At 41.6% G+C, this 72,089-nt stretch overlaps 1 protein-coding gene and 2 pseudogenes across 1 annotated transcript; 2 read left to right on the plus strand and 1 right to left on the minus strand.

Annotated features, from left to right (window-relative positions):
• The first annotated feature begins 385 nt into the window (after positions 1-385).
• Positions 386-1,058, plus strand: LOC147879965 (uncharacterized; annotated as a pseudogene).
• Positions 1,059-21,102: 20,044 nt separating this feature from the next.
• Positions 21,103-22,110, minus strand: LOC147879966 (microbial Terpene synthase-like protein 13). Its single transcript, XM_087371630.1, has one exon. The coding sequence runs from the start codon at positions 22,108-22,110 to the stop codon at positions 21,103-21,105; it is 1,008 nt and encodes a 335-aa protein (XP_087227756.1).
• An 11,496-nt stretch (positions 22,111-33,606) lies between these two features.
• On the plus strand, positions 33,607-34,329 carry LOC147879967 (aquaporin TIP1-2 pseudogene; annotated as a pseudogene).
• The last annotated feature ends 37,760 nt before the right edge of the window (positions 34,330-72,089 follow it).

Consider the following 72,089-nt stretch of genomic DNA (forward strand, 5'->3'; position numbering starts at 1 on the left):
TCCCTGCTCGTGCTTTGTACACTGCTCATGCTTTGTATCTCACATATGAGGGAAATGTTTGCATGGTAAGATCATGTTTTTTGTATTTCCAAAATATGGTCATTGTATTAGAAATTCTACATTCTTATTCTTCATATCAATTTACCTCTTGGGTTGAGATGGATTATGGTTTTAATGAAGGCCTATAAAGCATGTTGAGATGGATTATGGTTTTAATGAAGGCCTATAAAGCATGTTTTTGTTTTTCTCTTTACGGGAATGGGAATGGGACACTATGTAACGAGAGTTATGTATAAAAGAAACAAACAAAATTCTATATGGGGAGTAGTAGTCACGAAGGTTCTAAGATTGCGAAGGTGAAGTAGCGAAGGAGGGTGGTTACATTATGCCTAAATCCTTCCCATCATGTTTCGGGGAACATGGAAGTCCACGTTCCGACCTCTGAGGAAGTGTTCGGACTTCTCAGAATTCAGTTATGTGCCTATACCAAGTGAAGGTAAAGGATCTTGCTAGTCCATGTCTATTACTTGGTGTAAAAGCCTCCTGGGGCAGGGTTTCAGTGTAGGCATAGACGATGCATCAAATCAGTATGTTTGTAAAATTGACATGAGACTATGGCTTTTCTGGAAGAAGCAAGGCTCAAAGAGTATACACGTGGAGGGAAAGAGAATGGAAGTATTTAAGGATCTCTCTTCTTCCAAATACGTCTGTGGTCCCGCTAAGAAGGGTTTTATGTAGCCATAGTTAGTGAGTAGGAGATCATTCTGCTACTAGGCGACATGCATAAGGAGGCTTTCAAGAAAACCAGAATAGGTCCCTCGTTGATGATGGCCACATTGTTGTCAAGGAAAGAAAATCTCTTTGGAAACAAAACGTACAACACGAAGGCTCAATTTGGGGAGAGCGGACCAACTCATGACATTGCAATTGAGTGCCATATTCGGGACGTCAAGGAGCCAAGGTTGTGCGTAAGAGTGGACAAACAGGCTGTGATACAAGTTCATCATCTCATGTGGAAATTTCGTGGTAATCAGACAATTTTAGTGGACGTGTGCTAGAAATGGGCATGCGGTTTTCATGTTTCAGACCCCTGTGTTGCAAATGAGAAGCTGTGATTGAGGGAGGTGGGTGTGCCTCCTGTTTCACAATGGGCTGCTACGCATAGCTTTACAAATAGAGACAGTAAACAGTGGCTAACAAAGAATGCATCATTGGTTGATTATTGAATTAGTCATCTTTCGGCCATCACAAATATGTTGTCTATGGAAGTGGTACATCTCACATACCTTTGGTGCTTTCTTGTTCATTATATGATAGCGAATACGCTGTCCTGTGTATGACCCATACTTGGCATGCTGATCAAGCCTTTATTTTGGGTCCAACTGTTACTTAGAGCATGTACATTGGTGTCCTTCAATATTGGCTTGAATTGAATAGCATATCTACAGCTTAGTGAAGACCTACTTCTCATTTAAATGTAAAGTTACAACCTCACAAGTGGCAGGCTCCCCTTGCTTGGAATAGTTGGCTTTCTATTCGATCAGTCTAAGTGCCTTGAAGAGAAGCAACTGGTATTATAAAAGTATCCTGCATTTTTGTTTACCCTAATTGAACAAGATTCCCATCCTCTCATATGCCTCCCCATCTCCCAACATATCCCCTTCCTCTATCTTCCTACATATCCCCACATCACCCACATTCAACCCATTCCTTTATCTCTATCCCTCATGCTCACCCCCTCCTCTCATATTCCTCATGTTGCGTCCCTCATATGCCTCCCTATCCTCTCATATGCCTCCCCATCCCCTCATATGCCTTTCATATCCCTCCCCATCCTCTCATATGCCTCCCCATCTCCCTACATATCCCCTTCCTCTATCTCCCTACATATCCCTTCCTATATCCTGTTATGCTCTAGCCGAGATAGCATGACCTCGAAAAGATCGGTGGGCATTTTCTCTTAGATGACCGACTTTTGTAATATTTAATGTGCGTAAATAAAATGGTCAAGAGAAGTAACTGCCAAGGTCCTAGGTGAGGGTGTAATGGCATTGACTAGGTGGTTCTGAGTGCTAAGGCCTAGGTGCACCTAAATGTGTAATAATGCCAAGGGGCAAATGGTTTAATTGTGCCCCAAGAGAGGGGTAAATGGTGTACCAAGTAAAAGGGCTAAAATGAGGACATGTGGCAAAGGGAACCATCTAGGGAGTTGTGGGTTTTGTGGATATGCATGAGAAGTAGAAAATGACGTATTAGTTGAAATTGTGATCCACGAGAGCAAGGCTGGGTTGAATAACGATATGCCATCGCCCGTGATAGAAAAAATTGAGATAAGAGAATTAGCTAAGGTTCGTTTCATTTTCTCAGAGATTAGTACCTGTGTTGTTAAGTGTGTCTGTTACTAAGTTAGTAAGCGTTGCACCTGATAACATCCTTTCAAAGCCCGCAGCAACGGGGTATACGGTTTTCGATGAGCCCGAGTTGATTAAAATGAAAGGGAAGTAGCCAATTATGATGTGATTGTGTTGTTTGACTCAGCGTCAACACACAATGTAATCAACTCGAAGCTTATTAAGAGGCTCAAGTTGAAAACTAGTCCGTCTAACTATGCTTATACCGTCAGGATGGCGGACGGAAGTTCAACTGAAGTATGGGACCAAAGGGTTACCCAGTTGGATCTTCGAATTCAGGACTATGTTGAGAAGCTGGACTTTGAATTGACCAGACTTGCTCACGCCGATATAGCCTTAGGCATGGCTTGGCATTTTTGGAAGAATCTAGCCATTGATTGGAAAAAGCATATTTACCAGTTCAAGATGAACGGGGTAGAATATGTTTTGCGAGGTGAAAAGGATTTACCTCGAGAACCATTGATTTCAGCCATGGAAATTCAGAGGACTCCAAAAGAGTTTATGTGCTTGTGTATAGCATCAGTAGAGTCGATTGATGATGCATCGACTAGCACTGAGGCTCCCCAAGATGGGAAGATGGCCGAGTTGGCTAAAGAAGTATCAGAGAAGTTCTTTGAATGTTTTAGGGATGAACTACCTTACGGGTTACCTCCAGAGCGGAATGTTCAGCATAAAATTGAACTGATTTTGGGGGTAGAACCTGTAAATAGACCTCCCTATAGAATGAGTTTTACTGAAGAGGCGGAGGTGCATAGACAACTAGAAGAATACCTCAAGTTGGGGCAGATTCAACCAAGTTTCTCACCTTTTGCTTCGCCAGTGATATTAAAGAAGAATTTAAAGGATGATACGTTTCGCCTCTGTATAGATTACAGAGCATTGAATAATATTACTGTTAAGCACAGGTATCCGATGGCTCGAATTGATGATTTGCTAGATGCATTACATGGAGCCGTGATTTTCAGCAAGATAGATCTTAAGTGTGGCTACCATCAGATCCGGATTAGAGTCAAGGATATGCATAAAACCGCTTTTAGAAGCAGGTTTGGTCATTATGAGTTTTCTGTAATGCCATTTGGACTTACCAATGCTCCAGCGACATTCGTCATGCTTATGAATGATTTACTACGTCCGTATATCGGAAAGTTTATAGTACATTTTATTGACGATATTCTAGTGTTCAGTAAAAGTATTACTGAGCATCGTGAACACTTGAGAATAGTGTTCAGTACTTTGAAGAGAGCCAGTCTTTATGTAAATAAAAAGAAAACTATACTGTGTATGGTTAGGCTTGAATATTTAGGGTTCATAATTACTCCACAGGGGGTGGAAATGGATCCGAAGAAAGTGGCTGCGATACTAACTTGGCCAATCCCTCAGAGTCTGACCGCGTTGCGATCATTCTTGGGATTTGTCTAGTTTTATAGAAGGCATATCAAAGGATCTTTCGAAATAGTGTCGCCATTGACTGATCTGACCTCAGATAAAGTACCTTTTATATGGGGACAGAATCAACAAGAAAGTTTTAAGACCATAAAACAAGCTGTAGTCGCAGGACCGGTGTTAAAAATAGTTGATCCCCAGAAACTATTGTTCCTAGAAACCGATGCAAGTGGCATTGCGGTAGGAGCGGTTCTGCTTCAAGAGGGAAGGCCAATAGCCTTTGAAAGCAAGAAGCTTTCTCCCTCTCAAAGGAATTGGCCAATTCATGAATTGGAGTTGTATGCGGTTATCCATGCTTTGAAAACATGGAGGCATTATTTGTATGGTTCAGAGTTTTATGTGGATGTGGATCATGATACTCTGAAACATTTTTGTAAACAGCCTGACTTGAGGGGCCGCCAAGCTAGGTGGGCAGAGCCCATGCAGGAGTTTAATTTAACGATTCGGTACTGAAGAGGAAAAGATAATAAGGTTGCTGATGCGTTGTCTCGCATTATGCAGAATATGAGTTTCACGGTATTAGAGAGTGCTCTAATGACCGAGATCAGAGAAACTCAAAAGGTGGACGAGTTTGTCCAGAGCTTATGGCCTAAGGCTCATGTGTTAAAACCCGGGGAAAATGAAAAGGATGACCTGGCATCCAGAAAAGGCCAAAAATATGCAAGATATACCATAAGGGATGGTATGCTAGTTAGAAATGGCAAGGTTGTAGTACCTGGTCAGAATGATCTCAGGCAGAGAGTCATTCGACAGTGCCATGATAGCCCGTGTGCAGACATCTAGGAGTCGAGAAGACATATGATGTCGTGAAGCGAGATTTCTTTTTGGTGTTTCTTGTGTCAGGTAAGCAAGGCCGAGTGGGTGAAGCCACCCGGACTTTTACAGCCCTTGGAAATACCACTAAGTAAGTGGGAGAGCATTTCCATGGACTTTATTGTAGGGCTACCTACAACACACTGAGGGTATCATTCTATCCTTGTGGTGGTTGATCGTCTAACCAAGACGGCTCACTTCATTCCAACTAGGGAGTTTGTTAGTGCCCCGCAGGTGGTGGATTTGTTTATTAGACATATATTTCGTCTGCATGGGTTGCCGAGATCCATAGTGTTGGACAGAGATGTCAGATTTACCGGTCATTTTTGGACAGCGGTATTTGAGACACTAAGGACTGAGTTGGGAATGAGTAGTGGGGATCATCCTGAGACGGATGGTCAGACGGAGAGAGTCAACCAGACTTTAGAGGATATGCTAAGGGCATATGTGTCATTGAGGCAACATACATGGGACAAGTGGTTGCCATTGTTGGAGTTTGCCTACAATGATAGAAAACATTCCTTTACAGGATTCAGTCCGTTTGAGCTGAACTATGGTTATAGACCAGCAAATCCAACTATAGTTGGAGTACCTCAGAAAGTGCCTAGTGCCGCGAACTTTGTGGTTCAGATGCGGGAGATGCTAGCACTTGCGAGAGCTAATATCTACCAGGCTATGGATAGAGCCAAGGTGTATGCGGATGAAAACCGGTCTATAAGAGTATTTAAAGAAGGAGAAAAAGTTTTTCTCAGAGTTCCTTCGCACTCAAAGTCGTCAGGAGAGTGTGCTAAGTTATCACCTCGATACTATGGGCCATGGTTAATTCTAAAAAGAATAGGCAAGGTAGCCTATAAATTAGAATTACTACTGGGGTGTAAGGTGCACCCAGTGTTTCATGTTTCTCGTTTTAAAAAAATTTTGCATACTGCTTTGAAAACATGGCGACATTATTTGTATGGATCAGAGTTTTATGTGGATGTTGATCATGATACTCTGAAACATTTTTGTAAACAACCTGACTTGAGAGGCCACCAAGCTAGGTGGGCAGAACTCATGCAGGAGTTTAGTTTGACGATTCGGTACCGAAGACGAAAAGATAATAAAGTTGTTGATGCGTTGTCATGCATTATGCATAACATGAGTTTCACGGTATTGGAGAGTGCTCTAATGACCGAGATTAGAGAAACTCAAAAGGTGGAGGAGTTTGTCAAGAGTCTATGGCCTAAGGCTCGTGTTAAAACCCGAGGAAAACAAAAAGGATGACCTGGCATCCAGAAAAGGCCAAACTTATGCAAGATACACCATAAGGGATGGTATGCTGAAAAGAAATGGCAAGGTAGTAGTACCTAATCAGAATGATCTCATGCAGAGAGTCATTCAACAGTGACATGATAGCCCATGTGCGGGACGTCCAGGAGTCGAGAAGACATATGATCTCGTGAAGCGATATTTCTTTTGGCCAAAGATGAAAAAGCATATTCATGAATATGTGACACATTGTTTTTGTGTCAGGTAAGTAAATGGTCTGCCTCCATCAAAAGCTACCTAGGAATCCATATACCAGTTACGAAGAGCATTCCCAGATTTCATGATCAAGGATGTTGATGTCTGAAGAGGAAAGGAATGTTACGCTCTAGCTGAGGTGGCATGAACTCAGAAAAATCAGTCGACATTTCCCTTAAGAATCTACGTTTGTAATATATTTGTTTGCGCTTCATGTAAATGATCGGGAGGGAATTAATGTCAAGGTCCTAGGTGAGGGCTGATAGCACCAGACTAGGTGGATTTAAGGCTAAGGGCCTAATGCAAGAAATGTGCCTAGGGGCAAAGGATTTCAAAGTATCCCAAGAGAGGGGTAAAAAAAAGATGCATTAGGAAAGGCCCTATAATGATGGTATGTGGCATCTAGATCCATCTAGAGAGATGGGGCTTGTTGGAGTTAGTGAGAGAATGAGAAGGGACCTTCACGTATGTTTCAGATTTTGACTTTCTCTGTGTGTACTCTCACGTTCCAGCAAGGTTGGCTGGTGGAAAGTTATGGTGCTAGCTCCCGTAATTATCAGTAGTTAGTTGAGATTCTGTAACATGATACTCGGCATACAGTGGTTTTGGGAGCATGCATCCATCCCAGATTGGCGACGGGACATGTTTACCATCGTGGACGGTCTACCTGAGCCGATCATCATCAAAGGGGACCGGGGCATTCATGGAATCCCGCTGATATCGCACCTATAGGCTCACTGAGCAATCCGCAAAGGGACCGAATGTGCGATGCTTTACATTACTCACCAAGGGGTTACACCACATGTGACTCCTCTGGCAAAGAAGATGGCAAAGCTTCTCACAGGTTATCAGGACATTATGTTACGGGATGATCTTCCACCACAGCTCCCTCCAATTCGGCTAGAGGACCACAAAATAAAACTTCTTCTAGGGTCCGACCCACCCAACAAGTTCCCCTATCAGCTTTCCAAAGCCTTGGAGGGTGAGCTGGAACAACAGCTCTCGTAGCTTTTGCGAGCAGGGTATATTCGGCACTCATCATCTCCGTTTGCTATACCTATTTTGTTTGTTCAAAAGAAAGATAAATCGGCACATTTGTGTGTTGATTATAGGGCACTTAGTCATCTGGTCGCACAGGTTTTTCACCCTTGTGATGCATTTTTATGCGCTTTCAGACTCCATTAGTCGCTCGTTTGCGAGTTGATTCTCCAGATTCTGGATCCGCGTCTGATTCATGGTCTCGTATTGGTTTTTCAAGACCCTCCATGCCTCCTCTGCTGTGGTGACATGTTGAATCAATGCCATGACCGCATCGCTCACGCTGTAGACAATAGAACACAGTGCATCTGCATCTCTTCTTATCCATGCTTGAATCTCTGTCGCAATTGGCGCTATATGTTGCCCTGCATTGGCTGGGTTTGGTCTTGCAACCGACCTCACATTTGCCCCAGTAGCTGTATCCCAGAGCTCTTATGCACTCAGGATTACCTTCATTTTGAACTTCCAGATGGGTAATTTGAGCCGTCCAACTTTTCGCTTTCACCGAATGGTGGGATACAAAGTCTTGCGGGTTGAGCCATCTCTCACAATATGTTCGCAAACAGAAACAACTACCAAATCTTCTTGCTGGAGCCTAGGCACTGATACCATGTAAGAAAACAATAAATGTCTGTGCTCAATAGATAGCAGGATCTCATATGCAAGAGAGACAAACTGGTAGTATGGAGAATCAAAAAAAATGATAAGTGTAAACTCGATACAATAGATGGCAGTGCCTCCCAGCCATGTGTTCCTATTAAGGGAGCTTCGATGGCATGCTAGAATCAGTGGAGGACGGAGGCTGTATGCTGAAGGCTCAGGGTCTCTGTAGCTTGTGTTGATTCCGAGCTTTCACAAGCTTGCTCTTATATAGCCACCACAGTGTGGTCGGTTAAGTCTAGTCGGGTGCCTGACCCACTTGGCCCAGAATGGCTGCCTAGTGGTCGGTCAAGAACTAGGCCCCCGACCACCTGTTAGGATAGTGGCACATAATAGAGCAACTCACCTATGGTTGCCATTCGGCCCAAAGCCATCCGAGATCATCTGGGGCTCCAAACAGGCCCCGCAACCCAAGAGTGGGCTGCCCTGAGAAATGCTCCATTTACCCTTAGTGCGGTCAGTCATGGGATGCCTTCCCACACTTGCATGTAGCCTAGTTGGCAGTGTACCAACTCTATCTGAAGCCGTCCAGCCATCAGGCCACACATGGCCCCCATCTGGTGTTTAAACCAGGACCTACGAATGACCTAGCTACTCAGATGCCTTCTCCTCATATGGGGGGCTCACAAGTAGAGTTAGCTGGTTATCGCGTAGTTACATGAGAGTGAAGCATTGATATCTAACAGTTATGCCATTATCCAACATCATTTTGCAAGTGTACTTACGTTGTTTATTTTACAAGTGGCAAGATTTTAGCACCTATATAACCACATGATGCTTGTTTTCAATCCTCAATATCTCTCTATCTTCTTAAGAGGATCTTATTCAATTCATCACATCATGTCACATATTATGCTTGCACTATACATGTGAAAATTATGCTGCATATTATTGACATATTGCATTGAGACACTATAATTTAGAGTCTAGCTTAATGTTGAAAGAACCACTACAAACTTTTGCATGTACAAGAAAACTTGTAATCCAACATGCCATTATTCTTATAGTATCCATATGATGCTACCTTTGATGACAATATTGACATATTGCATTGAGAAAAATATTGCTCATACAAGATTTTGGAGCCTTGAAAATATAATGATAATGGGATAACATTGACATACTGACAAGGTAGAAACAAAAGACATGATAAAACTTCAGTTTGCAAGTATTGCATGGTTGCATTTTAGAAACCCATGTTCATAATCACATGTATCATGGAAATCAAAGATAAAGCTCCATAGTAAGACAATCAATAGTGTCTAGATTTCAGAGACACAAATATGAAGTGGCAAAGGAAAGTGATAGTATGTCGGGAGCTCGAATCTCCTTCCACAGCCTCATCATCAATGATGACATATTAAACTCTTTTTCTACTCCTTCTATGTGCGACATCGAGAATTGATGACATCTCTTTTGCAGTGGCTTCTACATACATCGGAAGCAAGCTTTTTTATCAGTCAATATAATTTGATGCACAAAGATTCATAAGCTCGAACTCTTAAAACAAGAGATGTTCTCACCAGCTTGAGGGGGTCACTCCAAAACATGTAACATAGCACGTTCATGAATGGGGGTGGTAGCAAGCTAAGGGTGCCCACTTCTGTGCCACTCTGAGTAGAGTGTGACACAAGGGGGTCATCAAAATACAAAGAAATTGAGTAGATGGGCAGCAGGCATGCATACCTCAATCGAGGTATTTTTATCAATTGGATGGTAACATGTGGCAATTCCCTAGGCTCGAGAGACCTAGGTGGCATCCTAGGTGTACACAAATACCTCGATCGAGGTATTTGTGTGGCACTTTCAGGTGCACGACTTGGCACTCCACATCTTTGCTCATGTGGCACTTGATACCTCGAATGATGATGAGGTGGAGGCTAATACCCCAATCGAGGTATCTATGTGGCACTCTTGGGTGTGTGACTTGGCACTCCACACATTTGATTATGTGTCATTTGATACCTCAAATGATGATGACGTGGATCAAATACCTCGATCAATGTATCTATGTGGCACTTTCAGGTGCATGACTTGGCACCCCACATCTTTGGTCATGTGGCACTTGCTACGTCGAATGATGTGGAGGCTAATACCTCGATCGAGGTATAATCTATGTGGCACTCTTTGGTGTGTGAATTGGCACTCCACACATTTGATTATGTGGCATTTGATAACTCAAATGATGATGAGGTGGAGCAAATACCTCCATCGAGGCATCTATGTGGCACTCTCAGGTGTGTGAATTGGCACTCCACACATTTGATTATGTGGCATTTGATAACTGAAATGATGATTCTATGTGGCACAAAAGTTGGCTGACATGGCATACATGCAAGTTGGAGAGGTGACATCTAAGTGCTTGCTTGGCTTGAAGTGGCACTCTACACAAGTGATTATGTGTCAAATACCTCGAACGGAGTATTTGCGTGGCATTGGCATGGCATAGTCAAGTGAATGAAGGTCCATACTAAAATGGAGCTTAGGTTGAAAATACCTTGAATGAGGTATCTATATGTCTCCAATGTGGATGGCCAATTCATTGTTTTTATGTCCAAGAGTGATTATTATTATACCTTGAATGTGGAAAATACCTCAAATGAGGTATCTATGTGGATCCAATATGGATGGAAAATTCATTGTTTTTATTGTCCAAGAGTGGTTATTATACCTTGAATGTGGAAAATACCTTGAATGAGGTATCTATGTGGATCCAATGTGGATGGCAAATTCATTGCTTTATGTCCAAGAGTGATGACTATGTGGCTCATACCTCCAATGAAGTATCTAGGTGGACAAAAGTGTGCACATGTGGAGTCTAGAGGGCATCCTAGGTGGATCCTATATTACCTTAATTGAGGTATTGAGGTGGCTTTGGAAATGCATGTGGAGAGTGGATGCAACTTCAATTGCTTATGTGTCATGTATGGTTGCACATGTGGAGCCAAATGGCACCATGGAGGTGCCATGGGATGCCTAGAAGGCATGGGTGTGTGACCATGATGCCATTTGAATGTTGTGATGCATGGGAGTGCCACCCTAATGGATAGAATTATCCACAATCATCTACCTTGATTGAAACCTTATAATTATCCAAGGGATAGAATCAATGAGATAGAAACACACGTCCAACCTTTATAGGCCACCTAATTAACAAGTTCTTTGAGCTCTCTTAATCTCTAAACCATGTGTCCTAATAATTCTTTCTTGTTTCTCTCATTTTTAAGTGAATAATATAGCTATATAAGTAAGGCTATACCAAGATTTTGCATGAACAAAGCAATGAATACTTTTTTATGCCAATGCCTCTCTCTCTCTCTCTCTCTCTCTCTCTCTCTCTCTCTTTGAAAGAAATGTTGAGATATCAAGCTCTAGCCCCGATGTATCTCCTAGGTGACTATCATTTATGTCACTGCCCATGTTGGTTGTACTCGTGGTGTAGTTAGACTGCCACGTATATTTTGGTTTGGGTTCACATATGAACCACGTATTCTAGGGTCTCTTGTGTATGTTGTGAAGAAGCTACAATCAAGTCTCCTCCCTCTCTCCCGCATTTATTACATGGTATCGGAGCGTGGTTCATGGTGAGGAGCTCAAGCAGCACGTAGAGGTCGCGATACCCTAGTAAGAGGATCTGCACCTCCTTTCATTTTGGATGCTGGGGAGCATATCTCTACAGGTACACAGCCGTGAGTGCAAGGTGCACTGTCACTGATTTCGATGCCCCCTAGTGTGAAGCTCGAGTGCATTATCCCTAAATCCCAAAATTGCAATTCGGGGACGTTTTGGGGCGTTTTGGCATCGCAAAGTTTTCGCAGGCACTCAAGAGAAGTGGCTATTTTTGACTGTGTATGCTATATTTTTGCTTGTGTGCGACTCGTGACAAAGATGCTGCTGTGTGACACCGGTGCAGAGATTCTGAGAAATGCAAGCCAGTTTGGGTTGTTGTGTTTATGCATATTCGTCACTTGAAGTGACTCATGGTTGCTTGCCACTGCCCCTGTGAGGCTATTTGCAGAAGTTTTGCTATTTGTCTTTGTGAGGCATTTGCTATGTTTACAGGTTGCTATTGCAATTCATGATTTGTAAAATGTCTGAGAATCTGTCTACCATTGTCAATGAGAAGCTTGACAATAATCACTTCCAAGCATGGAAGTTCAGGATGACAAACTTCCTTATGGAAAGGGGAATTTGGGAGTACATCAGTGGTGAAATTGCAAAACCAGTCTTGGGTGCTGCTTCCACTCTTATTGAATTAAAGGCCTTTAAAGAATGGCATGAAAAAGGCAGGAAATGTTTGTATTGGTTGTCTATCAGTATTTCACATTCCATGATTGTGCATATACATTGTGCATATACAATTGTAGAGATGCCTAAGGAGGCATGGGATACATTGGTGAAGTTGTATAGCATGCAGCTCAAGCAGGAGTTGCACAATGTGCAGAGGAAAAATCTAAATATAAATGAGTATTCCTTGAAGGTGAAAGGCCTTGCAGATTCTCTTGGCTCCATTGAAGCACTTGTTGATGATGAGGACTTAGTGTCCGTGACCTTGAATGGTCTTGGGAAGGATTATGCACAGTTTCGGACATCCATTAGAGTCCATGAAACATTTCTTGATTTTCAGGAACTTATTGCTCTCTTGCTAAGTGAAGAGCAAAGGAATGGTGGTTCAGCCACTTCAACTTCTCAAGAGTCTGCTTTCTACTCGAATATAGGTAGAGGCAGGGGTAGAGCAAGAGGCCGTTTTGGTGGCCGCACAGGAAATCAGAACTAGTAGCAACAACAGGAAAACCAGTTCTATGGGAGGAGGACGTGGTAGTTCTAGAGGCAGGGGGAGCCAAAGAGGCCATGCATGTTCATGGCAAAGGAACCAGCAAGTAAATAGCAGCACAGGATGCTATTATTAAGGAAATCCTGGACATAAGGAGAATACCTGCTATGAAAAGCAGAGTGACATCAAAAGTGGGAAGTTGCAGCAAAGCAACCATACGTCATCAAGCGGGCATGGTGATGACAGAACTGAGCACCTTTTTGTGATGCAGCATATGGTTAACTCCATGACAAGAGATGCTGCAGCCTACAGTGATGTTTGGTATGTTGATTCAGGTGCCTCTAACCACATGACCAGTCATGGTGAGTGGTTTCATGATGTTAAAAATTTGAATAAGCAAGGTTATGTTGAAACAGGTGATGATACTGTGCACCCAAAAACGTAGGTTGGTAAAGTGCCATTGGCTATGTAGGATGGCAAAACGAAGTACTTGGCAGATGTACTTCATGTTCCAAAAATCACCAAGAACCTAGTTTCAGTTGGCCAGATGGTTGAGCAAGGTCTACAAGTTAGATTTAATCCTAATGGATGCTTTGTTGAGGACTTAAAAAATAAGTGTCACTTGGTTGCAAAAGGCAACGAAAATGGCAGAATGTTTACCTTGGATGTAGATATGCTTGAGGTGAAAGATGCTATGTTTGTGCATGGGAGAGGTGTCATTGCAGATATTGAGATATGGCACTACCGCATTGGGCACATGAATATACAAAGGCTCAAATCTATGCAAATGAAAAACATTGTTGCAGGTTTGCCTAAATTCACAGTTGAGGGAATGCAAAAGGTATGTGAAGCATGCCAAATGGGCAAGCAGGCTAGACATGCATTTCCCAAAAATGCTAAGGTGAGCAGAAGACCTTTGGAAGTGATCCACTCAGATGTTTGGACAACCAAAGCTGCTTCTATTGGTGGATGTCATTACTATGTGACATTTATTGATGACTACACTATGAAGGTGTGGATTTATTTTATGAAGAACAAAAGTGAAGTGTTCAGCCATTTCAAGGCTTTTAAGGCCATGGTTGAAAAAGAGAAAGGTGTGCATATTAAGGTGCTAAGATCTGATGGAGGGGGAGAGCTCTTTTCAAAAGAATTCAGTGAATATCTGAAAGAACAGGGTATTCAAAGGAAGTACTCATGCAGGTCTACCCCTCAACAGAATGGGGTTGCAGAAAGGAAGAACATGCATATTGCAAAAGTAGGACAGACAATCCTAAATGAGAAAAATATGCCTGACTATTTTTGGGCTGAAGCAGTAGCAACTGCTATTTATATTATGAACAGAATCCCCACTGCAACTGTCCATGGCATGACGCCTGAAGAAATGTATATAGGCTAGAAACCATATATTTGTCACTTGAAGGTATTTGGTTGCATAGCTTATGTTTGTGTTCCTGATGAGAAAAGAACAAAGCTAGATCCAAAGGTAAAAAAATGCATCTTTATTGGATATGCTCTGCACCAGAAAGGGTATCGTTGTTATAACCCTTCCACTCGTAAAATGCATGTGAGCAGAGATGTTGTTTTTTATGAGATGAGCAATTGGTATGCACCAATTGTTATGGTAGGATATGTAGATGTAGGAAATAGAAATGCTGTAGCAAATGCAGAGCAGCAATCTCAAGCCTTGAGTGGACCCGAAGAGTCCTCTACTAATGGATCTAATAGATGGATAGGGAGATTGAGATCTACTGAATCGTCACATGGCAGTCCTGATAGTGTTGTGCAGGTGTCACGTAAGGGAAAAGAAAAGGTGGACCATGCTCCAGTTTTTGATGTTTTAGTTGGTAGCTCTCATGTTGATGGAGAGTCAAGTGGCTCTGAAATGAGCCTTGAGGAGGAACTTGGGATTCCTTATATTGTTACACTTGTTGTAAGAAAAAGAAAGCATGATTTAAAGACTCCTGCAACAAGTGATCCAGTTGTATGCAGGTCCACTCGTGTTAAGTATCCATTTGACAGGCTGAGATATGATGTGTATAGAGCAGATCACTATGCTTATATGGTCAAGATTCTAGAGGAACCAGAGCCCACATGCTTTGAGGATGCAGCATGGCATAAAAATTGGGAAGCAACTATGGATGAAGAGATGGCTGCCTTGGATGCAAACCACACTTGGGATTTGATGCCTTTGCCTCATGACAAGTGTAAGAAAACAGTAAACGCCTGTGCTCAACAGATAGCAGGATGTGCCTATATTTGACTTTTCTGCAAGCCGTCACACTCTCACATGTTCGATTCCCTTCAATTAAGCTAGAGATTCCTCTCCTTTATGTGTCCTGATATACTAAAATAAAAAAGCAATAGGATGCATTTGTGGTCTTAAGGTTGTGGTAGCCAAAACACGTACATTTGTGGGAGATCTTCTAGATGACTATGAAGCTAGAACAAATAGGAGACACCAAGATATTAAGAAAAGTACCATGGATGCCAAAAGAGTCAAGATTTTGTAAGAGTAATTGGACCAGTATGGAACAAGGGATTGGATCTCAATTCGGCCCAAAGGATTGTTACCACACATAGGAAAATCTTGCCGCCTTAGGTGGGTCACTAAGCTCAATCCAAACCTTAAAAGGTAAGTGAGCATTGCAATCAGGACTTAATGCAGAGATCTTATAAGGGATTCAACAATTGTAGATTCCATGTATTGCATGTGGTTTTTCAAACTCCAAAAATATATAAAATCATGAAATCAATCCTTGTAATAGAAAGTGAGCTCCCCTACTTTGTGGGTTTCTTCCAAAAATGAACACCCAAAAAGATTGGGCACCTTTGATGTATAAATCGATGGACGAAATTATTTTGCACATGCTTTTTCTAAATCCATGATGATAGAAGGTTTAAATTCTTAATTTTCTTTGTATTAATTGTAGACAATGTATGCTACTAGAGGCTGTTAGATGGGGTTGATTTCCAAACCTTGCTGAAACTGTGGTTCTAGGTTTCCTCACTATCATAAGGGGATTCTTTCCTCCATATTTGTTTGGCTATAGGTATTCTACTGGGGGAAACCATGTTTTGCCATTCCTTAGTGGTTAGTTTGTGAATAGGTTTTCCTAATATGGTAAACAACCCTTTAAAACATGATGGTTCAAGAGCTATTCTGCTTGTGGGCCATTGCAATTTAACACAGTCAAGGGTAGGTTGCAGAAGTTGAGGCTATCTAGCATTCATCCCGTACTACCGAAGAGTAATGTCCAACAAATCCATCTAGTCTTGGCTAGAACTGTCCCAAAGATTTACCCAGGCCTTTATTCCTTTTTTTGATAACCTTTTAGCTAGTCTGCACCACCTACGCGAAGACGGTATGTGTAGCATCATGTGCACCATCCGTGAGATATATGATGTGTAACATTTGTGCACCATCAGATGGAATGTGTCCCATGGTGCACCATCCATCTGTGATTATTAATGTGTCACATTAAGTGCACCATTTATTGGCATGTGTCGCATGTGTGCATTAGCCTTATGATTATTGATTGCATAATTCATTTGGTGAATTATTTGTTTGATTGTTACTAATGTGCACTTGATGGTTTGAGCATAGGTGATGAGCTTCATGATGAAGATTGATGATATTACGAGGATACTAATTGAGGTGTCACATGGATTTTTGTGTAATGGCCATGTGCCACAATTTGTAATATTTTATATTATATGCCATGGGTAATAATTAGTGGTAGAAGAGTGATAAAAGGATTAAAAGCTAAAGCTTTTTGTGCATCCCTTATTTTTGGCAAAGGGATATTTTTGTACAAAATATTTTTGGCTCTATGTGTTTTTCGGAGCTTTTATGCTTTTTGAATATTGATAAATACTCTAGGTGAGGGAGTATGAGCCACTCACCTAGAGGGGGGAGATTGTACCTAGCCTACGTGTCGTCTCTTTCATCCTTGTGCTTGCTTCCCCTTGATTTGGTTGATTTGTGGATTTGAAACATTAATTCTACTTATAGTGGTATCAGAGCTTTGGTACGCTCTTCAAGCTTATGGTTGCCCAAGTTATACTGGTGCACAGCCTCCAAGGAAAGGGTCAACTAGCTTGCTAGCCCATCAATGTTCAATAGGTAGCCTCGAAGTGCACCTACGGCTCTTCCCTCCATCAGCAGATGACAATGGCCTGCAATTGGAAATTGCCATGAAAATTGCCCATGCTTCTTGCATCTGTCTTGCTGCTTGCACTTGTTCCTAACAGTCAACGGATTCAGTCAGGGCACAAGTTGCGACCTCTTTTGTTTTTTTTAATGTGCCATCATCAATTTCCCATCGTTTGGATGCTGGGCTTCCTGCGTTCTCCCCTGACCACTCTCTTCTAGCCCCATTTTCCTAGCACTAGGACTATTTGTGCTTGGCATCATTGTTAAGGCTGTGCAATATAGCAGCACTTGCAAGTAGTAGCATAAGCCTCAATGCCACCGGTTTGCACCAACCCCCATTTTTGAAATGGTTCAAGTCGCAAAATGGGGTGTAGGGGCTTCCGATCATGATCTGTTGGTTGACCCAGCCTTTGACAGAGATTAGAGCTCTTTGTGAACCATCGCGCATGTTTTTGCATGGTTGGCCACCATAGGCCTGCTTGTACAATCTTCTTTGCTATGAAGAGACCTGAAAAGTGCTCACCCAAAACACCACAATAGGCCTCCATTAGAACATGTTTCTCATGAGGCTAAATGCATCGCAGTAGTAGGGCCTCCGTCAAATGCCTACAATATAGTTGGCCTAGCACTACTTCAAAAGATTGGCTTTGCGATGCCATCCTCTTCCTTTGATATCGACTCAGGTACTTAGGCACCACCCCAGTGGTTAGGAATGACACCATCTCATCATACTAAGACCATGCGATTTCTAGAACCACCGCAGGCCCAACTTTGACTGGATCCACTTGGAAGATTGCATCTAGCTCAGCATCGGGAAACTCATCTTTCACTCTAGTCAGCATCTCCTCGAACTCCAATTGATGCAGGTAATTGGCCACTGCATGCTAAGATCCTAGCCGATGGATGACTTTGAAATCATATTCCTACAACAACAACACCCAGCATGCCAGCCAACCTGTGAGATTGTGCTGCTTTGCTAGGTATAGCAATGCGAAGTGGTCAACATGAAACACAAGGGGTCATCCAAACAAGTAATGCCCAAATTTCTTGACGGAATAGATCATTCCCAGTCCTTCTTGTCTAGTAATGTTATTGTTCTTCTCAGCTGCCAAAAGCCATCCGGGTAGTACCATCTATCAACATCCTCCTGCATCAGCATACTACCAGTGGCTCGGTCTAAAGCATTGACGAGCACATGAAAACGTTTCTCCCAGTCAAGAGACATCAAAACTGGTGCACACAAGAGTTGAACCTTGAGTTGCATGTATGCCCTATCGCACTGTTCCATCCACAAAAATGCATTTCACTCCACATGAGCTAGCACATTCAGGGGAATCACCACCATGTGAGCCAAGAATCGCAAATGCCAGCCATGCCAGCGGATCTGACCCAAGAACCGCAGACACTTTTTGGCACTATTGGTGTAGGTGCTTGCATGATCATGGCCACTTTGGCCGGCCACAATTCCTTCTGACGAGATGACATGACTCAGGAGTCTCCCGCTCCTCAGTGGCGAACACATATTTCATGGGATTCACGCTGAAAGACACTTCCCGACAATGCTAGAAGCACTTTCGTAGATGCTCCAAGTGCTCGGTGAATGTCCCAAAAAAACTGAGGCCATCTAGAAAGATCCTCATGAACTATGTCAAATATGGGCCAAAAATTTTCTGCATGGCTCACTAAAAAGTGGATGGAGCATTCCAAAGTCCAAACCACATCATTGTGCACACATACACTCCCCAAGACGTTATGAATGCAACCTTTGATTGATCTTTCAGACCCATCCGGATTTGGTTGTAGCCACTGTACCCCGTCGAGAAATGAGTACACCTCATGCCCCGCCACTTCATTTAGCATTGAGTCCATGTAAGGCCAAGGTAATGGATCCAGTACCGTTGTAGCATTCAGCTTGCAATAGTCCACACAAATTCATAGCTTTTTATTCTCGGGGGGGTCACTCATCATATGTAACCCTATCCGTGAGTTTAACATAAGGATATTTTTTATTTCTAAAATTTACAGAAATAAATATACATAAGGGACTATTTAAAATAGTTTTGGAAAAAATTTACAGATTTGTATAGAAAAGGGGTACATTTTATTGATGAAAAAATTTTACAGATAAGGGATTTTAAATATAGGCCTTGAATGCACGTGATATAGAGGGTTTATACATAGTGACCCCCCTGAGTTTTTATTCTTCTTGGGCATAATGACAATTGGCAATATCCACTCCGGCTTCTCAATTGGTGCTATGAATCCCACCATCAATACGCACTCCAACTTCTCCCACACCTATTTAGCCACACGCGGATTCATACGCTGTGTCAAACGCATCCTCCTACACCCTTGTGATTCATTCCATCCGGTCATCAAACTCCTGCTCCTACTCCAAAAGATCCCACAAATTCATGCCAGCCACCACTTGTTGTTGTTCAGCCACCTCATCTAGGACTATGCTAATGGAGCTCGCGAAAGGATTTTGGTGAAGATAGTGCTCCGTAATTCCTTCCACATCGACCACAAATAGTGGTACCAAATCCAAGTTGGCCTTGAGGAATACCTCTTCTTTGTCATCGTCTAGGCCATCCCCCATATTCAATGTTTCTACCAGCACTGGTCACAGTGCCTCTGATAGGGGATCCACTTCACCCATTGTGACTTGCCTTGTCACACAAAAATGACATTGTGCTCCCAATTTTGTTTGACCTTCACTTGCCACAGCCAGGGTCTACCCAATAGCACAATGTATTCTGAGGTTGGAGCCTCCATATTCAACACCACAAAAGAGACTACAAATGAAACTCCGGCCACCTTCAAGATGACCACTCGCATGATCCCTAATGGCCAAACTCGCCACTGATCTAACATGCAGAATAGGAATGGCGCCAGTTCCCACGACATCCATCCCATCTCTTGGCATGTTTTCAGAGTGATGATGTTGACTCCAGAACCCCCATCAATCAGAACTTGCTTGAAAGCGTGGCCTTGTGCTTTTGCCATAATGACAAGAATTTGCATATCCATGAGAGGGACCGCTGCCACAGGCGAAGAATCAGTTTGGCATACATTGACCTCTTCTTGCTCAAACTCCTTGTTGAGGGATTGAAGCAATTGTCGATGGAACCCGGGTACCAAATTGAGCAGCTTGGATAATAGATAAACGGAGGAAGGATGAGCCGATGATAAACAAGAAGACCAACAGATTCCCTCCATGTCTTGCAAGAGGCCGATTGGATTACCTTTGGGATATGAATTGAGGAATGGTCAGTGACATCCTAGGCATGACTTCCTAATTGACTTCATTTAACATAGTCTAAGTCATAGTTTATTGATTTTATCCAAACTCTAACATATAGTTGCTTTTATCCAAACTATAACATTTACTCTCAACTTCTTGTTATTTAAAAGACTTCTCTTCACCTTGTATGTAACATGCAACTTCAACTTATCATGGTTCTCAAGTATCCAAAATTTGATATTCATTGTAGATTCATCCAATGGACCTTGTAATCGCTCCAACCATCTTCAAAGTTCATGCTTATAGCTGATGCATCTCATTAATGTTGGATAATATAGCAATGACACAACGTGTTTGGGTTTTAAAAAATTTCCCAAGAAAGTCTTACATCAATCTAATTAATCTACCCATAGTACCCCCACCTTATCACTCTCCTAACCCTTTCATACCTCTCTCCTTTCCCACTTACCTCCTGCCCCTCCCCACACACATACACATCGAGATGCACAAGAATACACACATACATACACGCTCACATGCACACACACACACACACACACACACATGCACTCATGCATGTGCATGTCACACACCCCTCCCTGCCCCAATACGCGTGCACATACATGAAGGGTCTTTTGATATTGGCTCCTTTCCAATTGTGGGAAAATAAGATTGTCTGCACTGAATCTCTTGTTCATTGATCAATACTAGTGAGAGTCTCCTAGATGTGCACACAAAATAGCTAATTCAAAAGCTCAAAATTTTCAAAAGTATGCTTGCAAAAGGGTTACATAAGAGAAGGCTGTAGACTTTTAATGGACTCTATCTTTACATATGCATCAATATGAAATTTATGTATGGAACTCTACCATTTTGGCATACTCCATGCCTTGGGACTTGACTCGAAGTTAAGGACAAGTTTAAGAGCAACACTTGTAATTCACTATAGGACAATATTGTATAGGAAAAGTACTAACGTGATGCACATTTGCTGGAGCACACTACCACACGATCTTAATTAGATGCATATGCTTCTTATACATAACAAGGGGTCAACCAAGATCTACTTGGATGCATCTGCTCCAACTGCAATGACAATCCCGTCTCTGGTGCATGATTTCTTGTAGCGAGCAGTGTTGTAAGACCAGAAGAGGTTACCGGACATGGATGAACACAGGCCAGATACGTAGCTTCGTACCCCTGGTTGCTCTATGAGGCCGCCTTCTTCTATCGCATGAACCAACTCCACGCAAAGTTTGTCCACCGTCTCAATCTCCTCGACAACACGACGAATGGCTTCTGGGAAAGTGCACGCTGTGGCTTCACAGAAAACAGAGGGAAGGTTGAAGTAGTCACCGATGGAAGTCTCGACTTTACAAGACAGCACGTCGTTGCACCAACAAATGTGGTCAATGACTGCGTCCTGCAGGCGAATTATGTCCGGGCTCTGCAATGTCTCTGCGTCCAGCTCTATATGGAGGGAATATTCCATCAAAATGTAGGCAGGGAGAGCAAACGACGCTGGTCGGCAGATCCGTTTGTATTGCTCCACGTTTGGGAGACAGCCTAACCGGCGATATATAGCTTGGACTTTGACAGCATTGAAGTAGTCTTTCATGGCTTGAACGAAGCGAAATTGCAGCACGGCAGACATGCCTCTACAAATCTCCTGCCACACTTCGGAGAAGGCATCCAATACCGCATCTCCCGTAGCTACGCCCTTCACGCCAGCAGCAAGGATGGTCAAAATGGTATCGTGTCGTCGCTCGCTCGCTGAACAGTCTGATCCTAATGCTTTGGGATCGTCATCATCTGTGTCCGAGATGAAGAGCCAAGAGAGGACTTTGGTGACAAGGACATGACGAGTGGTATCTCCCTTGGGGAAAATCATGCAGCAGAAAGCGGGGAAGAGGCAGTCGATAATGAATTGTCTAGCAGCGTCGGAGGAGGGTCGAACGATGGACAAGATCCAAGGGTCGCATTGGGCTCTAACAAATTCATATTGAGGGTGCAATGCAACGGGGAAAGAGCAGGGAAGGCTGGAGGGTATGTCAAAGTTCAGGAGCTCCATTGTGAGGGAAAACGATGTACGAAATAAGAAAGGGTAGACACTGAACGACAGTAGTGGTGTGTAAGAGATTGTGTCCAAATATTTATAGTAGTAACATGAAACGTGATGAAATATTTTGTCTTTGTAACACGGACCCTTCTCTACGTGCATGGAGCCTACCTTTTTTTTTTGAGACTTGGAATGACTCATATAAATTTATGACAACCCTTGTATTCTGCAATACGCTTTCGCTCAGAAATCTTGTTCGGGTGTTGATGTATTTCACACATTACTATACATTACAAGGCCGCGGTTTCTACACGTTTCATTACATGAACAAGAGATGGGGTTCTCAAACTTTCACTTTTCTTGGTGGCCAGTCACTACCAAAGCCGGACGAAACAAATATGTGTGCCAATGATGTTATTATTTGTGCCAATGATGTTCAATGCTATGTCACCCTCCCCTTGTCCAATTATTTGTGCCAATGATGTTCAATGTTGCGTCACCCTCCCCTTGTCCGGACATGTGTGAATCTTGCCTAAGCCTATGCGTACTCTAGACATTGAAGGAACAAAGAAAATTTAAGGCCTATAAAACTTTACAAGCCCAACACTATGCGATGAGTTACACTCTAAGGTTTGATTAGACGCCAGGTGTATATGTCCTACCTTATGGTCCCTAGGGCAAGGGTACACAAAAGTTGAGTACACACTACTTTTACACATGGCTATTGGGGGAGTAACCAACCACCTAGATGGATCATATGTGGTATTATATCTATGCTATCATCCATCAAACTTTGGTTTAGTATGATAGTGGGGGAGGACACATATGCTATTCTCCATCAAACTATCCCAATAATTCATCATCTTATCTTATTTGTATCTAAATAAACTGAAATCATATCTAAATAAGCTGAAATTAAAAACGAAGTGATATGTAGCAAAACTATCTTCACATTGAAAAATGCATAATCAGGTAAAAGCTATCAATCAAGTGGTAATGTGGCAAGGAAAGCTGCATTGTAACATTAAACACCCTGTTAACAATAGGAAATTAAGGAAGTAAAAAGTTATTTATGCAACAACAAAAATTCTAGGACTATGTATTGTATATAAGGATATCTAGGCTCAGAACCATCAGGTGTGAACATGTGTGTGCATATGCGTGTGTGTATGCATGTGCGTGTGTGTGCATGTGCATGTGCATGTGCATGTGCGTGTATGTGTGTACGCACATGCACACGTGTGTGCATGCGTGCACGTGCGTGTGTGTGTGTGTAAGAGAGAGAGAGAGAGAGAGAGAGAGAGAGAGAGAGAGAGAACACTCAAGTGGCAAAATCAAATGGTGTGTGTGGGGGGGGGGTAGGGAGGGAGGGAGGGAGGGGGGCACAGAGAGAGAGAGAGAGAGAGAGAGAGAGAGAGAGAACAAAAAGTACGTATTTAATGCAAGGTACAGACTGATTAACATGAATGGGGAAGAGGAGAGTAGATTTAGTGGGTTTTGCAAAAGTGCAAGGCTCACTAGAAATGGGTGGCCTTTAAATTTTTGGCTTTTAATTAGGTGCGGGCTCACATTGTGGGCTCAAGCTACGCTACAATTGTATCTAGTAGTAGCAAGGGAGGGATATTGGCATATTGCAGTCTTTCACAAGAAGATGTTGCTTGAAAATGCATCAATAACAAGCATTATTTGACACATTCATACACAAAGCTCAGTCAAGAAATGTTTTAGCAATAGCCAGGAAATTCATAGTTTTGATGTAATTGTTTTACAACCTACAGGAAAAAGCAACTATGTAATGGAGCTTGAATGACCGTAAATGCATTGGCAAATTTTTTTGAATGGAGGTAGGGCTAGGTTCACCTTAATATTTTATTAGATAGAATATTTGAGACGCCAGTTGAAAGGCAAATTGCTAGATCAAACTCTTTCAAGAACTATAATATGTGGTTTTGAAAGCAAGAATACGCACCATCAAAATTGAAGGTGCATCTTGGCATGTTGAAGTGTAGCTCAAAATTAGTGAATGACAAGCATTCATCAGAGGCTTCCTTATCCATGCATAAAGTTTTCAGGTCTCTTCACAGCAAAGAAGATTCTACAACCGGGCCTATGGTGGCCAACTATGCAAAAACATGCCCGATGGTTCGCAAAGAGCTCTAATCTCTGTCAAAGGTTGTGTCAACTAACAGACCATGATCGGATGCCCCTACACCCCATTTTGCCACTTGAACCATTTGAAAAATGGGGGCTGGACTTCATGGGTCCATTCCATCTGGCTACAACCTTCACGAGGAATTGCTATTTGCTTGTGGGCGACTGGACTACTGTACTATTCGAGTGGAGGCATGGGCACTATGAGATAACATCACAAATTCAGATGCAAAATGCCTTTATCAGGATATGTTCATGCGGTTTGGCTGTCAAATCCAGTGGGTCAGTGACAGGGGTACTAACTTCATCAACAAGGTCATTAAGTGGATGAATTCCTTTTACATGGTGATTCACAAGAAGTCATCTCCCTATCACCCATCGTAGGCCAATGGATTGGATGAATCGACAAATCATACATAATTCAAGCAGATGATCTCGTTGCTAGTCAATGAGCACCGCATAGATTGGGATGAAAAGTTGTTGGCCGCAATGTGGGCCTATTGCACGTCATTCAAGGTTACAATCGTACCAACTCCTTTCAAGCTAGCATTCGGGATGGAGGCAATTACACCTATCAAGCATGTTGTTCCAAGCCTGTAGATTGTGGTGGAGGATAGAATTCTTCCGCACGAGTCTATGGTGTTCCATCTGGATGTGCTAGATATGTTGGATGACATATGGATGGAAAGCGATTATCTTACCATGGAGGTCCAAGCAAGGCAAAATCAAAGGGTGGATTTGGCTTTGAAAAAAAAGTTGTTCGAGCACGATCAATTGGTGTTTTTGATCAACAGTTACGTAGGGAAAATGCCAGGGAAATTGAAGTTGCAGTGGTCAAGACCTTTCTGGATCTTTCATGAGTGTGGGTCTACTTTATTCTATCTTGCAGATCTGCAGGAGTGCATTATCCCACATCCAATCAATGGGCTTTAATTGTGTACTTATCATCATGACGAGAGTCTAAAGAAAGGATGAGAGGGAAATATCAAAGTACTAGCTAGGTGGCTTTACAAGAATGAGTGTGTCCCATCAAGGAATAGCCCCCTCCTTTTATAGCCAAGAGAGGGGTTCTCTCCCAATAAATGCATCCTCCCACATGCATGGTGTGTGTGGAAAAGTCTCCCATGTGGGCTAGGCGGTTACACACTCTTAATTGTGTACGACAACCCTTTGCCTCATTTTTCCACATAAATCAAGCCCCATATCTCAAGTCTATGATACTCCCTTGGTCTCTTTCCAATTTTAGAATATGTTCAAACCTCTAGGAGGACAAGTGGAGGGTTGGCACAAGGAATCTGGCCACCTCATCCTACTTTCCCAATTATTTAACTTGCATCCTCGGACTATCTAAACCTCCCCCACATGGGCCTATCCTACATGGAGGGAATAATCCAATATAATATCCATCTCCACCTATTTTATATTACTTCTCCCATGGACTTTGGGCCATATCTCACTAAATGCAGCCTAGGTGGAGGTGTGGCACATGGAGGAGCCATGCCACCTTACATTTTATAATATTACTACCATGGATTATGTACATCACATCTTATGGGTCCTCTTACGTGGAAGGGTGGCACATGGTCACGCCCTGCTACCTCAACCCTGGGCCTTACACACACCATATTTTATTATACTATTGCCACACATACACATATTAATGCCTTTTTCCTTAGACATATTAACACCCTGGGCCCCGGTTGGTAAAAACCCCTACATGGTCTTCTCTTACTTGTAGAGGAAAATCAATGTGTAAGTGGTGACAAGTATTTTTTGGCATTACAGAAAGTAGCATCATGTAATAGCTATTAATCAAGTTGTGACATGGTAAGGAAAGCTACATTGTGAAATTCAACATCGTGTTAAAAGTTGTCACTTGTTGTTTAAGCGCACACGCGAGAGAGAGAGAGAGAGAGAGAGAGAGAGAGAGAGAGAGATGGCACGCTCAAGGTGCAAGGGGTTTGATGGTGTTGAAACGAAGACAAAGATTATGTGAAACAATACCATTTGAACGAGAATAACTTGAACCCACATGGTATGTACAACTTGAAGAGGAACTGTTGAGGTGATGAGTTGGTACTATATGTTATAGTTTGGATAAACTAGAAACAATCTATGACTTAGACTCCAAATCATGAAGACATGACTAAACTAAACATTCCACCATTCAGAGCTCAAAGATGTTGTCCAATAGCTTCTATACACCAAAAGAAATGAAAATTCCCTATTTGGTGTTAGGCTTCTTTCCCTATTTAGTGTAGGGTGACTGGTGTAGGTTTGGGCCTAGGATGTAAGTGGGTACTAGGTAGTGGGCACTTCCAAAAAATAAATGATGCTCGACTAAAATCCCACCCTCAAGACTAGTATCACAATCATGGTTCATTGTATGAGGCTTGTATAGGTGTAATTGTGCAATGGAGGAACAATTAGATGTACAGATTAGTGCTCATTGAGCTCATGCCAACAATGCTTGCTAGTTGAGGTCTTAAACCTTTATGGAGTCCTTAGACAAGGTGAGGGTCCCTTCTCTTTTTCACGTTTGAATGTTTTCTTTTTTAGGAAGCTATTTGACTCTACCGTTGGGCTCTACCGTCGGGCTACTTCCTTATCCCTTATTTTTGTGTTGAAGGTTTGAATTTGCATAGCTTGTTAAATAGTCAACTCTACCATCAGGCTCTATTGTCGGGCTACTTCCTTATCCCTTATTTTTGTGTTGAAGGTTTGAATTTGCATAGCTTGTTAAATAGTGTGAAGAATTTGAAAAAAGTTCAAATCTCACATTTAGAATTGTTGCATTTTTCTTTTGGAGACACACTCGGCCAATTCTTATAAGGCACGAGTACCACGACAGACTTTTTATGACTTAGGGTCAGCTGCCAAAGCCAAAGGCCCAATCAAAGGGAACTGGGGCCCTTAAAGATGAACTCATCAATGTGCATCCGTTGGCTAGACGTACGTAGCCTAAAAGTACATCGACGATTGGGAATCTATCGGGTCGGCTCTGGTGGCTGGCTGGGTCCATACTCTTAGGTACAGTTTGGTGTCTGCAGGACAAAAATGTCCCGCCAACTCTGCGTCTCTGCCGCTCCTGTCGTTGCATGTCACAGACCCACATGCAAAAAAATCAGCTCCAGAAACTACCCTCCCTTTTCTAACGAACATCAAACTTCGTCCTTCGAGGATGAGACAATTCGGAGTATGGAAACCACATGGTGATGGGCCATCAAATGAATAGGGCTGAGGCTGGCCAGAATTAAATTTCCGCCCTAGGATGTAGTTGATTTCTTTTCCGGGAGATCAATCGTCATGAGCGACATGTCATGTCGACCTTGGAAAAGGTCATACAAGTCACATCACGCTTGGAATATTAGTCCAAGATATCACATCGGGAAAGTTGAAAGGACTGAAGGTCAATGGTGACTTTTTGCTTTGTTAGATTTTCTTGTTAGTGGCCCTATGTCTCTCTCTCTCTCTCTCTATACATACATACATACATACATGCTTGCTTGACTCACCCGACTTGTATGCCCATAGTAACTCATCCTTTTGTGGGGGGTCCTCTTCATCCTGGTCTTTGCGCTCTATACATCTTCGTGCCTCAAAAGAAACCTACATCATGAGCTTGACAAGTACCTTAAAGGATTAGGAAAAACCATACCTAGGGAAATTAATATTCACTGTCTCTACCGACTCCAAATATTACACTCACCACCGAAGCATGTCCTCTTGCAGCTATTTTCCTCTCACTCTTCAGTCTCATCTTAGTTTGGTAATCGAAATCTTTGAGCTCATTGAGCCTGACCTTCTCATTCTTCGGTCTCATGTTAGTTGTCTTATCGAAATTTTTGGTCTCACATTAGTTTTCTAATCAAAATCTTTCGTCTCACATTAGTTGACTGATCAAAATTTTTCAGTATCATGTTAGTGATCGAATCAAAATCTTTTGTCTCACATTACTTTCTTAAATCGAAATCTTTCGTCTCACATTATGGTCTTTGGCATGGATCAAAGGACACTATCTAGTCACATAGCTGAGAAAACGTTGCCCAAGTAAACTCTACAGATGATTAATAATTCAATAGATTGCATAAATTACATCTCAAAGACTCCTTTCCTTCAAATTACATCTCAAGGACTCCTCGTTGAGCTCCGTGATTGCAGGCTCAGCCCTCCTTAGTCCTTTCAAGAATGGGGTTGGTTCCTTCCTATAGGGGCCTGGCCCCTCTCTTCATGCCGCTTCTTATTTCCTTAATTTGAGCTTCTTGGTTGCAGGCTTGGCCCTTCTTGCTCCTTTCCTGAATGGGGCTGGTTCCTCCCTTCAGGCTCCTTTTTCTCGCAGTTAGGCTTGGTCTTGGCCTTCTTCAATTTGAGCTCCTTCTCTTTTGTATCTTTTTCCCAAATGTCAAATTGAGCTTCATCACATATTTTCTTGTCGTAGATAGCTGTAGCAGGTAGGAAAATTTGATCTGTCTGGGCAATGGAAAATGGCATTCTCTACATAGCAATTTTGTATGCACAAACACCCCAAAGAAAAAAAAGTGCACAGTGGTAGAACACAAGCCATCGGATACAACAGTCATCTATGATGGGGGTATGGCAGACTACGCATTTCGGACCCTGCTCCATAGTAGGATAGGCATCCGATTTAACTATTGCAAATGTCAATACCACAGTCTTGCTCTGCACATGACGAGGTTGCATCTTGACTCCTTCCTCCCTCATCCTAAGGCTGCGGATGTTCTCCGTCATCTCCTCTACTTTTTGCTAACTGTATGCAATAGCTTCATCTGAATCCCTCAGCATTTGTTGAAGCTACTTAAATTGCTCAAAAACATCTTTATGGCCGTTTCCAAGACTTCCAAGACTTCCACTCCATAACTGTCAAAAGCCACAGCAAGCTTATGCACAACCCTATTGTAATCTTATTGTAGGGTCTTGTAGCTTACTCTTCGGACTTTCAACAGTGTTTCAAAAAAATAGCCCTCATCGTGGCTATTTCAAATTTCTCCATCGTGATTGCTGCACCTTGCTTCATCCTGGTTGTGGTCTCTGCATCCTTCCTAGCCTGGAGAGCTACCTCCTTGTCTTCTCCAACCCAGTTTCTCTCCACCCCATCCTTCCTGGCCTTAAAGCTCCCTCACAGTTCCTGCATCACCTTTTTGGTTTTTGCATTCTCCCTTTTCAACTCCTCCATCATTTGGTCTTTTTCAAAGTTCAATCTATTCTGCATGTTGTAGAGCCATTTGTAAAGACCCTCCTTTTCAGCTCTTTGATCTTCAAGCTCCTTTTTCATATTTTATAGCTCCTTGTCCGCCGTGTCCCCATCACTTCTCAATTCTTCAAGCCTATCTTGGAGCTCCTTCATGTGCTTCTCTGCTTCTTCTCTTATATGCCTTTCCATGTTGACCATTTTTATCATGACCTTAGCTTGCTCTTGTGCCCGCAAGGCCCTTGCTTGTGCTTCCTCTACCTTTGCTTCTGCACCTTCCGTGAGACTTTTCTCAAGTTGCACTACCTTTACTACATCAGTGGCTTTCTCTTGTAGAAAAGTCACCTTCTGAGACATCTGCTTCTCGTATTTCTCAAAAATCCCTTTAAGGGTAGATGCCATTAGGTGCATTGCAATTCCAGTGGGCTGAGATGACAATTGGGATTTGCCATCCATGCAATTCTTCAGATTGCTTAACATGCTCTTGGAGATCGCCCTTGAGAGAGATACATCACATCCTTTCAGTTGCTCTACTATTGCTTGAACCTGCCAGAACTTGCAGGTTCCTCTCATATCAGGAAAGAAGTGAATGGTCTTCTTCAACACATCTTGGAGGTCTATTGGCAAGCTCGAAATCTTGACTCCACCATCTTTACTAATATGAGCATTGGGGTATACATCTAGATTATCATGTCCCTTCCACTACTTCTTGAAAAAGCATGCTTGTAAACTGCCTCTTGAAATTCCTAGAGCATTTTCAATCACGCTTTCATTGATGGTAATCTTCTGACCTTGATAGACTAGTTGCCCCTCCTTACATGTTTACCTCTTGTACCAACCTGGTGAAGTTTTGGAGAGCATCCAAATTGGGATTTTGAAGGTCGAGAGAGGAGCTCCCATATGTCATGATTTCAAGATCACGAGAAGAGGGGCTCTCACAATGTGCTGCAAAGGGAGAGGAAATATTGTGTGAAGAGCTCGCAGACTGTGCAGGGTCTATTACGAGGGGATAGAAGTTACAAGAAGAGTGCAAGGGGGAAAGAAATAGTCAAGAGGGATAGAAGATGAAACAATGAAGGAAATGGAATAGTGGAGGCTTGAGTTTGTAGTCCGATTGCAAGGGAGAAAGAAATGGTTGAGAGGGATAGAAGATGAAATAGTGAAGGAAATGGAATAGTGGAGGCTTGAGTTTGTAGTTTGATTGCAAGGGAGAATGAAATGGTCGAGAGGGATAGAAGATGAAACAGTTAAGGCAATGGAATAGCAGTCTATAGCCCAACTACACTATCAAGGTGAGAGCCACTACGGTGGTTGTAGCCTGACTACACTGTCAACGTGAGAGCCACCACAGTGGTTGGCCTGAATTTCGATTAATTCAAGGTGGCAGTACTGACTTGCATGGTAATGAGTGATTAGAGGTGGTGGTATCTAAGATTCCCAAACACGTCTCTGGTGGCGGGGCTAAGACCCACTAAGCCGACAGTTAATTACTAGCCACCACAGTGGCTCGCATTTACTCACCTTCTAGTTACCACCACTAGGCTTCCATGCATGATTACTATGAGTGCAGTAAATTACGAGTCACTGGGTGTGCATGCTCAGGAAAGTACTAGAGTGCATGCTCAGGAGAGTACTGAGGGATTCGAGGTGATAAGGATTCATGATTTACTTTTGTGGAAATTACTGCCTGATGGTGGTGGCTGTCATCAGGATTCCATCGGGCTGGTAGTTAAAATTACCAGCCACCGCTCACCCACCACTGGGCTTAAGCATGCATGATCACTACGAGTGTAGTAAAAATTACCACTCACCAAGCTTGCATGCTCAATAGAGTACTAGAGTGCATGGTAATGAGTGATTACAGCCACGTGTGTCATGGCTATGATCCCACCGAACTAGCAGTTAAAATTACCAGCCACTGCTCACCCACCATTGGGCTTAAGCATGCATGATCAATATGAGTGTAGTAAAAATTACCAGTCACCGAGATTGCATGCTCAGTAGAGAACTAGAGTGCATGGTAATGAGTGATTAGAGCTTCATGATATAACTTTGTGGGAATTACTATCCGGTGGTGGTAGCTCTCATCAGCCACGTCTATCATGGCTAAGATTCCACCAGGCTGGCAGTTAATTAGCAGCCACCGGAGTGGCCTACTCACTCACCACATGGCATCTTCTTCATGATTACCAGCTCGTCTAGGTGGCACCTAAGATTCCATCCTGGTAGCCTATAATTAATATGGATGGAACCTCGGCCTCTAACCGCCACGATGGCTCGAATTTTATAATATATATAAGATCCGTGGCATTTGGCATTTTACTACGTTGCTCTCCTCCACCCCTACTATGCTACTTTGCTCCACACCCCTCCTCCAGCTCTTTTTCACCCCTGCTCTACTATGCTCCCTCCTTCAACTCTGGCCAATCATCTCCCCTACTCATCTGCTGCTCGCCCACTCATCTTCACCTGGCATACTTACCCCCCCCTAATGCTTTGTGATCCCAGTATTATCTACTTTCTCATATAAGGTGATTGTTTTGCACTCACCCGGAGTAAAAATGCTAGCACTAGTGGAGACCCTTCGTTCCCATAGTCGATTCCCCCCACATATGCATGTCACCACCTTAGATGACATGCTCACAAAGGGCCTCTTTATGGTTGTAGCTTGTGCTATATGGGTTCCCCCTAGATGTTGATGAAGGCCTCAGTATTTTTCAGAGCAGAGTACTCTCGACTTGTTACACAAATATATAACTCCAAGAACCAACGTGGTGGTTGTCATAGATCTCCTAGTCAGAGGTTTTTTTCTATGGATGTTCTCCATGTTCTATCTAAGCTTCTTGAAAGAGTGCCTTGTACTGGCATACACATTAGAGATATTTGATCATCATAGGCTTATATCTTTGAAAATTTTATGTTGTATCTTTTAAAAAGATAGGCTTGTATCTTTTAAAAGTATTTGATCTTCATAGGCTTGTGTCTTTTTAAAGTATTGTATCATCAAAGGACCTTTTGTGTGAAACACATTCTTGTATCTTTGAATGTTTTATGGAAGAGCAAGAGATAGAGAGGTTTCTTTATGAACAACAACATAATCATGTCATGGTTTATTTAGGCACGACAACAAATTTGTGCTAAGCAGATATGTAAAAGGTCCTTTCAAACTCCGACACAAGATGAGTGCTACACAAGCTTGTGGTTCTTCGCAAGATCAACAAAGAAGAGTGCATAGGGTTTATGAAGCCAAGCTCTAGCAGATTCATCATAGTGGCAATATTCCCATACCACTCTTCAATTGCAAGAGTAGTTATGCGCCGCCTACCCCCCACTTGACTACTACTATATCCTCCAGAGCAAGAACGTGGGATGCTGTGCTCTTATTCTCAACATGAACAATGTGTTTGTTCATCCAGACAACCGTAAAAAGAGTTGTTCTTGCCATGATGACTTTTGGGGTGGGGAGGTGGGCTCTGATGGCCATTTCTTGGCGTCTGTTCGTCGATTTCGCTGGACATTGTCCTGATTTCTGCTTCTGAAAGAAGCCGAGGGCCGACCGTGTCACTGGTCAGTTCGTTTTATCATTTTGTATACGCAACTTTTCGGGAAAAAGAGAGAAGGGACAGCTTTTCAGAAAGATGGAGTAAGACCGAATTCAGGTGATGTACGTTTAGAGAGTACGTTAGATGTGTAGGGTGGGCGATGTCAATCCAACTTATCCAAGTTCAAATTCCGCAGATGTCGAGTACTTTATATTCGAAAGCGAGAAGAAGGAATCAGAAAAGTCTAAAAACATAATTTTTGGAGGTGTCTCGACTCTCGACTCGCAGCTTTCCAGCACGCCATTTTGTGAACCGTTTCGAGACTTGCTGCACCACAAATACGTGCGACTTAGAATCATTGCACTCTTTCATTATTGGTAAAAATTGGAGGAGTGGCAGCTTTTTGGAGTGTGGAGTGCGGGCATGTGCCTCCCACTGAGCGGATGCTGGCATGACAGCTACGGGCAACGCTGATGGTGCTTGCGGAGAACTCTGGAGACAAGCCCAACGATTGATACAAGTTTGGCGGCACTGGGGAGCTCGGCCGGAGAGGACGGATGCTAGAGATTCTTCTTTGTCCATACAATCTGACTCCAATCTCCAATTATGCCCACAAGTTTCCAACGTCGATTGTATCAAATGTGCGTGCCCGGCGGCGGGCATTGCAACCCAGCCGTCACATTTGGTCTTCTGTTTGGAGGCCCGGCGCATTACCCTTATAAATTTCTAAAAGGCATCCTTTACTGGTTAGCTGGAGCTGCAGTGGCCTGCTTGCTGCTGGCAGCGGTAACCGACGGTGCCGTAAGTACTCATGAGCCTTTAAGATACTCCCCGTGTGCATTGAAAGTATGGCACCATCTTGAACTCCCTAGGAGCTCATTTTGAGACTTTCAATTTAATTTTAAAAAAAACTCCAATTGCTACATTTCTGAGATTTCCCGTTTCTAGATGGTTGGAGTCATGCGCTCTCTACTGGCGAACCAATTTACGGAGCAATCATCCTGGAAATTGTGATTACTTTCGGCTTGGTATACACAGTCTATGCCACAGCAGCTGACACTAGAGCTAAGGGAAACGTGGGGATCATCGCCCCTCTTGCCATAATTTGGCTTTATTGTGGCTGCCAACATTCTGTTTGCCGGAGCTTTTGATGGACGTTCCATGAATCCTGCTCGCTCATTCGGCCCTGCCTTGGTAAGCTGGGACTGGACGAACCACTGGGTGTACTGGGTCGGCCCACTCGTCGGAGGAGCGCTGGTCGGTATTGTGTATGAACTCCTCCTGATCATGGGTCCAGAGCCCACGCATCAACCCATCCCCGATTACTAAGCCGGTTGGTCAACATAGTGGGCACAAAGAGGATGAAGCGACTGAATTTGTGAGGAGGCAGCTGGCGCAGTACTGGTTTTTGGTCATTGTTTCGTTTTAGCGGGCTTCAGGTAGTGTAGCTGGTCGCAGGCAGCGCTTGTCACGGGCGAGGCGTGTTCATATCGTCCCGTTCTGGACAGGACGTTGATCGACAGTGTGATGTGATGTGCATCATGCGCAGCGAGAATCACTGGATGGGGTATGGTGGATGTACCGATTCCCAGGCAGGACTGTCTGTACCGCGTCTGGACACCATTTTGTATGCGAGTTATATACATTGCCGTTGAATAAATGATGTAATTCTTCTTCTTTTTTTTCAAATAGAACTGTTTTTTTTTTTTTTTAATTGAAAAGAGGTATTCTCATATATTCCACAATACAGTATCTTACATACAGCACAGACAATTTCTTACATATGGCTCAGACAAAAGACGTCTCGCTCAAAATACTCAGGAGGCGGAGTCTAGCGCTCTCCTCGGGCCAACTGGCCACTAGCCATTTCACTTGGATCCCTACGTCAACTACTCTTGTTTACAATTGAGAGACAAGATAGCCGAACTGCTAACGGATGCTTCATAACGGGCAGACCAGATTTTGTGAAGTGTGGCGTATCTTATCACCTCCCACAGAGTGGCTCTATCTGGACCAAGGTCCGCCCCAAAGATGGCTGCTCCTTTTGAAATGAACTGCATGCCCAGAGTTTTGGCACACCGCCCTCGCAAGTTTCCCCACAGATTCCGGACACAAGGGCATCCCCAAAAAAGGTGGGAGAGTGACTCAGCTGCGCATTTGCAAAGCTTGCATCTGTCATCCACGCGGAGCCACGGTACGTGATTGCCAATAGGGAAATGACCTCCGCATATTCTCCACAGGAAATAGTTAATCTTGCCATATGGCGTCGATTTCCACAGCCTCGCAAATCTGCCACTCCACCTGGCCTCTGTATCATTTCTAAGCCAACGGTCATTAAGCTTTAGATACCAACCTTCCTTATATGCTAGGAGATTGTCGAAGGCTTTAGGTGACAGCTTAGTCAGGGGGATATCAGCACCCCAAACCCACTCCTCTTGGACAGAGTTAACCGAAGGATGGGGGTTGGTGGGCCAGTCGAAGGGAATCCTGTGTAATATGCCACTGATAACAGCCATTTCCTCCTGTGACAGCAAGAAATCTGCTTCAATCTGGTTAGGGGACAGCCAGCTACAAGTCTGTGCGTCCCAGAGGTCTTCCCAAGTGAGTATTCCTTTAGAAGCAATCAGTCCTGCCATCCTTTCGTTACCTAATGCGAATTTGCCACCATCCGGCCAAGCCACTTGCCACCAAATGGAAAGCTTCAAGGAGAAGTCCTCTATCCCTGCAGGGCGCCCTCTCCAGGAAAGTAGTACTAATCCCTCCTTCCAAGCTGCCATAAGTCTGTTAAAAAAACTTCCTTTCAGACATAGCGGGGCGACCGAGAAGACTTTAGTCCACATATCCAGATTACTGAAGTGTTTCACCTTAGCATTGCGAACAGCATATTCAAGAAATACAGTCCAGGGTTCCCTAGAGTCCAGGAATTGGGTCCATAATTTCATCAAGAATGAGACTGCTCTGCGCTTCAAGTCTGGGACTCAAATAGAACTGTTTTAAGGGAGCTATAGTTTGTGAGCATGTGGGCGACTTGTTAAAGATGGTACATAACCAAGTATATTGCCTCTAATAAAGTATGGATGCGTGATCAACGTGAATATACCCATAAATATCCCTCTAAGAAATATTCCTGTCTATCTTTTCATGTCAAAAATTTAGAAAGCATAATCTCCAAGACTCTCCCCCCCCCCCCTCCCACACCAACTACGAGGGGGCACTCCTAGGTTGACATGTAGGAGGTTTCCTTGAGGGAAGTTGCACAGGTAGCCACTATAGGTAAGACTTAAGAACTTACAACTTCTAGAGTGATCTTTCAGCTCACCAAGACAAAAGTATAGTTTAGACTTCTAGGGTTGATCATGTGGCAAGGCAAACGTGGCTGTAAACTATAGGTAATAATTTTATTAATGTACCATGGTGAGTAATTCCCTAGGTATCTCTTAGGTCCTTAACTTCATACAATTGAACATTATATCCTTTCAATAAAAATGACCTATTATAGTGTAGACCTACCAAAGCATTCAAAATGTGATTTGGTCTTGAAGCATCGTAGATCAACCTTGCATACTTCCATCACAAAGGGGATGGCTAAACCCAACTAGGCAAACAAAGCTGATTGGAAGTTCTTCAAGAAGTAGAATAGAGACCATCCCAAAATATTCGAGGGTCAGAGGAGGGCTACAAGGAGACGACTGGACACTGTAGGTACTTCGCACTTTGGTGCAGGCGGACGGTTGGCATTCGAGGCAACCATGGTAAGTCTACTTCTCATTTAATGTATTGTTCTATTTGTTTTACTACATATTACATGCACTTTATCTAACTCTCATAAATTGGATCCATAGCAAGCTATGGTGGGTCACCTTCCTACAAATGCAGAGATGCAACACGCATTTCGCATAGGAACAAAGCCATGGTTTATTGAGCAAGAGGCAATGGGAGCGATGGTCAATTGGGCTGAGAAGGCTGCTCACACTGTATAAGTCTACTCCTACTTGTAATCTCACTTTTTAAATTGTTTTATTCTTTAAGTTCCAATCTAATTTTCAATCTATGTAGTTTCACTCTTACGGTCAAAGCTCGAGCATCCCATCATCAAAGGCGAGCGATCACAAGGGCCAAGGATGCAGAGATGCAACACGCATTTCGCATAGGAACAAAGCCATGGTTTATTGAGCAAGAGGCAATGGGAGCGATGGTCAATTGGGCTGAGAAGGCTGCTCACACGGTATAAGTCTACTCCTACTTGTAATCTCACTTTTTAAATTGTTTTATTCTTTAAGTTCCAATCTAATTTTCAATTTATGTAGTTTCACTCTTATGGTCAAAGCTCGAGCATCCCATCATCGAAGGCGAGCGATCACAAGGGCCAGGGATCAGACGCACCTTATGAGGGTCAAGGAGCAAGTGTAGCTCACGAGGACCAAGGATCAGGCCAACAAGACGAGGACGAGGACAATAACGACAATTTGAATGAGTAGTAGTAGTAGTAGTAGTAGTAGTAGTAGTAGTAGTAGTAGTAGTAGTAGTAGTAGTAGTAGTAGTAGTAGTAGTAGTAGTAGTAGTAGTAGTAGTAGTAGTAGTAGTAGTAGTAGTAGTAGTAGTAGTAGTAGTAGTAGTAGTAGTAGTAGTAGTAGTAGTAGTAGTAGTAGTAGTAGTAGTAGTAGTAGTAGTAGTAGTAGTAGTAGTAGTAGTAGTAGTAGTAGTAGTAGTAGTAGTAGTAGTAGTAGTAGTAGTAGTAGTAGTAGTAGTAGTAGTAGTAGTAGTAGTAGTAGTAGTAGTAGTAGTAGTAGTAGTAGTAGTAGTAGTACAGTGCAAAGGAGAAAGAATTTCAACGAGTTCCTGCAACTAGAGTCGTTCGGGTTCCTTGCCCACTAGAAGTGGATTTTTTAGGACAAGAATGTTTAGTATAACAAACTATTGGTTTACAGCAATTTCCATATTGGCAAAAGTGGGCTGAAATGCAGCAACTCAGGAGGTCAATCAATTGGTATTCTTTTCTTGAAGAGGTATACCTTCTTGTTCGATCTTCAAGAGAAGTAATCCATAAGCTTTCATTAGAGCTTGAAAAGGAGAGGGATGCAGCACAAGTTGCAGCAGTTGAAGCTATATCAATAATTAATCGGCTTCAAAATTTAGAGAAGGCATGTTTGCAAAGAGAATTTTCTAAAGAACAACAAATGGCTATGTTGCAAGTTTCTCACTGTTATGATGTCATTGATGCTTTGAAAGAAGTTGTTTTGCAAAATGAAACAGTAAGATATAGCTTTATATAATCAGTTGGTATTTTCTCATATGCCTAGTCAAGATCCTATTCGGGAGGAGTTGTGTATGTTGTATGATCCAGTTGTTTATTTATCAGTTCAAGAGAATATTTTTGAAGTTGTTGAGAAAGCTAATCATCCTATGAAGGAAGTTGTAGCAAATGGGATTATGTTAGTGCAAACAAATGAATGGTGTGGCTACCATCAATGATTGTTGGACATCATGCTATTCATTAAAGTGTTGCTCAAATAAGAAGTGTTGAAGAGCCAAAAGGAGTTGAGAAGGTAGTGATGCAAGGAGGAGAAGAAGAAGAGTAAGCCCAAAGCCAAGAGGAGCCCTCTCTATCCCTAAACCTCACACTAAGAAGAACCGATGGTTTGAAAAAACTGATGTACTTGAATCCATAAGAGGTATGGCACAATGCATGAGGCTAATGACTTTATTTGCAAATTGTCAAGTAGCTAATAAGGTTGAGCTGAAGCAAAAGAATCCTAACATACAACAACATGATGTCATGGATGAGGTGTTATGCTTGAATGATAAGCATTTGAATGAAGAGGATGAAGTGGTGGATCAGTTCCTACTTTTTCTTGAAGATGAAGGCGATGTATCTAATTAGGTTCATGCTTTAATGGATACACACACTATGCAAGAAAGACAGGAATCATGCAGTCCATGTCTATGCTAGGAGGCAAATTTAGCTTTCATTTTGAGTGACCTAAAGATGGATTCTTCTCAAGTGGTATTATGTATTCCAAGACAAATGTATGGACAAAAATCTCATCAACTTGGATCGTATTTTGAATATCGATTGGATATGTTTCAGTCTATGCCAAAATGCAAACCCAGTTGGGAGCAACAGTGCAGTCTACCGATTGGTAGTTTTCAAGAGCTTCAAAGTCAAGTCAAATGGCCTGATTTAACTGATGTTAGATGGCTGAGAGTTAGTCATGTATATGGTTTATACCCACCTAAAATAGTTTTTGATTTGGGTAAGTCTAACCCATTCATCCGAGTGTCTTTTTAGCAAGAAAGTTGAAGTGACAATGCATGGCAAAGTGATGATCCAATTGAGGGTGAGGTAAACAAACAAAAGAAGTCAGATAAAGATAAATCTGAAGATCAACTCTTTCAAGATTTCAAAATGCAAATAAGTTCAGTTCAATCATTGGGTGAAGAAAATGGTAAGGACAATGTTCCAGAGGGATCACTCATTGAAGTGGTTTCCCAAACAAAAATTTTAGCTTTGAAGGATGATATATATGAAATGTTTAAAGATGCTTTTATTGAGTTTGAGGATGAATTCTATGATGCAAAAATTGATATTATGCAATCAAAATTTGGTTTCCATGCAGATTTGAATGATGGTACAGTTTTCAGCCTTTAGCAAGATGCAAGTGCAAGAGCACAATGTGAAAAATAAAATGCAACAAAAACAAAAACAAAATCAAAAAATGAGAATGATGATGTTGATGATGATGATGAAATGCAAAAGGTGAAAGATGAGGGTAAGAGGAAGAGCCCAAACCGGGATCTAAAAGAGCCCAAAAAGGAGCCAAAAGAGACCAGAGGAGTTCCAAAATCACCTCTACTTCATACCACAAATATGCAGACACTTGGCAAGTGTTCAAGGTCAACATATACAGCAAACGAAATCTTGGAATCATAAAAAACAACAAACAGAGATTCAACAATTAGTTTGAAAGTATGTCCAACAACAAAAAGCAGATTTGGCATGTTTTGGACAATCTAAAATTCCGATTATCAATCTGATTTCAAAGAGAGGGACTTTAGAAAGTCTAAATGATAGAAAAGCAGTAATTTTTGCATTCTTTAATTTAGCATATGTTGTTCAAACAGTCTTGATAATTCAGTCCAAAATTTAGAAGGCTCGAATGTGGTGGATTTCATTCTGAAATGAGAATTCAGTCATTCGAATCAATAAAATTCAGAATTCAGATTTTTAGTGGTGGTTTGATGGATGGAATTTAATTTAGATTTTTCAAAGACAAATGAATCACTTCTTTGAGGACTCTACACTGACATATGTTACGGATGCTGGAGCTTCATCGACACATTCTTGTTTGCTTGATTGGAGCGATATATCCATTCTATGCCAATGGAATGTGATCATACTTATTCATGCATGGTTCTATTTATTCATTTTGTATGACCTCGCATGGATGACATTATATTTTAAGGATTCTCCGCCCTGGCATGTTGCCATAAAATGGTAGCATTGTATTTACACTCACATAATGATGATATGCACTATAGCTTACCTTCATTAAATTGCATAATAATCTCTCTCTTTTGGAGATTAGTGGATAGCTATGTATGGGGGTGGTTTGAACCTTGGTACTACACCAAGCTCTTCACTCTACTAACTGCATGGTCTTGGATTGATGTGATGTTTACATCATGAACGGGGTCTACTAAATTCCATTAGATTAAACCTAAAAATAAATCCGTGGCTTCGAGTCTTGGAAATTTTTTAAATTCCAACCACCGGGTGTGCCAGTGTGAGGGGATAACTAGGCACCTAGAATAAGGTTAGTGAATAGTCACATGGGGGAATGTGAAGGGGTGTGAATGGATCCTTGAGGTTCCAACTACCCATAACTTCCCTTAGTCTTCTATCTTGAGGAACTCAATGAGGAATTGCATGTATGCATAATTACAATGATTCCTCCACTTGTATTTCTGAGTTTTTTGAAATTCTATTCCAGTTTCACAATTTCGAATGAGGAAAGACTATTTATCACATTTGAGTTCCTGTAATCTAATAGGTAGAATTTTGGAATAAGTCTCTACCTGTTACAGTGGTGATTGTGATGGCGATGACAGTGGCGATGGCGGGCTGCCGATGGCGATGGCAATGAAAAATGTGGAATTTTTGAACATAAATCCATGATGGAATTTTTCGCAATGGCGGGCTGAGGCATAGCGAGGACTACGAGAAATTGATGTTGTGGCAAGTGATGGATATTAACGTCGATGGAAATTTTGATTGACAGACATTTCGGAGCGGGATAGAGGGGGAAGAAAGATGTTGGAAGAAATTGGGATGGAAAACCAAATAGAAGTAGTAGAGAAGGGAGTGAGAAGAAATTGGGAGGAGCCAACTAGAAGTATCGTACTCTAAAAAAATACAACAGAGAAAAAGTGTCGGAAAGATCTCTTACTCTTGTACTATTGTCGGTAAGAGATCTTGGGAAAGAGAATGTCGTGGAGAGAATATCGTGCATTGAGGAAAGGATGAAAGAATGTTTAGGAGAATGTCAGGTTTTTTTGTTTAGGAGAATGTCTGCGTCAGTCCTACATTCACATGCAGTTTCACACTCATAACACAACCCTATGAGCAAAGTTTGAGATGACAAATGACACATCAGAGTCAGAGTTTCAGTGGGCAGAGTTTCAGTGGATACAATATAATTGTTAATGATGGAACATAGTTTTATTTTGACTCATCTCATTGTAAAGCCTTATTAGCTATTATTTTTTAATTTATGTACATATATTGAGGCCTTTGGGGCTATTTTTGATCATCCATTCAAAGATTTTGTTATATGGACACACTTAATTGTATCAGTGGGACACATTGCAGCTTGGGCACATTACAGTATGATGGGCAAAATGCATTGTCTTTCAATTTGGGCACATTACAGTATGATGGGCAAAATGCATTATATTTCAGCTTGGGCACATTATAGTATGAAGGGCAAAATGCATTGTCTTTCAGCTTGGGAACATTACACTATGATGGGCAAAATATATTTTCTTTCAATTTGTACTTTCATGCCTTATTGGCTATTTTATTAAAGCATTGTTTCTAAAGTCTTGTGAATTATTTTTCATGTAGGGTTTTCTACTATTATGGAGCACTCTCAAGAGATTAGAGCTTTTGTCTCTAGCACCACCTTACATTTCAATGGGAAATAGTATGCCCCTAGTAACTTTGAAGGGAAGTGGACTCACATGCACATGGGAAGAAAAGTTTGTTTTCTCATTCAAAGAAAAACTGAGCTACATCTGATGATGTCAAGGAAAGATATGGAGCAAAATGAGGAGCCATGGAATGCAAGCTTCTCTAAAAAAGATATAACTTCTAGCATGGTTGTTGGAATTACTATGGAACCAAAAAGCCCATACTTGGATATTTTTGTGAAGTGTTCACAACCTAGTATTGGGGGTTATCATTTTATCTTATCAAGAGGTCTAAATGGGCTCGCAATGCCACCTCCTCCATCATCAAACTTTGCAAAATTACAAACTCCATTACAAGCTCTCATGGATGAATGGAGTACATTTCCGAATGCAAAGGCATGTAGGTTACATCAAAAGATTATGATTGAGTACTTTAAGCCATCATCAATCGAGATAGACCATGAATTCAGTCAAGAGCAGGGAGGGCACAAACAATATTAGATGGGTGCTAGTTTGGTTCAAAAACGAAGAGGAGACAGGCAAGATGCGAGAGCTCCTAGTTTGGCTCAGAAGCAGCCTGGACAAGGAGTCCCACATCAAGGGACTGCATGCAAACTCTTTGAGATAGAAGCAGAAGCAGATGCTACATTCAAACTGAAAATAAGCGACACAACCATTGCAGCCTAAAGAAATACAAAAGATAGAGGAAGAGGAAGGATGAGAGCCACAGCCACTTTGGTGCAACCAATCAAAGGAAAAGAAAGACACAAACTAGAAAATATAAGTACTGCAAGGGCCACAGTTCCAAAGGCTACTTTCACAAAAAGACAACATTCCTCCATTCAGAAAGTACAGGTAAAAGATAAAGGGGACACAATTCCAAAGGCTAATTTGAAAAAAAGGCAACGTTCCTTTGCTTAGAAACTTCAGGTATAAGAGAAAGAGGAGGACAAAGAAAATATAGAGAAAGAAGAGTTAGATCAAGAAGTTGAGGAAGATCAAGATGAGCTCATGTCAATAAAGAATCTCAATCTGCGATCACAAAAGATGATGTCGGATATATATGGGGACAAAAGCCCTACGCTATGAATGCTCGAGATGTGAAGTCAACATCTATTTTTACCAATAATAGGAATCTTGATATATCTTATGTGATGCAAATATTCAAAGTAGCCCAAATGATTTTGGCACTCTTCCCAAGTAGGAGGGTGGTATATGAATTGTCAGTTTGGAATGATCAACAGCCAGGTTTATGGGTCAATTGGACTCTAAAGGAAATGAAAAGTAAGAACAAAATGTTGTTAAGCAAACATCTTAAGAAGGAAGCTTCCTTTTACTAGGCCAACAAGATGTAATTTCTAGAAAGAATTTCTAGAGGTAGGTGCCTTTTTGGATAAGAACCCTGCATTACCAAGGGATTTTTGTGGCAAGTTATGTGCAAGGGTTGGGAGAAGCTCAAACTTTCTTTAAGGTGGAAGGGTTTCTCGACAAAAAAAAAGTACATTCACTTCCAAGGACTCTATAAAGTTTTCCATGATCTGGAAGGTGGCAGTAATTCCAAAAATTAAATTGAAACAGGCTTCACATTTGAATAAGAGGGGCATCAAGGTTTGGGATGACTTTTTGCACACGAAAGAGGGTGGTTATGTGATAGAGATTTATTCAAATGTTTTAATTCAATAGTTATGATATAGCATTTATCAGGAACAAGCTATAAGTCTAGGAAAGGGATTCTCTAGCATGGATGGGGGAAAGGAAACTTGTTACACCTACAGAATCTCATTCGATAGGAATAAAGAGACTATTCACATTCCTTGTTTTTTCTTTTCCCTGTGATATTGTTGGGACACTCAACAAAAAATGGCTAAGATAGGACCCCCTTCAAGTCTAGCGAAAGAAGTTTAGCAAGATGTGGGATACAAAACTTTCATTAAAGAAACACTTTCGTTTGCTTTGGCTCATCATCCAAAGAAATTTTGATTGGCAGCAAAGATACCTCTATATGAAAGTGCTCTCCGATTTGATAGAGATGCAGGGGGGCGACCAAGGGTACTCCTTACTTATGTATCAACTCTAGGATCTCTAGAGCAGCATGGGATATGGTAAGAGAGTTACTCCACTATTTCTTTGTTAGTTAAATGTATATTTTGTTGCAAGACTTACCACCATGATTGGTCCATGGTGAGCAATCATGTGATTTGGTTTAAGTGGTTGCAATGAAATGCTATGCTCTAAAATCCCAAGGGGTCACCACGTTAAAAACCCATATAGGATGTGCGATCATGGGGTAGTAAAAAAGGCCCTACCTATAGATTTTTAAAACCTATATACACACCTTTTGTAAAATTTGAGATGATAAAAGTATCCCTTATGGACAGAGCTTTTTACAGTTTGAATTTAAAAGCCTCTTACATATGGAAATTTTCTCTAACTCCATAAAAATATAAAGCCCCGCCTATTGGTTGCACTTGCCATTTTACATATTTCTTAAACACCCTTCTTTGTAAATAAAGGATTTTTGGATGTTCCCTCAATTTCTTCTTTTTCTAAAATGACTTATAAAGGCCTTATAAACATATCAAATCATAGGATTTTATTGCACTAGTTACTATTGCACTATTGCCACAAACAAGGGATGCACTGAACATTCTTACTTACATGCTAACTTGATTTAATTCGTTTGAATTTTTTTCAATTTGGAAAAAATGCAAAATTTTGTGAATCAACAAATCAAACAAATTGTCCCGCTTTATTCCTACAAATAACTTATTCATGTATGAATAAATCTTTATTTGTACGAGAAAAGTTTTATTTGTACAAATATCTTAAGTTATCGATTTCAAATCTATGGTTCTCATCCCCACCCATACCAGAAAGCCTTGTATAAAGAGTCTAGTTTAATGACATCGACCTTGGATGGAGACCACCAAGAGTGGAAGTAGATCAAAGTAAGAAAAAGAAAATGATTCGAAACAAACTTGCATCTAGCCAAAGTTTGTTGAAGGCCTTGCTAGTCTTAAATTTTCTTTTTCATTTTTTGCATCTAGCCAAGGTTTGTTGAAGGGCCTTGGTAGTCTTGAATCTTCTTTATCATTTTTTGCAATACCCATTCCTACCTTGTTTTTATAGAAACATGGAAGCCCATTAGAATGCCAAGGAGTATGAAAGGAATACCCTCTTGGAGTACCTAACACCCATTTTACTTTGGGACATGGGATATGGGGCCTCTGATGTTATATACCTCTATCTTGTTGTGGTTAATCCTAGATCTTAAGGCTTGACAAAAGGTATCAAGAAATTCAAGAATAAACTCCACAGACTGATCATCATTATAGGGATTAAGGTTCATGTAATTAGCCATTAGGAAAAAAGGGAGCTCATTTTGGGGCCTTTTACGGTTTGGAAAAATAAGCTCTCAACCAATCAATAGAAGGCCAACGTAACGTTGAAAATTCACGAAAATAAGAGAAAATAGAAAAAAGAAACAATACTTTATGTAAGTACAAGCGTGCTACATTAATGAGGAGATTGGTTTTTTATTCTCAGAAGATCTTTGGACAAGAAGATAGAATCTAAACTGACATTTTATTTGACAAGATCCTTCCCGCTTCCACCTTCCTTTGAATTTTCAAATGTTGTGCCGCCTTTCGTGCGAAAGGTCTACCATTCTACACCATTGCCTCATTGTGCAACAGCCTTTCTTTTCCAAAACTGCTCCCTTGATCCTGTTTGGCGTAGAGTAAGATGTTTCTCGTCAACTGTCTGTTTGCCCACTTTCTCTTTCTTGAAACTTCAAATTGTTATCTTAGTTACATTACTTTGCTATTGTTACAGATTCAGAAAATCTCCATGGTGAACCAAAACCACGGCCGTTCTTGTGGAAGACGCTCTGTGGATGATAATGCTACGAAGGCAGAATTATACCAAACAACCTTACCCCGCCGACCTACTTCTTCTATTTCGTCGGTAGAGAATTCAAGTACAATCAAAATGGAAGGAACTTGGGAAAGGTTTAGTGTTTCGAAAGGAGCATGGGTGCTCATGCAACCTAGCAAAAGAAAAAGACCCCAGACAAAAAACATTTTCTTGGCATCGTGGAAGGGAAGAGTACGAGATTTTAAAATCACCAAAGGGAAGATATCCGTGAAAGAAGTTTTGATTCAGCACGTGTACATGCATAAAGAACTTGTCTTGCGAGACTATCCAAAAAATCTTCCGCAACACAGGCCTAATTGTATATTTTTCTATTGTGGTTTTTTTCTTCATGAGGTGTATGGATTTTTAAGATGAAGCTTTCTCTCTTAGCTTATTGACATTCTTGTGTTGTTTTATTTCAGATGTATATCCTTCATCGTATGAGACATGGCAAAACATCGATTGTATTCTGGGATTTATAGATGTTCTGCATGGATCGATAGGAGAACAACAATACCAAGGTCGATGTGCAACAGAGCTAGCTCAATCGGGTATATTTTTTACTGATCATTTTTATCAGTTGCTGGACAAAGCTAACACACATGGTGTATTAATAAAACAAGACCTTCCGGCGTGGAATTCGGTGGATTGGCCTCACCCACATTCTAGTGTTATAGAGGCATATAGGGCGAAGCTTTTTACAGAAGTACAAAAAGCTCTGAGGCCCAATATTGCCACTAGGATAGTAAAAATTTCTTTGTGCATGCCTCTCAGTTTTTGTAGACTTGTTTAATACCTTTCCAGTAAAGGTTTCAAAAACAATGTTCACAGTTAAAGCAACAAATTCGGCATGCATGCCACAATTTTTGGATAAAGGTTGGGATAAGAAGACATGTAGTTCAGTGTTTTTTGAGGTGGTCCAACCTTCTATGCAACTGAAGTACATGGTTGCATCACAAAATTTTATTTTCTCTTTTTATTACAAGCGCAGTCGAATGCTAGGCACAAAGCTTGTCCCAATGGATCAAGATGAAGAGTCTTTTGGTGCAGAAAATAAACTTATTGATATTGATGTTGTTGAGAATGGTGATGTGGTAGCCAATATCTCATTAAGAGAATGTTGCTCCCTAGCTCAATTGCGCAGTGACATTCTGTTTGAGACTGAAGGTTCTATCTCAAACGACTTTTTATTTATCTACAACAATAGAAAGGTACACCATCTGATTTATCCTAGTCTCATTAAGCATTGCTATTAGTTTAATTTACCACTCTAATTCATATTGCTTTTTTGCAGTTACTCAGAAGAAGACAGAGCTCAGTTAAATGCAGACATAGAAAATTTTAAAATTGAGATAACACAGACTCCATAAAGAAAGGTTTTGTATTCAATCAAGTAAGATTTTGTACAGAACTGTTTAGCTGAATCTGTAGAACATATTTCTAACATCCATTTTCTATTTATGTACAGTTTCATCCAGAGGCTGCTCTACATTTTCTGGAGGATCTTCTCTCTGCTGCTCCATCCTGTCCGTGCTCCATCCTGTCTCCTCCACTGCCCCAGAAGCCTCTCTTTGCTGCTTCTCCACCTTCTCCTCAACATCAGCAGCAGGTCTTTGCTCCTGTGTCTGCTCCTCCTCAGCACTCTGTGATTGCTCCTGTGGCTTCTGGTCCTCAGCATTAGGTGCTTCATCTGTGGGATCAAGGTGTATGACACCTTCTTGTACTTTAGAGCTTTCACCCAGCTCCACAGTAGCTGGTACAATAGGTTTGGGGGAGGCATAGCTCAAAAAACTCCAAATTGTATGAGCTCTAAAATTATGTACATAGTTGGGGCTGAAGCTATTCTCTTTCATCTGCAATGGCAGAGGATAATTTAGAGCACTTTGTATCATTATGAATTATCTTCAAGCTAAATGAAAAGTATTTTTCCTTACCAGATCTGGCTGTTCCTTCTCAAAGTAGCTTGAAAGTATATATTTTGCATTGATCGGCACCCTCCATCCACAGCTACTTGAATCATTTTGTTGTGGTGTCTGTACAGTTAGAAAAAAATGTTAGAAACTGTGAGCATCAGCACAAAACAAAATTATTCAATAAGTTCAAAGACATAGCATTTAATAGACTTTTTACCTCTAGATTTATTGGCTCTATTGAATCCAAAAGAGAGACATTTGGAGGACAATGATCCAATGCATCTAATAGCCTTCTAATACAACTGCAATATGTATAATTTAGTTAGTATGGTATCAAAATAATGAAGTTTTAAGTTCAAAAAGCACACACAGCACTTACAATTTCAGCTCTCTGTGTGTGTTTTTTAGAGAGTTGAATAGAAAGCATTGCTTCTGCTGGATGTCAATAGACACAAAACTCCAGTGGTCACTGCATAAGGAAAGAAGCATAAGAAAATGAAAGGCTACAAGAGTTCCCAATATTAAAGAAGAATCTTAAAAGAAGTAGTCACCCACATACCTGCTATGGTATGGAAGTAGCAAAATATCAATTACTTCAAAATTGCAGTGTTTGAACCAGCTGGAAATACTCATGGGAGTCTCCTTTGCATCTCTTAATCTATAAGAAATGGCTGGATCAACAATATGGACTGTATGCTGTACAGAGGGGTGAAGCCAGCTTCTCATCATGCTGCATAGGATCAGAACATAATTAGGGTAGGTTATAAAGGAGTTACAAGGAGGATTGATTTGCAAAAAATGTAAAATTTATAGACACTTACTAGAGCATTGCAAGAATGATAGTATCTGAGCAATACTCATTCTTGTTAGCCAATGCTGCTAAGCATTGTTTTGTCAAATCAAAATCATTGACTGAAACTTCATCCTCAATATGTACAACTACATCAGGGCCCAGCTCCTTCAACCTTCTATGTATGTGTAGCTCCTTCTTTCCAGTCTCCACATCTATAACAGATTTTGTTTCTTTTATTTGCTGCTTCAGTGAGTCCTCATAAGCAGCCTTCCCTCTGGTGTTCTTTGAGTGTGTTACCTCAACAACCTTTACCTCATCAACCTTCACCTTCCTTGTAGGTGGAATTAGCAATATATCTCTCATTTTGATGTCCTGCCATTCCACAGGATGAACCAGCTTGTCATACCTCCATCTCACTCTGGACAAAGTGTTGAAGTCTTTGGCCATCAAAGTCACCTTGTGAGCATGGGCTGCTACAAGCATTGCATCCTCAAAATATTTCTCCAGGTAATCCTCTGCCATTTCCTGTAAGGAAAGAATGGCAGTTCTATTCCACCTGAACCCAAGGTTCCAACTGTCACAAATTTCTCTCACCAGTCTTTGAAAGGGTGCTTTGGGTATTGCAAAGCCTATGGCTTTCTGTTGCCTCCTTATCTCCCTTAGCACACCTGCACCCTTATTCAATCTTTTGGCCTTTTGCTTGAGCAAGCTCATTGGCTTACCCTTCCTGCCATGTGCAGCTCTTCCCTTTGGAGGCACACTAAACTTCTTGGTACCTGCCCCAGCTGCTGTTGCTGCACGACCTGGTCCTTTGCCAACTTTCCTTGCAGTTGACTTGGTTCTTGCCATCACTCTGAAAAACTGCATACAAAGGATTGGAAAGAGATCACAGACATGAAGAACATGTTCTAACAAAGAAAAGGCAATCACAGGCGTGGAAGAAACCAAATAGAGAAATTTGCAATAAAATGCGATATGAGCAATTTGGAATTTCAAACAGGTCCACATCGCATTTTGCTGCAAATTTTTTAAATGACATGCTGGTGCACTCCTACAGTGATTTCTATGTTTCTCCAACCAAATACAGTATGAATGGAGTTTATGCAAGAAGATTACAGCTATGGAAGTCACAAAACCAGAACATGTTCTAACAAAGAAAAGGCAATCACAAGGGTGGAAGAAGCCAAATAGAGAAATTTGCAATAAAATGCGATATGAGCAGTTTGGAATTTCAAACAGGTCCACATCACATTTTGCTGCAAATTTTTGAAATGACATGCTGGTGCACTCCTACAGTGATTTCTTTGTCTCTCCAACCAAATACAGTATGAATGGAGTTTATGCAAGAAGATTATAGCTATGGAAGTCACAAAACCAGAACATGTTCTAACAAAGAAAAGGCAATCACAGGGGTGGAAGAAGCCAAATAGAGAAATTTGCAATAAAATGCGATATGAGCAGTTTGGAATTTCAAACAGGTCCACATCGCATTTTGCTGCAAATTTTTGAAATGACATGCTGGTGCACTCCTACAGTGATTTCTATGTTTCTCCAACCAAATACAGTATGAATGGAGGTTATGCAAGAAGATCACATGCAAATATCACACTTGAAGATCTGCATTCCTACAGTGACTTCTCTGTCTTGGTTTGAGTCTATGCATTTCCATGCAGGATGTATTTTTTCTATTTTAGGCAAGAAGATTGCAGAGACTAAGGGGAGAACCCATTGTTACTGACCTGGAATCTATCTGTGGATGTGCTGTGCTACTGAGGAGTAATCTATGCTGAGGATGAACCTGTGCTGCTGGACAAGATGCTGATGCTGCAGAGTATGGAGGTAGGGAGGCAAGAGAGCAGAGACTGGAGGGCAAGAGGTCTAAAATAGGATACCACAAATAAGTGCAAATAGAATTAAAGAATCACTAAATCCCACACGTGTGGAATCTAGTCATTTTTCACACGTGTGGATGGGACCCAAATCTCTTGGAGTTTGAAATTTGGCACGTGTGAAAGTACACTTTATTCCTTGGAACTTGTGCCATTCATGATTTCATCATCAATACCACAACCACTTTTCCCTCCCCTGGATCCCAATCTTTCATCCCTGCCACGACCCTCGCATCTTCCATTTCCTTCTCTCTGATCCTTTCCTACCTAGCACACTCCATCCAGACTGCAACCTGCCTGAAGAAAGTACTGCCAGATCTCCAGGTTACCTAGAGTGTGCAAAGTTCAAGCTAGAGAAAGAGCAGGAGATTTACCAGTGCAACTCAATCAGCATGGAAAAGGAAAAAAAAGGTCAGAATTCTAGTTTGGTTTCAATGTTTTTCAACATTTATTTCTTCCATCCATTGGATTTTTTATGTCCCAATGTCTTCACTCAGCTCCATCCTTCTTCTTACATTTTCAATTAATACTGTTCAAGAATGTGGTAAATCACCCAGAAATTAGATTGTAGGTTGATATGAATAGAAACAAGAAATTTGCAACAAAATGCGAGGAGAGTGGTTTATAATTCTCTAAATAGCCCATATCGCATTTTGCTACAAATTCCTATTGTTGACTCCTTCCGCATGAAAAGTTTCACTCATTCCATTATTTCTCTTGCATATGAGATCATAGTGTCCAGGAATCACTGAGATGAACCAAGTGCTTGATTTGACATGCACATGAACAGAACTTGAGAATTTGCGACAAAATGCGAGGAGAGTGGTTTATAGTTCTCTAAACAGCCCATATCGCATTTTGCTGCAAATTCCTGTTGTTGACACATTCCTCATGAATAGTTTCACTCATTCCATTATTTCTCTTGCATATGAGATCATAGTGTCCAGGAATCACTGAGATGAACCAAGTGCTTGATTTGACATGCACATGAACAGAATTTGAGAATTTGCAACAAAATGCGAGGAGAGTGGTTTACAATTCTCTAAACAGCCCATATCGCATTTTGCTGCAAATTCCTGTGTATTATTTGTTTCTCACTTCTACCTCATTAATTTGCTATCTTTAGCCCTGTGGAAATCTTCCTTGATGATGAGAAATGTTTTTGTTTTGGAACAGCTGGCTCCCAGGCCCCACCTTTCAAGAGGAAGCTGGACTTTTCTGCTGCTATTATTAGACCACAGCAATCACCAGGTGAGTCATGAGATGTCATGAAGGAATTATCTGGTGATATACAATGCATTCACTGATTGCATATGTCAGCATATAGAATTCATAGTATATAAGTTTTTGAACAGGCAAAAAGAAGAGGCTGGAGCAGAGTGCTGATTCTTCCATCAAAAAACAAATGGAACCAGAAGAGGACAGTTCTCCAGATTTGCTCCTATTTGAGTTTCTTCACAAATGCAAGGCTCAGAGTAACTTCCATATATACCACAGTATTTTCAACATGGAGTTCACAATGAGCTCTGTACTGGAGCAGCACAAAGATTTTCTTTCAGACTATTGGGATGTCTCACTCCAATCCTTTGATATGTTGCAGCTACAAATTGAGGATGACACATTCCTCCAGAGATCAAGTGGAAGCAGGCAGGTTGGGTTTCGCAAAATGTCAGGCCTAGCTCATTATATTCATGATCTAGGCAGTGCCAAGATCTTGATTTACCATAGGCAGTTGAGCAACAATGGAGAAGCCATTGTTTACTTCCTAAAATGTTTGTCCAGGGCTTTAGGTGGACATGCTCTTTCATGGCAAAAGGAAAAGATCATTTTGATAGAGAGGTTGTCTGCCATAGATATATTTGGAGATTATGTGAATAAGCAGGCCTCTAGGGCTGCTTACTTTTTGTCTTACACTTCTTATGCATTAGCATGTGGTGTTAAGGAGCCCAAATTGTTGAGAGTTGTGGTGCCATAAGCACATGTAGAGCAAAGGTATGAGCAAAGGGTAAGCTGCCACATGGCATGGAGGAGATATCCCACATGTGAGCAAGCAAATGGATGTAAGTACCCTCACCTATAAAAGGGAGGTTCATTTGAAGTAATATAAAATCAAGCACTTTGCACTATCTCAAGATTCTCTTTATGAGTCCAAGCTAATCTATCTTGGAACCTAATTGACTTGAGATACATGTCATGAGCACTCTCTTCATCATGTTTCCACCCAGGTTCCATCCACCTTAGAGTGCTTTATAGATCCTGAGGCACACATGTTTTGTCATGGTATCAGAGCATAGGTTTAGCTCTCCTAGTTTAGCTCATTAGTAGTTCACTAGGATTGCTCCCATTCCTAGATTAGTTGTAGGCACGTTTTAGGAGCTCATGTTTTCTCCTAGGTTAGTTTCAGTTTTAGAGTGAGTTTCTTTTCTTGAGTGATCTTTGTGAGAGAAAATTCCGTCCATAGGCTTCGGCTCTTTTCGATTCTTCTTGTGAGGTTCATTCTTCCTGAGTGTCCTTTTTTGCTCATTGAGAGAGAAACATATCTCTATTCTACTTCTCCAAGAGAAAGAGAGGGAGATACTCTGAAGGCTATGACCTAGAGTGACGAGCTGCCACACGTAGCAACTACAAGCTTCATCGCGCCACCCCTCGACTCGGCTGGACACCTTGAGCAACGACTCAAAGGGCTCGACAATGCAAATAGCACTCAGCTCTAAAGGATGACTGAACAACAAGCTCCACGCAGTGTGGCTCCTCTCCATTTTCTGAAGCTCTGGAAGTGAGAATTATCTACGAGGATGCAATGCGGAAAGCTAGCTCCAAGAACTCATAGAAACTATAGCTCTTCTGTAGCCCAGGACTTTATCTACGTCCACCCCCAGCGAGCGAATGCCTCATCATCCAGAAGCTTCTCCACCGTCCAACGGCGACCTTCAAACACTATTGACTGTAGAAGCTAGAGTGAGTAGGGTAGCAGCTGCACGTCCGACCTGAGTATCCCGGGCGGCGGCTCCGACGAGCAATCGGCTCCAGCCGACAACCAAAATGGCCTCTGCATCTCCATATTCGACTTGCTAGCAGCAAACAAGGCCAGCTCCATCACCAACGACTCATGGGAAAGTCCAGCAGAACTCCATGCAATCCAACGCGATGCTCCAGTGCAGCAGCCATCTCTTGCACAATAGCCATCTCCGAACAGCCAACATGCTTCAGCGACCAGCTTTGGCTCCCAGCGCACAGACGGATGGGTCTCCATTGACAACAAACGGATGACCTAGCACTCAGCAAACGCTTCAACAACTCCGCCATATACAAGTCCAAGCAGTAGCTCAAGGCCCTCACGGACTCAGCCGCGAACAGCCCGCTCTATGCTTGCAGCAGAAGAAAGACCTCCGAGGTGGAAACTGTTCTTGAGAAAACTAAGGGCGAAGACGAGGAAGATGAACTGCTCCAAGCTTCAGAGCTGCCTTCCCACCGCGTCGCCGTCCTCAACACGTCGCCGTCGTCGCAGAGAAATCTTCAAACCTTCTCTTCCTTCTCCAAGGTCTTCCCACAAAAAGCCACGTGGCAGGATAAGGCTTGACTATGGTTAAGTTAATCCAACCACAGTTAACCTTGGTTAGTTAGGTGTGGTCATTGACTACTGGTTAACTTAACTTGGGTAAATTAATCTTGGTCAGCAAGTAGATAGGGTTAGTTAAGCCACATAACCATGCACAGTCAGCAGTGCCTTCTAAGCACACAGCCCCTTGTTAAGCACAGTATGGAATTCAACATGTGAATCCCTGTGCCACATCATCAAAGGCCCTTCTTCTTCACTAAAGCATCAACAAGCCATAACTTGCAATCCAGGAAGAATTTGAACATGCTCCGAAAAGGAAAAGTGATCGTTTTTTCGAGCTCTACGTGCCTGTCATGTCAGAATCATTGTATGCAATTAGACACTGCCAATATTGAAAGAATTGAATTGGTAAGACCTTTGCAACCATTGGAAAAGCAAAGCATGAATGCAAACATCGATGTAAAAAGCAAGCCGAAAGCACAAGTGCATGAGATGACCATAGCAGGAAGCATGGCATCCACACATAAAGCATCAAGGCACATGGAAGAACAAAGCATCATGCATGAAGCTACACCAAGCAAAGAAGCAAACGAGTCGTCATCAAGCCATGAGCCAAAAGGTGACATCAATGGAATGTATTGAAAAGCAAAAACCTTGCCAACCTTGCCTATGTTTTGTAAATCAAACCTGACCACCTGAGAGTAGCTATGAAAGCACCCAGGGGAGGTATTGACATGTAAAAACCACACTTGACCACCTTAAGTAGCAATGCAAGCACTAAGGGGAGGTGATGGATTTGTAACTCACATCTGACCACCTTGCAGTAGCCAAAGGATTATGGCACCAAGGGGAGGTGTTGAGAGTTGTGGTGCCATAAGCACATGTAGAGCAAAGGTATGAGCAAAGGGTAAGCTGCCACATGGCATGGAGGAGATATCCCACATGTGAGCAAGCAAATGGATGTAAGTACCCTCACCTATAAAAGGGAGGTTCATTTGAAGTAATATAAAATCAAGCACTTTGCACTATCTCAAGATTCTCTTTATGAGTCCAAGCTAATCTATCTTGGAACCTAATTGACTTGAGATACATGTCATGAGCACTCTCTTCATCATGTTTCCACACAGGTTCCATCCACCTTAGAGTGCTCCATAGATCCTGAGGCACACATGTTTTGTCACAAATATCTGGAGGGCTATGGAAAACACTAGCTCGTAAGGTTTCGAGAGCCACCCATGATTGCATCGGACCACACAGTCCAAGAAGAGGAACAGGTGGAGAGAGCTGAAGAAAAGGATAAAGAGACAGTCGACATCAAGCCAATAAAGAAGAAAAAGACTCCAATCAAGATCAAAAAGAGAGTTCCGATCGGCAGGCCCTGGGAGAAATAGGATTTAGTCATCGAATATAGCACAAACATTATATTAAATTTGAACTGATTTGTATAAAGTCTTTGATATCTGGTATGATCTTGTATAAATGATTAATAAGTTGATGATGAAATGATTTGTACATTTACATAGAGTGGTGTCGTTAAATATTAAATGAACAATATATTGAAATTGTAAACAAATTGTATTAAGTTCAGATCATATGTTTCACATTGAAATACTTTTCATGCATAACACCAAGAGTCACTTGTTCCACTAAAAAATTTCTATTGAATGAGTTTGAAAACATGTGGACATAACACCAATAAGTTACAAATGAGTCCTATTCATGTTTACTTGTCCATTTATGGTTTCTAAATATCTTCGATTCCCTCCATTGTCTATGTCTCTCTGCTGCAATTGAATTGTCTAGAGCTTGTCTTCATCTTTGCTTTTGGGCTAGAAGAAAAGCAAGCTTGATTTTGGAGCTAGCAACTTTTCTTTTAGCATGCAGCCTCTGTAGTATGCCTCGGTAAAACCATTGGAAGACTTCCTTCAGACTATTCGCCTTCTGACTCCCTCCATAGTGTTGTGTGTGTCTAAAAAATGCATTACGTGCCATGTAGTGAGACTTCTCCATGCCTTGGGTAGACCAAATAGCTGGGCATCCATACTTTTTGACAAAATAGGGAAGGTGGTTGTATATGATATGCTGTAAGACATAAGAATGCATAGTAAGTAATAAAAAAAAAGAGGATCACACTTAAGTAAAAGAAAAAGACATAACCTTACCATGTAGTGAGTTATATTGCAGGCTGTCCACGCGTCTTTCATTGACTTTCCAAAATGTTTAATTGCCTCCTCAAAGTTCTTGTAATCACTCTTTGTCCATGTTACTTTATCACAGAACATGAAGAGTTGATCAAGAGACCTCCACACCTCTGCCTTCCTATTTCGTGCTTCCCCATCTGCCTCATGATCTTTCACAGCATTATGGACTTGCTTCCACAATCCATAATTAATCTTTGAAACTGCTCTACCTTGCCTTACTTGCTTACTGTGTTTGGGTCGAGACAAGAATCTTCTTGCCTTAACACCACCAATAGAGGGCTTGATTGGTACCTCCTTGCCATTGGTAGACTTTTTAAAATCCTTTGTGATTTGAACATCTCCTCCATGCAGACCTATATCAGATAACACTTTTTCCAATGCTTGAAGAGCATCCTTTCTATTTTTTTCGGGACGGAGTTTCCAAGCAAATCCAATATATAAAAATACCAATTTCTCAATAATTCGACATAGACCATGCAATGTGCAGATGTGAACATTACATAGTGGAATGTCCAGAATGGCCTTGAAGTCAGGGTCAACTTTATCTCTATTAGGTGCTCTCTTCCACCATTTTGAATCCATTACTTGAGCTGATTCTTTGCAGTAAAGACAAGGAGACTTTGAGTTGCCTCCTTTACTAATGTTATACATGCACTTAAGTGTTTTAAGATCCCCGGCCATGTGCCACTCTACTTGAAAATCACCTTTTCCTGCAACATGGAGATTCTCGCCTTGCACTTGTCTTTTGATTATTCTTGGTATTTCCGTGTGGTGAAACACCCAATCTAGTGTTTCATGGTCTTCGGTCTTCACCTACGAGATTATAGAAAACAAAAGTATTACTATATCAGATTTGAAAACAATGACCAAAATCAAGTATAAAACAACCCATGATCATACCTGGAACGAGCCTAACCACCATATGTGTTTCTCTGACTGCACACTAAAATACTTCGAACTCGCTTCAGTCAATGATGTATCAATTGCTCCATTCATCAATGTAATAGTAACTCTTTCCATTTTCTTTTCCTTTACAACCTCACACTCATCCAGTTTGATAACAAATTTCAAAATGCCTTTGCACTCCTCAAATGTTATTCCATAAAACTCGACCATTCTTTTTTGAAGTTGTTGCAGATCTAAAAATATATTGTTCCAAGGATCATACACAGTGGTTCCTTTAACACCATGAAATATTTGCCATCAACTTGATTATTGGATACAAAGTCCTCTACAACATTGCGTTTGACTGTTTTGTATTTTTTTTCCTCAATCAAACCTTTTGCTACACCGCAAGAAAGCAATCCTTTCATTTGTTTAACAGGAAGAAGGTTCGGGTCCATATTTTCTTTTGCAGGCTCCAATAATTTCCTGTAGTAACAACACAATATGACTATATTATTCAGCACCTCCATTCTTATTTTGCGACAATCAACGAAATAGATATAGTCTGGAAGAGAGCCTTTTTGAGTATACAAAATGATAAATTTCAATTTAACCTTGCTTCCTGAATTCGTCGCTTGCATCCACCAGTCCCAGCCTTCAAATTTGCAATGTTTTTAATCTTCCTACTACGTAGTCTGTCTCCAAGCACGGTTCTCTTCTTTCTTGCTCTTGTCAACTCTTTTTTACTCTTTGAATGCTCCTCAATTTCATTCTGTAACTGCTGCTTCAATTTTGCACGAATGGCTATCTCCTCCATCTTGGCCCCCTTTTCTTATAGGTACATCATTTTATACGTTTCCGCAAATGCAGACTGCACTGAAATATAACCAAGAAGTCCATTTTGTCCATCGCTGGCAAACCTCAGTAATGTGGTGGGATTGACAAATGGAGGTGTAGAGTTTTTTACTTGACATTTTGGATATATGCTTCCATCGCACCATAAGTCAATATGTTGAAGCCCTTCTCTTCTCATATTTTCCCGCTGTTGAGCATTCAGCACCGTATCCTTTCGTCTTTTTTGTGCTGGAGCATATTGTTCTTCTAAGTCGATGTGAAGATGGTGTAATCGCTTCTTCTCAGATAGTGACTCACTAGTATCGGCCATTTTTTGTGCTTCTCAGGTTGCAAAGTTTGTTTTTCAATCTCATAGTCGTTTTGTAACATGAATCGTGGAAGTGTGGCGGTATCCATGTGAATATTTTGAAAACTTGCAATCACTAAGTTCAGTGATGGACTCTTTATGAAAGGCCTGCACACGTCGGCCAAAGAGATGCGGAATCTTTGGTAAACAAAAAAAAATCTAAGAGGATATTTAATACAAAATCATGTTAGTCAGACAAAAGATTATCTTATTCCTTTTTGAATTGACAATTCTGTAGTCCTTACTGACAATTCTGAGCCACGTTTCCGTATTTTACTATTTTTGAGGTCTTTTAGGAGAGAAATAAATCAAAAAATAGTGAATTTCTTACAGGGCCCCAAAATGAGTTCCCTTTTTCCCTAATGATACTTTTACCACACTGTATGTGTAGAATCTAACACCTAGATACCTTGGATCTCCCCAAGTAGTTCATTTACCTTAGATCAACTAGCCTGAAGAATCATTTTACAATCAGAAGTAGAAGCTTTGTTACAGGGAAGCCTTATTTGATTGAGCTTTTCAAAGAAAAGGGCTCCAAGGTTAGCCCATCCACTTCCACCTTAGATTTATCACAATTGAGAAGTGTCTCCACAAAATATATAAAACAAGGTCCTTGAGAGTGCTCTCAACGGAAGCAAGAATGGAAGAAGGAGAGAGAGAGACAGAGAGCCACACAAGTTTTGGTGGGTGCAGAACCACCCTAATCTTCTTTTTCATTCATTTATATATGTGTTTGAGTATTGTACATAACTGGGGTGAAGGCACAGTGACCTTTAACCCCCACAACCTCCCACTTAAAGGACAATGTGCCTTTAAGGGAGAACAACCAGTGAGCGTACTATCCAATGCCCATCAATACATGACAATCAAACTGCTGACTAGGTAGACTCTTCGTCAGCATATCTGCAGGGTTATCATCTGTATGAACCTTGACAAGCTCTATGCGCTTGTCCTCAAGTACCTCCCTGATGAAATGGTACCTGACCTCAATGTGTTTGGTCTTTGCATGAAAGACCGGATTCCGTGCTAGCTGAATAGCACTCATGGAATCACTATGCAATGTCGGTACACCTGTATGAATCCCCAAATCTCCCACTAGCCGATCAAGCCATATAGCCTCCTTGCAACCCTCTGTGGCTACAACATACTCAGCCTCTGTGGTAGACAAAGCAATGCACTTCTGTGCACGAGACATCCACGACACTGCACCACCTGCAAAGGTGAACACATAACCAGAAGTGGATCTCCTACTATCCACATGCCCTGCATAGTCTGAATCTGTGTACCCAAGTACACGCATGTCTCCTTTACCAAAGCAGATGCACATCTCCTTGGTACCCTTCATGTACCTCATGATGCACTTAACTGCCTCCCAATGCCTCTTTGCCTGGATTAGCCATATACCGGCTAACAACTCCCACTGCAAATGCAATGTCTGGTCTAGTAGCTATCATAGCATACATAAGACTCCCAACTGCTAATGCATAAGAAACCTTGGCCATCATGGCCCTTTCCTCATCTGATTTGGGACTATCTGTATGACTCAGTTTCACATATGGAGGCAATGGAGTACTCACTGCCTTCCCCCCCTCCATATTGAAATGCTGTAATACTTTTGTAACATACTCTTTTTGTGAAAGCCAAAGGAGTTTCCTACTCCGATCACGCGTGATGCGCATACCAAGAATATGACCTGCAAGTCCCAAATCCTTCATATTAAAGGCCTCATGCAACTTGGCCTTTAATGCATCTAGCTCATAAGTATTCTTGCTAGCCAATAGCATATCATCCACATATACTGCCAAGATTATCAGGCTATTATCCTTAGCCCTTTTAGTGTAGAGGCAGTGATCAATTTCACTCCTTCTAAAACCCTACTATTAGACTTCATCTTGCAGAGTCGGTTTATTTCACAGTAGTAAATGAGCAGACTACGGAAGATTTGTGGAAGAAACTGTGTGCCACTTATGAGAAGGAAATTGCCTCTAATAAAGTTTAACTCATGAAGAGGTTGTTTGAGCTGCAGATGAAGGAAGGGGTCTCCATTGCTTCTCACTTGAATGAATTCAATATTATTTTCAGCCAGCTTCAAGCTCAGAAAATGAATTTTGATGCGGAGACTAAGGCAATATTTCTCTTATGTTCATTGCCATCCTCATGGGATACCTTCCGTACAGCTGTCAGTAACTCTGCACCTGGTGGAGTACTGAAATTTGATGATGTTGTGGGTAGCTTGTTGGCCGAGGAGATTAGACGAAAGTCTATGGATGGCAACAAGCAAGATGCAGCCTTAAATGTGCAAAGGGGCAGATCACAGTTCAGGGGGAAGTCCCAAGAAAGAGGGAAGTCTCGTAGCAAATCCAGGGCACGGAACATTGAGTGTTACCATTGTGGCAAGAAGGGCCATATGAAAAAGGATTGCTACAAGCTGAAAAGAGATCAAAAGGATAAGAAAAAGAATGCAAATTGGGGTGCAAATCAAAAGGAAGAGAGTCCAAGGGAGGACAAAGGAAAAGTGAAGATCGAGGAAATCAATGCAGTCACACATGATAGTGACAATGATGTTCTCTTCATGTCTACTTTATCTGCAGAGTTGCTTACCACTTCAGATGATGCATATTCCCAGGATTGGATTTTGGATTCTGGTGCTTCATTCCATGTTACTCCCCATAGGGAATGGTTCTCCACTTATGATAGTGGAAAGACAGGTTGTGTGCATCTTGGAAATGACTATGCATGTGACATAGTGGGAGCAGGTGACATAAAGTTTTCTTTTGCAAATGGGTCTGCATTTGTTTTGAAACATGTGAGACATGTGCCTAAGTTGACCAAGAGTCTTATTTCAGTGGGTCAGCTAGATGATGCTGGTTTTCACACCACTTTTGGCTTTCAAAGTTGGAAAATTCAAAAGGGCTCTATGCTTTTGGCTAGGGGTGCCAAGTGTGGGACTTTGTATCCCTTACATGTATCAGGGGTATTTGATCATGTTGTTGCAATAACCGAGCAGCCAAGCACTTCTTTGTAGCATTGCAGGTTGGGGCACATGAGCCAGAATGGAATGAAACTCTTATGCCATTTGGGTTATGTACCGCATTTGAGTTTCTCTGATTTTGAATTTTGTGAGCACTGTCTCTATGGGAAGCAGACTAAATCAGCCCATAAAAGAAGGGGAAAGAAAGAGTTTGAAATGCTTGATTTGGTGCATTCAGACGTATGTGGTCCCATGCCTACACGATCATTAGGCGGGGCTGAATACTATGTGACATTCATTGATGATGCAACTAGGAAAGTGTGGGCTTATGCTATAGCTCGGAAGAGTGATGTGTTCCAGGTATTTCAGAAATGGCTGGCCTTGGTTGAGAATCAGTCAGGTAGAACGCTTAAATGCCTACGGACTGACAATGGTGGAGAGTATCTCTCTCATGACTTTTAGCATTTCTGTGATACTCGTGGGATTAAGAGGGAGCTTACATCCCCTCGTACTCCAGAGCAAAATCCAATTGCAGAAAAGATGATCCGTACCATTCAAGAAAGGTTGCAATGCATGCTTTCCAATGCAAGTCTTTCTGGTGGTTTTTGGGCTGAGGCAATGAAGACTGCAGTGCATGTGATCAAGTATATTTGGGTGTGAGGCATATGCACATGTGCCAAAAGAGCTTCGAAAGAAGCTAGATCCTAAGTCTAGGAAATGCATCTTTCTGGGTTATGGTGAAAGTGGAGAGATGGGCTATCGTCTCTGGGATCCAGAAGCAAAGAATATCATACGCAACCATGATGTGGTCTTCAATGAGAAGAAGATGCATAAGGCACACATGAGGGATGTGGAAATGAGGAGAATCACTTTCCAAGATGTGAATCCAGCTGCATATGTTGATAGACAGCAAGCTGTCCATGCACCAAATGTGCAAGAAATGGTACCACCAAGTACTCCCACAGGTATACAATCAAGGGTAGATGATGAATCATCTATTGGTGGAAATAATGAGCCAAATGTGGCTGATATGCAAATGGGACAGCAAGCTGAAATGCCTTTGAGAAGATCATCTAGAGTGTCTAGACCGCCTGATAGGTTTGTTCCAGGGGTAGACTATGTGATGCTTACTGATTGCGGGGAGCCTTCTTGCTATAGAGAGGCTATGATGCGTGAGGATCAACGCAAGTGGGAGTATGCTATGCAATCAGAGATGAGTTCACTTATGAAGAATAAGACTTGGGACTTGGTTTCTTTGCCACATGGAAAGAAAGCATTGCCATGTAAATGGGTCTACAAAATGAAGGTCACAGGTGACGATGTGCCTAGGTACAAGGCCCGTTTGGTTGCTAAAGGGTTCAAGCAAGAGAAGGGTGTGGACTTTGATGAGATATTCTCTCCGGTTGTGAAGATGACCACACTTAGATGCATGCTTGGACTAGTGGCAGTAGAGGATATGGAGCTTATGCAAATGGATGTCAAGACAGCTTTCTTGCATGGGGATTTGCATGAGGAAATTTACATGGTGCAGCCGGAAGGCTTTGAAGAAAAGGGCAAAGAGCATTTAGTTTGCAAGCTGAAAAAGAGTCTCTATGGTCTTAAGCAAGCACCTAGAGAATGGTATCAGAAGTTTGATGCTTTCATTCGGTCCCATCCAACTCATTCCAATCATCCTCAGACATATTTGCAGGCTTAGCTTCAATCCCTGCCAAGGGTTTAATCTACTTCTTTTGAATAAGCACATCCCTTATTTGTTCTTTCCACAAAGAAAAGTTTGTCCCATCAAACTTTTTAATGCTGAAAAACTCCTTTTCAGGCATGGAAGAGGATGCCATGATGCAAATAAAGCAAAATCCCAAATGCTAGTGCCTGCAAGAGAGAATCACACCAAATACCAAGTGCACCCAAATGTGTATGCCACAATAGAGTGAAATATCACCAAAAACTCAAAGCTCAAAGCATCAAAAGATGCATCTGACTCATGTGCATATACTATGCATCCATATGAGCAAATCTGGCCCAAAAGAAAATGCCAATAAGTGCCAAATGACTCAAGCATAAACACTGTCCACTGGCATATGCATCAATAATGTCTCATCCAAGAGAGCATAGCACTATCAGTGCATCACCTGCAATGTTTCAAAGTTGTCCCTCAGCATAAAATAGCATCCATGTGCAAAGCGTCCATAAAAAGAGCATCCCACAAGGCAATTTGGGCCTATCAGCGCATCCAATAAGGACCGCAATGCATCCAAATGGCCTATAAATAATCCACTGCAACCCAATGCACACCACGAATGAGCGCACACTGCTCAAACTTCAACCAGAGTGATCTGCATAAGGTATGCTCAAGAAATCATAGTCCCACGGTAATGAGCGCTACTAAAAATAGAACCTGAGATGCCTCAAAACATGGGCGCCATTGCATAATCAGAATCAACAAGAAAATCTGCAAATATCTCTCTTCTGCCAGAACTCCAAAATCCCAACCGATGAGTGAGAAATGGGAGTCAACACTTATCCACTGCCATGTGGCATAAATCTAAGGTTTCAAAACCTTAGAATGAAAAATGCATAACAGAGAGACGAAATCGAATACACAGAGATCTATAACTCTGAAAATCCTCCACCAAATCGTGCAAGAACTGATAGGTAGGGGTTTTTGGGCGTCCGAAATGCAATGGGACAGACGGTTTTGGAAACCGTGGTCTCAATCACTGGGTCCAACACACGGGCTGAAAAACGTTTTTGGAAACAGAGCTATCTGTAAACTCCACCGGAGTGCGAATGATGAGCAACATAGAAGTTTTAGGACCTCCTGAGTCCACCGGAACTAACAGATCTGCAAATGGTTGCTCCAAACTTGAGTTCCAACACCCGGGCAAAAAACGCAGAAATTGACACAGTGAGTCAGAAATCCAATGAAATGATCCCAGATTCAAGAATGAAGGTGTTTCCAAGCTCCTGAAGTGAAGTGGACACCAAAAGCAAGCATACACCAAAAGCAAGTGAAGTGTACATTACCATGCATATGAGTTTTATACTCGTATATGCCGGATGTATGACCATGATAGTGTTATGTTACAGCATGATGGGCTGAAATGTCCTGATGGGCTGAAATACAGCCTTGATATGCACTCCAAAGGTCGATCAATTGGTAGAAACAGGTCATGTTCAAGGGGGAATTCCAGGAGCAAGTCTAGCTCTCGGACTTGTGTTAGATGTTTCTATTGTGGAAAGTATGGCCACATGAAAAAGTATTGCTGGAAATGGCTGAGAAAATACAAGAAGAAGAGCAAGGTTAAGAATGACAGGAAGAAGGAGAAGAAGCATGTTGAGCTTCAAGGCATGGATGCCAGGGTTTCCACTGACAGTAGTAGTGATGAAGGTACCCATTCTCGGTGATTGGATGTTAGATCCATGTGCTTCATGTCATATGACCCCTCATAGGTCATGGTTCAGTGCATATCAAGAATGCATTGTGGAGAGTGGTTTGATGGGCATTGATCATTCTATGGATGTCTATGGTTATGGGGATATCCACCTTGTTATGCCTAGTGGCTCTATTCTTGTTCTACAAAGGGTTAAACATATACCAGGACTTACTACGAGCAAGATCAGTACTGGACAGTTGGTTGAGGCAGGTAATCATGTCTCTTTGGGTGATCATGCATGGAAGATTGCTAGAGGCAATCTGGTTATGGCTAGGGGATCATGGGTTGGATTCTCTTATGCATTGCATGTATCAGGTGTCCAGGATAAGATGCTTATGATTAGTAAGCAGCCATCAGGTAGTTTATGGTATGCCAGACTTGGACATATGTCTACTACAGGTATGGAAGCCCTTACAACATTGAGATACATTCCTGTCATGGATGTCTCTCAAATTTTATGTCATGATTGTGATGATGGTCAGTAGTCAGGATCCTCCTTTGTGAGGAAGACAGTCAGTGAGAGGTATGTTGAGCCATTACAGTTGGTTCATAGTGCAATTTGTGGGCCTATGCCTACCGTTTCACTGGGTGGCGCCTCTTACTTTGTGACATTTATTGATGCTGCTACAAAGTGCATATGGGTATATCCGATTCGGCAGAAGCATGATGTATATGATACATTTCAGCGCTTCTTGGGTAATGCTGAAAATCAGTCAGGAAAGAAGCTATTGAGCTTGATGGCTGATGGTGATGCAGAGTTTACCTCTTCTAGATTTCAGCATCTATGTGATACACTTGGTATCAGGAGGGTGTTAACCACTCCTTCTCTTTCTGCTCATGATGCCTTGGCAGAAGGCATAAATCGGATTCTATTGGACAGGATTGGTAGCATGCTACGATATGCAGGTCTTATCGAATGCTATTGGGCTGAGGCATGTAAGACACCTGCATACTTGCTTAACAGGTCACCCAGGAAATCTCTGAATGATAGAGTGCCATTTGACTTCTTGACAGGCAAGGCACCATGTTATGAGCATTTACGTGTGTTTGGCTGCGAGGCTTATGCTCATGGTTCCCGATCGAGGAGGTGTATCTTCCTTGGATACAGTGAGTCTAGTAGGGACTACAGGTTATGGGATTCTTCAACTAGAGAGTCGATACGCAGCCATAATGTCTATTTCAGAGAGGATGCTATGTTTAGACAGCCCAGGACTATGGATAGCAGGAGAGTGGTATTCCAGGAGGGTGTAAGTGCACTGATACCTCCGAATTCTTTGCAGGGGCAGCCCATATCCCTTGGAGTGGGAGGTTTTTCCCATGGTGAGCAGGTTATAAAGTTGGGACAGCCATGATTACTTCCTGATTTTGGTCAGAGACGATCAGATGTCTCGAGTATTCCACAGGTTTATACTCCTATGGAGATTGTTGATGCATCTTCTATGGACAGTTACATTTTACTCCCAGTATGCGGAGTGCCTCTTGCAGATGAGGATGAGGCTATGCATGGTGAGGAGGATACCTTGGCTAATGATGCCCGGTATGATCCATTGGCTGGTTATGCCAGGACAGATGTGGTTTTGCAGTTATTGACTCGGGTCATATTGCGCATGGGTAGAAATCATTGATGTGTTTGCTTCGTAAGTGCCTCCATGGCCAGAAGCAACCCCCTCGAGCTTGGCTTCATAGGTTTGATACCGTTATGAGAGCTCAGGATGTGATGCGTAGTGAGACAGGTTATGGTCTCAGTATTCAGGAGCTGCATGGTCTTGATGATGTTTGTCAGATACTTGGTTGTTTCAGTATGGAGAGGGGGAAGTACTGAGTACTCCATTGCCTGTATTGGCTTCATACTTGAAACACAGCAGGTTTGACGATCATAGATTAGTTGAGCAGCAAGTTATGGTTGATATGGCAGCCATAGTACTTCATGCATCCATGACTGTGTTGAGACTTGGTTCTCACATGTTTGCCATTGGGGATACACTTCCAGTTCTTGCTTCCGTTGCAGTGGGAGTTGGTAGCATGATTATGGTAGATTTTGGCAGTAGGGAAGCGGTTGTGGACATCAGGTCCTTATGCTTCCAGGAGCAGCATGCAGGTGATGCAGGTTGGGTAGACCAACAGAGGTCTATTGTAGGGCATGTGCTTATGGTCACAGGTGGTACAGAGACATTTTCTTTACACAATGATAGTTCAGGTGCTATGGACTTAGCACAGGAGCACGTGGTGGTGAGAGTTCACTCTCCCAGTGAGATCTGGCATGAGATCTTGGTTGACAGGCATCTACAGCTTGTCATTTTCTATCCTGCAAACCTGATATCTGCTAGCAGCTTATCCTCTATGCACTTTGCACATTGCAAAGTGCCGATGGGCATAGGATGATGGTGTGGTCATCTTGTTTTTTAGCCTATGGCTGATTGTATTATATGTGTACCATACTCCCTTAAAGGCACACTGCCTTTAAGTGGGAGGTTGTTGGGGTAAAGGGCAGTGTGCCCACCCACTTGTACAGTGCCCATGTATACTCATATATATATATGATAGAGGAATAAGCTGGAGTAGCTTTTGCATTGTTGGGGTAAAGGGCAGTGTGCCCACCCACTTGTACAGTGCCCATGTATACTCATATATATATATGATAGAGGAATAAGCTGGAGTAGCTTTTGCTCCACCACTTTTGGTGTCTCCCCATCCCTTTGTGTGTGCTCTCCTCTCCCACAGTCCTACCTTCAGGGACTAAGTAATAATGACCCATTTTATCCTATCTTAACCTTTATTACAATCAATTTTCATGGAGAAATTTTCTTGGTTTTCTTTCGAGATCATCGAATTCTAGAACCTCCCAAAAGGTGATTATGGCTTCAAGAATGTCTTTGCCCCTCATGAATCCTTTTTTTGTCTCGTGAGTCCAACTTCACATTTTTTCCAAGAGTCTAAGTGCTAATTCCTTTGTTATGATCTTATAGCTTTTAATTAGCATTATTAGGGGGATCCAATCAAGAATTAGGTGTCATTTTGTCCTCCTTTGGGAATCACATTTATCATTCAGGTATTGATTCCTTCCCCAAAAATCCCCTTAGTTATAGCTTCCTCCGATAGGACCAAAAGTTTGGAACATACTATCTCCCAAGGCATACATAAACTTCAAGTGGTAGCTATCCTCTCCACATCCAATCTTTCTTTTAGCCATTAGTTCTATTGTATCCGTGAGTTTCTCACATGAAATATCTAAGTCAAATAAAGAGGCATCAAAACTTGCTATTATTTGGGTCATGGACTCAATACAGTGGGATATGGTGCTCAATATATCTATGCCCATAGTTTGTTTCTCTCCTAAAATTTTACTAAAGCAACTCTAGACTTCCTTCAAGATATCCTGAAGTATGCCAATCACCCTCCTTCAGCATAACCTGATTTGTGTCAACCACCCTATCCTTCCATTCCTAGTCAATATGTTCTTGGGCTTCCTTTTTCCTTAGGGGTCTAAACATATCCACATTAGCTTGTAATGTTTATTCTTTCCTACTAGGTTTCTATGACACATGATGTCCTCTTCTTTAATTATCTATTTTTTATATTCTTAATAACCCTCCAGTATCCCAACTTATTTATAGTCTTTGGATATCATTTTAAAGCCCCCTTAGTCATTTCATTCTAGCTACAACTTCCCTCTTTCTAATTTCTTTGAGGAAGGTCTCGATTCACAACTAATGTCTCTAGTTTGTTTCTCACTAAAACTAGCAGTTCTCAAAAGAGACAATTCCAAATCCTTTTTACCTTATGTTTAACATATGGTAGATGAAAGAAAAAATGGTATGCTTTGAATTAGGACCTCCTCTTTTAACTTGCCCCATTGTCTAGAGAAAGTACCAGTAGGAGGTGGTCAAAGAACGGGAGAGAATGGAAGACCTTATAGCTCTAGTTTAGTGACAAGTCTCCCACCCATATAGACTAATAGAACCTATCTAAATGGCTTTCCTATGGTTCTTCCACTTGATTGTTTCTCCAAGTGAAGGATGTATATGAAGTAACATCTACTAAAACTCCTTGCTCCTTAAATGTGATCCTAGTTCTTAATTCATTGCCATTTATCACCTTTCCTTTATCCTCCCATCTATAAGACTTCATTCAAGCATATTAAAATCCCCCACCATATTTAAAGATTCCCTCGACATTATGTAGCAGTCTCACAATCCAACCCTTTATCAAGGGGAGAAGACCTTACAATTAAGGTTAGGATGTCTAAACTCTTCTCCAATCCAATTCTTAACAAAAGTAGACAAGAACTTGCCTAAGAAATCAACAAGAGCTTTACTTACTCCTCCTTTATGATCTTCATGGTCTATCATCAAATCATGTATTTGACAACTATTGTAACTGCCAAAATAATTGAGCCCCCCTCACCTCAGATAATTGTAATGTTACCAGTAATAGTGGTAATGCTACCGTTGATAAAATTAATATTATTGAGGATAATACATAGATTACCATGGATAATACTACTGGACTAAGATATATGCCAACTGCTCGGCTCATTTTAACCAAAACTAGATTGAGAGGAGGTAGAAATCCTCCTCTCTCCAAGCCTTGGCCGAGAGGCCTAGTGCGCTCAGCCTAAGGTAGACTCCTTATTCATGCTAAGCATTTATAACAGAACAATGAAAATGTCCTGAATAGGATGGGGGGCTACTTGGAACGATGACCTAGATCTAAGATCCCTTGGATCTCCACATAAACAGGGGATCGTTTTGTAAGTTTTTTAAAAAGTTTACTTATCATTTGTGCATTTAAGAGGAAGGGAAAGAAGTGAGTTTTTTTAGCGAGCTTTTTTTGGCAACCAACATGTTTTGTTCCACCTATTCCACTTAGGACATCTCTCTCTCTCTTCTCTCTCTCTCTCCCTCTCTCTCTCTCTCTCTCTCTCTCTCTCTCTCTCTCTCTCTCTCTCTCATGCTTTATTCTTTAATCTTAAATTTAAATTTTCTATTTTCCTTTGAAATTTAAATTTAAGATTAAAAAATAAATAATTTTCCATAAAAATTGCCATAAAAAGTAAAGAACTTTCCCAATCATGGATACTTATATGCATAATAATCTCTCTTGATCTCTCTCTCTCTCTCTCTCCCTCTCTCTCTCTCTCTCACACACACACACACACAATTAAAATTAATATTAAAATTGACCCAACTAGAATGGTACCAAAGGCAAGAAATATCACTTTGCATATGCTTCTTCCTCGTGTCATCGCATAGGCTTCTATTGTATATAATGGTGAGTGGCATGCTAGTTGGCATGCTCTTGAGCAAATGAACCCGGTCAAGAGATCCTTAATTGGCATTACCACCCAGAGTCCTATGCGATGCCGACAAGGAAGAATCCTATGCGATGCCGACAAGGAAGAATCAAATCTTCAAATCCCACTGACCCTAAACACGACATTTAAAATGCACGATGAGACAACACCATGCTGCTACCTATCAAGAGCATGGTGCTGTTTGCTCTTCGTGCATGCATGTTGTGCTTGAGATGGTGTTGAGAACATGAATAATGATGACGGTGCTCCAAAATTTGCTAATCACATTCTCATCACACCCTAAACCTACAACCATCAATCAAATAACAATAAGGCATTCAGAATGCAATGAGACATTTAAAACCTGATTTAATCCAAGATATCATTATGCTTGACTTTCGACGCTTCTTTGTGTATGTTTTGGATGTAAAGTGGTTTAAGGACGTGGTGGAAAGAGGCCCTAATGCAACAATCAAACGCCATGCAAGTGGCTTTGTAACTATTGACTCCACAAAGTTTTGGCAAAGTAGGAAGGACACACTAGTACTACCGCAACAATGTGAACAGGTACTGTGCACACATATAAAAATACTCGCTTTTAAATATTTAATGCAAGAAAAGTAACATGATTGTATTTGTGTTTGAATTAGGTCGTCTATCAACCAATGGTGGATAATAATAGATGGTGGCATGTCATACCTATTATGCCACGTTCCAAAGTGATGTATAGTACATTTACTAATATGGAGCGTATGGTGGATGATCATGGCCATGGACGTGATGATGACCGTGATACAAGAGAGGAGGATGATCATGAGATAGGAGATATAGATATTGAGGCCATTACCCATGAGGACGAGCCTACCATTCGAGATGCTAATTTCGATGAACACATGAGTGGCACAAGTAGTAGTGGGTTGAATGTATCTGTAGATCTAAACACTTGTTTGGATTTTGAAGTAGATAGTTTGGCAAGGGTTGATCTCATTGAGGATGAGATTGAACCGTAGCCCCATAATTGATATTGGCAAAACTATTTTACATATTGTCTCATTCTCCTCATCTCACTTAATTCTTGTATATGTGGGCTTGCAAAAAATTATGTGCTTTGGTAATCATGGGCAATGTTTGGAAAGCAATGATGTACACCAAAATCTCACTTTCTGTATTCTCTGGTTTGCGTCTATTTATGCATCTAAATGCGCGTCCGATTCTCAGTGTAAACGCGCAAATAAACGCACAAATACACGCGCAAATAGACGCGCTAATAAACGGGATGTTAGACGGGCCTGTATTTTCTCAGGTCAGACGCGCACGTAGACGCGGTAATTCACGCGCCAATAGACGAGGTTTTAGACGCGCATTTAGACGCGCCCGTAATTTCTCTACTAAAGCAATGCCTATAGACGCGCCCGCTATTTTGCGCATCTACCAAGCACGTCTATAGTTGCTTTGTGTTGTTGTGTCTGCTTGACGACTCACAGAAGTCCAGGTTAGTGCAATGCAGTTACCATTTCTACATTTCAGATGATAGGAAAGATGACACCCTATTTGTGCAGCATGCTTTTCTACTGCATTGGGAAGGGCTAAAAAAGGAAAATCCCCATGCAAAAAATATAAAACAACATTGGGTGTGGTCAGATGGTGCTGCCTCTCAATTTAAATTAGCATGTGGATTCTACTTTGTCTCAAGGTTCAAATCCTTGACCAGCAGTCTCCATGAAAAAATAAGAGAAATATGTGAAAATTGACTAGATTGCCATTCATGATGTATGAAATATCAACTAAATTCTCAAATAATAAATAGAATATCAGTGTCTAAACTACGTTCTCATCAACAAAATAA

Source organism: Dipteris shenzhenensis, chromosome 33 (genome assembly GCF_047967505.1).
Source record: "Dipteris shenzhenensis isolate YYH24624 ecotype China chromosome 33, Dip_SZ_1.0, whole genome shotgun sequence".
Classification (NCBI taxonomy): domain Eukaryota; kingdom Viridiplantae; phylum Streptophyta; class Polypodiopsida; order Gleicheniales; family Dipteridaceae; genus Dipteris; species Dipteris shenzhenensis.

Bases quoted from the DNA above. Each gene is read 5' to 3' on its own strand.
- LOC147879966 (XM_087371630.1), bottom strand. From the start codon at position 22,110: ATGGAGCTCCTGAACTTTGACATACCCTCCAGCCTTCCCTGCTCTTTC.